Source organism: Pinus tabuliformis, chromosome Q (genome assembly GCF_031772625.1).
Source record: "Pinus tabuliformis cultivar Carrire ecotype Pingquan chromosome Q, CPIR1, whole genome shotgun sequence".
Classification (NCBI taxonomy): Eukaryota; Viridiplantae; Streptophyta; class Pinopsida; order Pinales; family Pinaceae; genus Pinus; species Pinus tabuliformis.
Genome location: NC_142296.1, coordinates 1,169,990,038 through 1,170,062,126, shown reverse-complemented (window position 1 = coordinate 1,170,062,126; position 72,089 = coordinate 1,169,990,038). Strand labels below are relative to the sequence as shown.

The 72,089-nt window shown below is 33.4% G+C and overlaps 1 protein-coding gene across 1 annotated transcript; it reads right to left on the bottom strand.

The window, feature by feature from the left end:
• Positions 1–21,097: 21,097 nt before the first annotated feature.
• Positions 21,098–66,323, bottom strand: LOC149223860 (putative proline transporter 2). The gene is made up of 7 exons (XM_089383417.1): positions 65,940–66,323; positions 65,024–65,248; positions 28,217–28,311; positions 27,830–28,019; positions 27,528–27,652; positions 21,654–21,869; positions 21,098–21,570 (listed from the first exon to the last, which is right to left on the bottom strand). Exons 1-7 carry the CDS (start codon positions 66,043–66,045, stop codon positions 21,190–21,192), a joined length of 1,338 nt encoding a protein of 445 aa, XP_089239543.1. The 5' UTR covers positions 66,046–66,323; the 3' UTR covers positions 21,098–21,189.
• Positions 66,324–72,089: the final 5,766 nt, after the last annotated feature.

Below are 72,089 nucleotides of genomic sequence, written 5' to 3'. Positions count from 1 at the left end.
CATAACAAAGTCACGTCTTCATCTTAGGGCACGATATTCATAGATCAATTTCTTTATAGGTTAGAATTGTTTCTTCAATGATAAAAAAATCAATTTTCTTTTCAAAGAATATATATAAGTATAACTACATAACACCCCAACACCAACCTCTTTTATATCAAAATAAACACCAACTTACTTTCAATTATATAGGAACCAATTAGGATGGGTGTTGTGTATTGAGGTGTCAATTTCGCTCGAACTACCAAATATTGTCGAAATTTGGTCTTTATTTTTAAAAAAAATATGATAGTAGGAGTGTTCGAATCATATTTTTTTTATGGTAGAAATGGATTCAACACCATAAAAAATCCCTAGGGCACCCAAAATGTTGAACCTTAACATTTGTAACCCATATTTCCAGAAATTCCAATTGGCTTTTATCAAAATCATACCAGAATTTATATTTTTCTCTAAGGGAAAACAATTCCTCATTAGACTATGGCCATTAGGATGTAATGAAACCACATAGATAATATATATATTACCCTTGGGGCCTAATGAACTATTTGACCAATACTTTGATAACATCAACTCAACTCTACTTAACCAGACACGAGATTTCGTAATCACCTAGTGGGAAGAACTTCAATGATGGAAAATACTTCCTTCCAATTCGCTTCATCAACTACATAGATTTCTTTACATGTGGCTTATATTTAATAGATTATTTTATGCAATATAGACCAAGAGTCTCTAGAAATTGGGGTTGGCTTATCTTCTTGTACGGATATGTGCTTTCAGTGGTTGAACCCACCTATGTGATAAAAATTCCTTATCTTTGGTTTGGATTGTATACCTCATACAATTAGACACATCGAATTTGCTAAAGATAATTGGGTAACTATAGTTCATATGTCCCTCTACTGACTAAGTTCAATACAAAAATACACCTAGTTGCTTCTTGATTGTGCTTAGTGTGAATGAATGTGTGCTCTAGACAAGTGTAGGTAGTACAAACACACTTTGAGGTGTCATGATTGTTTCTTGATGTTGAGAGCAGTCTGAATGTGGTATGCCTTGAGGGGAGTACAAATGCACTTTGGGGCTTCATGGATGCACTCCAAGTGCACTCCAGAACTCCACATGCATGGGATATTGGAAACATCCTTAGTATGTACACATGGGTAGTGAAACAAGCTCCAATGCATCACCTAAGTGTAAATAAATTCCAGTTAGGATTGTCTACAATATACCCAACAAGACAATGATCTGCAAGATGAACTTAAATTAAATTCCAATTAGGTTGGTATGCAAAATACCTACCAAGACAATGATCCATAAGCTACACTTAACTAATTCCAATTGGGATGGTACACAATATACTGAGCAAGATAATGATTGGAAAGTTGAACTGTAAATTTTGAGAATATTGTAGAATTTGATGTATTGGAATAGAATTAAATATTAAACTTCATTTGGGTTCATCAAATTTCAAAATATTTTCAAAATTTTCACTTTAAATAAAAATGGAGCGAATTCAAATATTTAACTTCACCTGTCCATCAAATTCTAAATTATTTCTAAAATTTTTAATTGAATAAGATGGGTTGATTCACAAATCTAACAATGACTGGGATACAAATGGTTTATGCGTTATTAATGTAGGAGCATCCTACACCATTGAAATCAAATTTTAGATTAGATGCATTTTATGTTTATAGGGTTTTGGTGCATTGTGGTTAACATCATACAGATTCTAATCTCAAACAGAGCTTCTAGATAATTAGAGAAATTTTGAGGTAAAAAATGGGTCCAAAAAAAATTTACAACAAAAATGAAATTTTTAAGAACCAATAGAATTCAATATGATGATGTCAACCATGGGGGGTGATTCACCATTTCTAGACTAAAATTGTGAAAGATAAAAAAATTAAAAATACTACCTTTTCAACTTGTGTTTTTAACTTATCTACCTACGATTTTACTCAAATTTCGAGTGGGGCCACTCGCTGGATGCATAATTTAATTTTTTATCCGAGTATTCATGTTGCATACTTTTGATAGTCCCTACTATGCGAAAAATGTAAAACATGTGCAAACATGTTTTTTCACATATTACACTTTTTTTGTGTAGTAGGATCCATCGAAAGTATGCAACATGGATACTTCTTAGATGAAAAATTAAATTACGCATCCAATGAGTTTTCCCACTCGAAATTTGAGTAAAATTGTAGGGAGATAAGTTGAAAATGTGAGTTCAAAAAGTAGTTTTTTTTCCCCTCTAAAACTTGATGAGGTAATCTAATATTATATTATTATTTCCACTATTATTTTATAATATTACTTAGGAATTTAACTTTAGACCTCAAAATTTCTCTAATTCTTGGGGTTGACATCATTCCCTTTAGTAATAAAAATAAAGAGAGAGCATTATTACACACAATCACACACTATACCTTATTGATAAAATAAAAAATTGCATATATAGGAATATATCGCGGACTTCTAGATGATAAGATCCAAAGAATATGGATCTATGACTTGGACATGACTCAAATACAACTCAAACTCATAGGAAAACAAAGAAATCTAGAATAACACTTCAGGACTCATAAAGACAACATGTAATACACATGGAAGCATTACTTCCAAGTCCCTCCATTAATGCTTACATTCCATAAAAAATTACAATATTGACCTTTGTTTGGTTGGTCTTCATCATCACTTACATCCACTCTAGAATATCATAAATAACACTCTTTATTCACCACCACAAGTTTGAGCTACCACTTGATCCCCATTTAAAATATAATTGCATCTACCTATCATTGACGCACTTGTAGGATTAACACATTTTGACTACCCTGAAAAATACCCCAATTACTGAATTTCTCTATGGACATGCTTCCATCCTAGTAGTATGTATTGAAATACATACTTCCAGTTATATAGGAAAGTTGTCTAGATATTGAGCTTATCTAACAGTCAATCACACAATTGACCATTTTGACATACACAAATTTATATAAACACATAAATAAAATGTAGTTGTTGATCCTAAAGCACCAAAGTGAACAAGACTCATTATCATATAATATACTCACATAATCAAATTAGTGATATGTTCTCTTGGCACCGAAGAACATGGAGAAGCACTGACTTGAACTATGCTATTATATTCACTAATTAGTTCTATTTTTCTTTTAATTTAAACACAAATAACAACTAAACCAACCAAGAACCAAAAATTCACCAATAGAGAAAAAAATGGACAAAAAAAAAAACCAATGATCGTTCTTTTATATCACAATAACCATTGCCCTCAATTATATCTATGCATATCTGGATCAGAGAAAATATAGTTGTGAAAATTCCATTGACAACATCATATCGTTCTTGACAGGTCTTGTTCTAGCCTCCATAACCGACCTCTATAACTTCAATGAATAGATACTAGATATCCTTGATAATGTATATGTATCTGTGGAATATGGAAATGGATCTTGTCGTTTTTAACCAACCATCTGATTAAATATCCATCGAAAGGCTTGCAAAAATAAGAATCTACAATGGTGACTGATATGCTAGTGTGTTCATTTATGTTTTTTCTAGTTGCAAGACACTTTTGTATTATCATACCAAACACTAGAATCACAATTTGGGTGCCTTCTAAATAATGAGAGAGAATTTTCATACAAAGAATGCCATTCACATAATTTTGTTCATCTCACAAAAGGTCACATATATAACACATAGATCACTCACTTCACCAAATCTAGATCCTAAGAAAGTGGATATGATTAGCTAATAGAAACTTACTATTATAACTCACAACAACCTTGAATACATGTAACACACATGACATACATGGAAGCATTACTTCCAGGTCGCTCCCTTAATGCTTACATGTCAAATATAAAACATAACAAAAATTACAATATTGATCTTTGTTTGGATGGTGTTCATTGGCACTTACACCCACTCTGGAATATCGTAGACAATGCTCTTTCTTCACCACCACAAAGTTGTGCTACCACTTTATCTCCATTTAAAATTTAATTTCCTTTGACCATGATTTATGGTGGGTTGGTTGCAAGAGTTAATGATAATCGTTCAAAACTAGAAACGATTTCTTCAAGTTCGGGTGGAACTTCTTCTCAGGTTTTCTCTGGAGTATTAGTCATCAACCTCCAAATTTAGCTATTATGCTAAAATAGCAGACCTATTTAATTTACTCGATATATGGCAAAACTTTAATTTTTCCACGCAACTAAAAGGGATTAAAACCCCAATTCATAACCTTATCGTGTCCACCACTCCATAGCATTTAGCACATCAAATCTCCGTTTTTAATCTCATTCATTTGACAGTTGTTGCGTCACCCGCTTGCCAAATAGCTTGGTTGATCCCCGCCATCGATCGATCCCACTTGATCTAACAACTATCGTGTAATCTCACGTGGATTCTAGCATGACCGATATGAAGTTGAGAGTGCATGAGAAAAGTAGTTTTCTCGTGCTACGTGTCACCGGCTAAGGGTAATCGCGTGAAATTGTAGAATACCACTTACCACCTTTTGACCACGTGAGATACTACTTACACCTATAAAGACAACTCTATTATTCTGATTAACGTCTACGCTTGTTGGCATGCAATAACCATTAGATCTATTGGATCTGTCCGATCGGATGATTCAGATCTTTTCCTAAGTTTCTCACGAATTTATCATTTTTCCTCATTCTGCGAGACTTAGCACTTCTACCAAGTTTATTTAAATACACAGTGAGTGAAGATTTAGAGGCAACAACACAAGATTATACAAAACTCAACAAAACTTTGAAATATTTCAAAGGAAATTAAAACCTCTGAGATTTGAGCATTCATGCACGGTATTCACAGAGATACAGAGGAATTCCAAATTTTACATTCCAATCCTTCTCAGCCAAAATCTATCAAAAATGCCATTCTACTAATTCAAAACTTACATAAATACCTACTCATAGAACAATCAGATCCTAAATCCATGGATTAAATCTGCCTAATCCTAGATAACATCTAATCTGCATGATATTCTCCTCAAGTATCTCAACTAAGCTTAATTACTTGAATTAATTACAAGATAATTTAAATCCCTGAATTCTAGCTCAAACCTTATCTAGAAAGCTTTGTAAAGTGACAACTAAAGGATCCCACTCCTTCGCTTGTAAAATTATTTTGTATTTTTGGAATAAAATTCAATGTCTTTTGCCTTCAAGCCTCATGCTCCTGCATCAGACTCCTGAGGACAAAATTATTCATGGGCTCTTGTCCATGAGCTCTTCTACAGAACTTCCCAACGTCTGTAGCATGGAATTTGTCATCCAGGTAGCATCAACAATTTGTTGATCTTTCCACTTGATCAAATATGAAAAATACTCCTGTCCCCTTGTCTTTTTAAACAATCTCTTATCTAAAATATTTTCTAGATGCAATCCCTTTGCTATAGGTAACTGTTTTACCCAATCAACCTCTTGCTCTTCTTTATCTTCTATTGTATGATATGCCTTTCTATTTTCATACCTTTACAAATTAGCAACATTGAAAATTGGAGATATTTCAATGTCACGAGGTAATTCAATTTCATATGCATTTGCCAAAAATTTCCTCAAGACTCTGCATGGTCCAATTTTCTTAAATTTTAACTTGTTATACGCCCTTTTTGGAAATCTTTCCTTCCTCAGGTGTGCTAAAACCAAATCTCCAAACTCAAAATTAACTTCTCTCTTCTTCAAGTTTGCTATGCTCCTGTACTTTACATTGGTACCTTGTAGCTGTTGTTTTACCTTTTCATGTATTGCTTGAATCTCTAAAGAAAAATCTTCTCCTTTGGCACTTCTCATTACAGCTTTTCCCAAGTCTCTCAATTCAAACACTCCTCTTGGGTGCATTCCATAAACTATATGGAATGGACTCTGCCCTGTACTCCTGTTAGGAGAATCATTATAAGCATATTCAGTGTGTCCCAAAATTTGATCCCACTATTTTGGATGTTCACCTGCAAGACTTCCCAGAAGATCACCCAAGCTTATGTTTACAACTTCAGTGTGTCCATCAGTTTGGGGATGATAAGCTGAACTGAAACTCACTTTAGTACCAAGTTTCTTCCACAAGGTCCTCCAGAAATGACCAACAAATGTGGTGTGTCTTTCTAAAACAATGCTCTTAGGTAACCCATGCAACCTTACAATCTCCTTAAAAAACATATTAGCAACGTGAGTAGCATCACTGGTTTTATAACATGGAATAAAATGTGCCATTTTAGAAAATCCGTCAACCACAGCGTAAATTGAATCATTTCCTCTTTTAGTTTTTGGTAGACCCAAAACAAAATCCATACTTACCATATCCCAAGGTATATCTAAAATAGCTAATGGAACATACAAACCTATGTTTTGGCTCCTTCCCTTTGCATACTGACATAATTTACAATTTTTTACATACTTTTCCACTTTAGATCTCATCTTTAGCGAAAAATAAAACCGATTCAACTGTTCATAAGTCTTGTCTGCTCCAAAATGTCCTCCAAGTCCACCACTATGTTTCTCCTTGATTAGATTTTCCCTCATAGAGCAATTTGGTATGCACCGCTGATTTCTTTTAAACAACAATCCTTCTTGCAAGAAAAAATATGACCACTTACTTCTCTTTAACAAAACAAGATTTTTACAAGCTTCAAATGCCTCTTTAAAATCTAAATCTTTCTCATACAATTCTTTAAGAAAATCAAAACCCAACACTTGAATTTGACTTTCCTAAACTAGGATACTTTTTCTGCATAAGGCATCTGCTACTTTGTTTGATTGGCCATTTATATGTTTTAATAGAAAATTAGCACTTTGAAGATATTCTACCCATTTTGCATGTTTCTGACTAAGCTTTGGCTGTTGCATAATGTACTGTAATGCATGATTGTCTGAATAAAGTATAAACTCTGTAGACATCAAGTAATGTCTCCACTTTTTCAATGACTGTACAACTGCATAAAATTCCTTATCATAAGAAGAATATTTCTTCTTCGATTCATTCAGTTTTTCACTGAAATAAGCTACGGGTCTGTCCTCCCGACTTAAAACAATGATAATAGCTTCTCCACTAGCATCACATTTCACTTGGAAATGTTTATTAGAATCAGGAAAAATTAAAATAAGTTTTTCAGTGATATTTCTTTTCAACAGTTGGAAGTTATTTTCTGTGTCAATAGTCCACTTAAATGGTTGTTTATCCTTCCTTATAGCATCAATAATAGAAGCATTGATGTTACTAAAATTCCTTATGAATTTTCTATAAAAACTAGCAAGACCATGGAAACTGCTTACCTAAAAAACACTTTTCGGTGAAGTGCACTCTATGAGTGCCTTTATCTTCTTTGGATCCATCTTTAATCCATCAGCAGAAACAACAAAGACAAAATATACAAACTCTTCCTTCATGAATGAACATTTCGTTCAATTTAGCAGTAAATTTTCTTGTTGAAGCTTTTGTAAGACATAATTCAGATGTCTCATATGTTCCTATTTAGATCTGTTGTAAACTAATATATCATCCAGATATACTATTACAAATTTACCAATAAAGTCTTTTAGCACTCCATTCATTAGCCTCATAAATGTACTAGGAGCATTTCGTAACCTAAAAGGCATTACCATCCATTCATACAGTCCTTAATTTGTTTTAAAAGCAGTTTTCCATTCATCTACTTCTCTAATCCCTATTTGATGGTACCCACTTTTTAAATACAGCTTTGTAAAATATCTTGCTCCACTTAAAAAATCCATCAAATCTTCAATTCTATGTAAAGGAAATTTATACCTGATTGTTATTTTGTTGATTTCTCTTGAATCAGTGCACATTCTCCAACCTCCATCTTTCTTTGGAGTCAACACTGTTGGCGCTGCACAAGGACTCAAACTCTCTCTAATCAGTCCTTTATCTAACAATTCCTGCACCTGTTTTCTGATTTCTTCATTTTCTGTGGGAGTCATCCTGTAAGCTACTTTATTTGGTAGATTTGCCCCTAGAATCAAATCTATATGATGAATGATTTTTTTCATAGGTGGTAACTCACTGGGAAAACCATCTACAATGATATCACAATAATTTTCCAGCATCTCTTGAATTTCAATTGGCAAATCAGAAATTTTAGTGGAAGTAATCATTACCTTGGGTTTGCAAATCAATGCAAAATTTATGTCATTCTCTTCAATCTGCTGCAAGTATTATTTTCCACTCAGCAATAGAGTCTTTGGATCATATTTTCTTGATGGATCCTCTTCTTCCATAGGCAACAATGCATGATTAATATTATCTTTACCAAATTTATGTGTTCTTTTTCCCAACATGCATAGCTCCTCTATCATACTACCAAGGTCTTCCCAGTAATATGTGACACACATCCATAGGCATCACATCACACATAATTTTGTCTTTGTATCTGCCCAACTGCAACTCCACTTCACACTGTTCATTCACTAACAACTGATGTCCTTTCTGAAGCCATGACACCTTGTAAGGTCTTGGATGTTTCTTTGTCTTCAATTTCAACTTTTCCACCACTTTTGTAGAGACCAAATTATCGATGTTGCCACTATCAATTACCATTTGACAAAATTTTCCTTGAACCTTCCACACAGTCATGAACAAAGTCTTTCTCTGTGCTTGTTCAACAACTTCCATTGTTGGCTTTAACAAAACTTTGTTAACTACCAAATATTCCCCTTTCTGTCGTACATTTTCTTCTTTTGGCACCTTTGGTGCTTCCTCTTCAGTCTGAGCAACAGTTACATTCCTCCAATTTGTCCCTGCGTTTTCTAGGCACTCATAGGCTCTGTGTCCTAGCTTGTTACATCTGTAACATCTTATTTCTCTTCCTTTGCCTCTGCCTCCTCTTCCTCTGAATAGAATCCTTCTGCCACTTGCATCACCTTCTGTGGGTGTATGCTGATTCGAGTTATTGCTAGCTCCATATCTAGGTGTTGTAGATATTTCTCTACCACCTTGACTTCCTCTTCTTTGGAAAGTACCTCTACTTCTGCCAGATTGCTTCCTCATGAGTTTTTCTTCAGCATTCAATACCATCTAGTAAGCCTCTTCGACTGTTTTAGGAGACAACACACTTATCTCGTCTTGGATCTCCATTCTGAGATCATTTATATATCTTGAAACCTTCTTGTCTATATCTTAAATTTGTCCATCTCTTATGCTCACTTTGTAAAATTCCTCTGTGTATTCTTTCACTTTCAAAGACCTCTGTCTAAGATTCGACATCTATCTAAATAATGACTGTTGAGAATCACTTGGAAAAATTTTACCTCTCAACTTTGCCACCATCCTGTTCCACTTTTTAATTGGTTACTTATGAAGTCTCCTTCTTTCTGCCTGCACTCCATCCCACGAAAGTGTTGCATGTCCTTTCAATTTTGTGATAGCAAATTTCACTCTCTTTCCTTCTTCCATTTCTTCATAATCAAATAATTTATCCATGTCATTAATCCAGTCTGTCAACTCGTCAGGGTTTAAACCTCTCGTATAAACTGAACCCTCATGTCTAGGTTTAGATGTGGATCCCAACACTGATTTAAAGAATCTCATTTCACGAGTAACTTCTACAGGTTCCTCTTCTTCTGCAGCTTCAACTTCAGGTTCACTGACATCTCTAGCACCTGCATCTCCTTGATTTCCCATTTCCACTACTTCTAATGTAGCTCACATCTGTTGCATAGCTTCCAACACTTCAGCATTTGCAACTGGTCTTCCACTTCTTTGACCACCACCACATCTTCCTCCAACTTTGAAAGCCATGGTGGATTTCTTTTTCTGATCTTTGAGATCCTGCTCAGTGTTAGTAAGCTGCACTAATACCACTAATGGTGGGCTGGTTTTATGTGTTAATGATAATCGTTCAAAATTAGAAATGGTTTCTTCAAGTTTGGGTGGAACTTCTTCTTGGGTTTTCTTTAGAGTATCACTCATCAACATCCAAATTTAGCTATTCTATTAAAATAGCAGAACTATTTAATTTACCTGATATATGGAAAAACTTTAATTTTTCCACGGAACAAAAATGGATTAAAACCCCAATCAAATCTCCATCATCTATCTCATTCCTCAATCTGACGGTTGTCGCGTCACTCGCTCGCCAACTAGCTTGGCCGATCCCCACCATTGGTCGATCTCGCTTGATCCAACGACTATCGCATAATCTCGCGTGGATTCTAGCATGACTGATATTAGGTCGAGGGCGCATGAGAAAAGTATTTTTCTCTTGATATGTGTCACCCACTAAGGGTAATTGCATGAGATTGTAGAATACCACTTACCACCTTTTGACTGTGCAAGACATTGCTTAGACCTATGAAGACCGCTCTATTACTTTGATTTATGTCTGTGCTTGTTGCAACGCAATAACCATTAGATCTGTTGGATTTCTCCAATCAGACGATTCATATCTTTTCCTAGGTTTCTCGTGAATTTTTCAGGTTTCCTCATTCCGCTAGACTTAGCACTTTTGCCAAGTTTAATTAAATACACAGTGAGTGAAGATTTAGATGCGACAACACAAGATTATACAAAACTCAAAAATATTTTGAAGGAAATTAAAACCTCTAGGATTTTACCATTCATGCACAGTATTCACAGAGATATAGAGAAATTCCAAATTTTACATTCTAATCCCTCTTAGCCAAAATCTGTCAAAAATCCTATTCTACTAATTCAAAACTTACATAAATACCTGCTCATACAACAATCAGATCCTAAATCAATGGATCAAATCTACCTAATCGTAGATAACATCTAATCTGCATGATATTCTCCTCAAGAATCTCAACTAAGCTTAATTACTTGAATTAATTACAAGATAATTCAAATCCCTGAATTCTAGCTCAAATCCTATCTAAAAATCTTTTTAAAGTGACAGCTAAAGGATCCCACTCCTTTGCTTGTAATTTTTTTTTTTGTATTTTTGGAATAAAATTCGAAGTCTTTTGTCTTCAAGCCTCATTCTCCTGCATCAATTTACATACTTTTGGGACAAACACTTCTTAACTACCCCAAAAATAGTCCTGATACTGAATCACTCTATCGACATGCTTTTATAATAATAGTATTCATTGAAATACATACTTCTAATTATGTATGTATGATGTCTAGGTACTATGTGTATATAGAAGTCAATCAAGCAACTGATCTTTTTGACATAGTCAAATTACAAACACACACAGATAACTTGTAACTATTTGTCTTAAAGAATCAAAGAATGACAAGACCCCTCAATGTATAATAAACTCACATAATCAAATAAATGATATTTTCTCTGTACACTGAAGAAAGTTGAGAACCACTAATTTGAATTATATTATTTTATTCATAAATGATGAATCATTTGATCTTTACTTCAATGGCATACTACAACATAAGAAAACTATAATCGACATAATAAAACTGCATATAGGATCAATAATAAATTATGCAATTTTTTTTTCTAAAATCTAAGAAAAATACGAGGGCTCCTGAGCATGCTTGATAATGAGTTCTCCAAAATTCATTCACATGGCTCCAGATATTTGGGAAAAGCATCCAAACTTTTGCACTCTTTGCAATTATCTTAAATAGATCTCACATAATGTGGCTACAGTTCTCTCGGAATAGAAAAAAAAGCACTTGCAAATTGTCGATCCACAGCAAATTTGATTAGATCTATGTGGATTTGGCTTCTTTAAATGCATATCTATCCACAATCAAAATTCACAAAACAACAAAAGAATTGGATGTTCACAACTCTCCTTTGCATGCAGCTATCCACAATCCACACATAAATCAAATATTCAGACAAAATACTCACATATTTACACTAACCTATTGTTAAAGAAGATTATCATCACATTTCACTCATATCTTGGGCCATCCTATAAGGAAGTTAAGCCTAGAGATCCAACTCTGATACGAAGTTAGAAAACTAGAGAGAGAGCATTATTACATACAAATCACTCAATGTTGTGGTTGATTGGATCACCCCTCCTTAGGCAACGTGCATTATCTTTACGCATCGTTTTATGACAATGGTGTAATTTTGGGGTTTCAAGTGCACAAGAATGTGGGCCATCTAAGCTTCCTTTCCTGGTCCATCGAACGTTCTACTCCATGCTTTATTTGGGGACTCATTTGGTGGAAGAGGAACCTTGAACACTCCAACCGTCTTGAGTGGTATCTTATGCCATCTGCTCCTTTTGACTAGGGAAAAGTGCTAATAATTATAATTAAAATTTGCAATAACTCTCATAATTGATTTTTGTTTATGGATAAAGAAGAAGAGAAGAGAAAAAATAGTCATATAAATGTTAGGAATGACACTAAATCAAAATCAAAGTTGTTAGTGCCCATGTTATTTGTAACCCATGGTATTGTTCCATGGTATTGTAATGAAATATTTCTTATATAGGGGTGTGGATAAAAACGAATCATGGATGAGAAAGAAATATGATGCGAGTGAAATGCAATATGTTTTCCATTGTTTTAATAGAAATCTACTAAACCATTCCCTATGTTTTTTTCCTGAATGGGGTTTCCATGTAAATCTTGTGTCCAGAGTCTTAGTTAAATCTTGTTTCATTGTGTTGACATTTTTATTTTTTATGTTAAATTTCTTTTTCTGTAATTTATTAACAACTAGTATTAGAGTTGTAGGTTGTGTTAGTTCAGCATTATGGAGAGTAATATATTAAGTGATATGGAAAAGATGAATGGGTAAAATTTTTCCCCATGGAAATAATATATGGAAGATATTCTAATTTTCAAGTATTATCATTTTCCAATTAAAGGAGTGAAAAAGAAACCCTCAACAATGATAGATGAATCTTGGATGTCTTTGGATATGAAGACCATTGCTACAATTCAACAATGCCTAGAAAAAAGTGTCTACTTTAATGTAATGAGTGAAAAGGTGCTAGAAGGGCTATGGAAGAAGTTGCATGATTTGTATGAAAATACTACAACTTAAAATAAATTCTTCTTGATGAAAAAATTATATAACCTAGAAATGATGGAGGGTGCATCAGTTGCAGAGCATTTGAATGGATTTAATCTAATTACCGTTCATCTTTCCTTTGTCAAAATTATTCTAGAAGATGAAATAAAAGCTATCATTACTTATGTGTTCCTTGCTAGACAATTTGGAGAATCTAAAAGTTGTTATGAGCACTGCAGCACCTGCCATGACCCTAAATCTTGATGATATTAACAATATTTTAATGAATGAGGAGTTGTGATTCACATCAATTGTGGAAAAATAGGGAGGAAAAACTCTAGTTTTAGTTGATTGTGGAAGGAAAATTGAATGTGGTAAATGAGGGTGTTCAAAATCAAGAGGAAATTTTAAATAAAGAGTGGAAAGACTTACTTGCCTTCACTATGGAAGAGCATGAAACAAGAAAAAAGATTGTTTGTTTTGGAAGAAGGAACAGAAGGAACAAAAATCAATCAACACAAATAAAAAATTAAGCATTAGAAATGAAGCTAAAACCATTATTGTAGCTTCTGAAAGTGATGTTTTATTTACTATTTCAGTGGAAGAAGCTTATTTATATAGTTCTAGCACTAACATTGGTTGGCTACTTCACTCTGGTGCATCTTACCATGCAAACCCATGAAAAAATAAATTTGTTATATATGAAGAAGTTGATCATGGTAAAGTACATTTAAGAAGTAATCATTTTTGTAATTTTCTTGGAGTAGGAGATGTCTGAATTAAGCCAAAGGATGGAAAACGTATATGCTTGAAATAGGTTAGGCATGTCCTAGAGATACGTGTGAGTTTGATCTCCAAGGGATGATTAACTGATGAAAGATGCTCCACAACCATTGGGAAAGATGGCTGGAAAACTACTAAAGGGTAATCGGTGTTGGCTAAAGGATTCAAGATGGGAACCTTGTATACATTGAGGGAAACAATAGAGATATCATATGCAGTTGTTGCTGCAAAAGAAGAAAACTTAGTGGAGTTATGGCATAATCACTTGGACCACATAAGTGAAAAAGGCCTTAAAGTTCTTGTTGGTAAGAATCTACTCCCAGTTTTGAAATCCTATGAACTTAATCTTGATGAGCATTGTAAACGAAGAGTTTCTTTTATGTGAGGTGGTCATCACGAAAAATAAATTTATTAGAATTGACACATTTTGATGTGCTTAGACTGTTGAATCTTAAGTATTTAGGAGGTGCCTCATATTTTGATACATTCATAGATGATGCATCAAGGAAGGTTTGGGCCTACCCTATGAAAAGTGAAGGTGAGGTGTTTGAGATATTTCATAAATTTCATGTTCTTGTTGAAAGGGAGACTAAACAGGGACTGCAACGGTAGTAGTGTACCTTATTGTTTATTTTATTGTTGTATGGTTTTCTGTTGCTGATGTATAAATTGCAAAATAAATCCGCTTCTATTCCATATTATATTATGATGTTACATTGGTTTGATTAAATAGAATGACAGTTACCAACTGGTGTAGTAATTAGTTTACTATGTGGCATGCCCTTAGTTTGGTAATTGTGAAGTGCGATTTCAATTTTGTGGATATTTTTAATTTCTACATGAATGATTTAACTTCTGCAATTGATTCAATGACATCTTTTACTGTTTCCTTATATTTTTCATTCTTGGTTGTAGTGTATCGGCACAGACAGTGCGAACTCCATTGAAACAACAAGGCCTAGCCTGGGTTGACAATTAAATGTTTCAGTCTCGGTAAATTAGGATTGATTAAAACAGCACTACGGTAAACAACATGTCATAAAAAAAATGACAGCTAGTTGAATAAAGATTTGTCTCTGAAAATGAAGGCCTAGTTCAATATCCTAGCATAAGGTAATAACATTTATGGTTGTGTGGAAATATATGCATAAATGAGGATCATAATTTTCGTTTCAGTTGGAATGGAGGACATGGGATGAATAACAACGTGAAATCCTCACCTTGTGGGGTGTTCTCTACTATGCCAAACTCTTAAAGCTGGATATGATAAATAATTTTAGAGATTCCTAGGTATGCATTGATTGGATAAGCATGAGCACTTATTTCACCCCTCCACTCTTGTTCAACTGGATGCAGAGGGTTCTAAAGATTAAGGAGCTTTTCTAATAAATTTCCTTCAATTATTTGCATAGGAAGTTTAATTTCATCACTGATGCCCTGTCTAAGGATGGATTAGCCATGGATCAAGGACATTTTAAATATTGAGTTTCTAGCCGATGCTTTATTCTCAAATGTGTTGTTTTTTTCTTTCAGAGACATCGCTAGTCTTCCACACAACAATTTGATGGGTCTTATGATCTATGTTTTTTTTACAGAATTGTAGTGTATCTTGTTATATCAATTGATCTTTTTTGTAAATCTATTTTGGTCATCTATTTTTCTGGGTTGATAGGGTATGTGTGGACTTGATTTTATGTTTGGATATTCATGTTGTCTTGGATACATTGATTTTGTTTTTGTTTTCAGAGGAATATTGTGGATATATATTAAGTATATTAGATCAAAAGTAAACATGTTTTTCTTCACCAACGGAACATGCTCAATTTTTCTTTCTTGAAAAAAGAAACCGAAGGAATTAAAAACCATAAGGAAACTTTTCACCACAAAAGAAAATTGAAATTTGAAAGATTCAAAATTAATGGAATTGAAATTTACCTCAGTGAATTTGGGAGCCATTAACCAATAGAAAGGAATGGAGAGGACCCAAGAGTGTAGGCCAACAATCCCTTGGGGTAGAGTAGAGCACCGACGACCAATAGTAAGAAATGGAAAAAATGAAAATGAACATGATCATAGTCTCCCTACCCAACTGAAAACCTAATTCACTTATGTCATTGGATTTACTTTGATCGAATTTTTGTTCATGCATTAAGAAAAAAAATCTGATACTGTGATTCCTAAATGATCAAAAATTAAACCCTAGCTACAAAATAATAGTATTTTTGTTCATGCATTAAGAGAAAACCTCATGTATGAAATAATAGTCATGCCAGTGAAGCCCATAGCAATTTCTATTCATGGTGAACATCATCTACCCAATAATATTTGTGTTAGTAAACCCCACAACAATTTCTATCCATGGTGAACAAATATATGAGACTTACTCATAGAGATTTTGGCTAGCAAGAATTTTCAAGCTTCTTGCTTCCTCTGTTTCTTGGCTAATGGACCATGAACAAAAATTTGAAGTGGGGAAGGATAAACGAAGAGAGATAAGAGGGTTTTTGGTTAGCACTAAGATGGAAGTGGGGAAGGATAGACCAAGAGAGATAAGAAGGTTTTTAATTAGCACCAAGGTTAGTGATTGGGTCACTAAATATTTGCAACGTGGTTTTGGGGAAATAGGTGAGTTATTAGTGAATAGAAAATGAAATAGGTTTTATTTGAAATATTCATGTGTGTCATTTTTTTGGACATGTAAGATTTTTATATTATGGTAATTCACTATAATATTTTACAAGATGGGTTATCAATATAGTATTTAAAACTGGATTTTTAGGTGTTTTAGGGGTTAAGGGCTTAGGGGATAGGGGCTAAGGGTTTAATGTGTTAATGTGTTAAGGGTTGTGGTTAAGGATTTAGGGGTGTAGAGGTTAGGGCTAACAACTTAGGGGTTAAGTGGTTAATTATTTAGGAGTTAGGGTGTTTACGGGTTAGGTCATTTAAGGATGGGGGTTTTAGGGCTTAGGGGATAAGGGCATTAGTGGCAAGGGGTTCAGGGCTTAAGGATTATGGGATTAGTTTAAATAACTAACACAAATGCCTTGTGGATACAGAAGGTTTGTTGAAGTGACACAATTAAACATACCAACATAAATGATTGATTCCTATTATTGTAGTACTTGTTAGGTAGTCTTATTTGTGCTTCTAGACTAAATTGGTCATTCACGTTAATTATTTTTAGTTGTATTACTTATTAGCTAGTCGCATGTTTTATCGCGTGACTAAATTAGTCATTTATGTTAGTAATTTTTAGTTGGGTCACTTAAGATTGCTCTTTTTTGGTAGTATTTCACTTGGAAAGGCTACAATGACTAACATTTTTAGTCACCTAGTCACTAAATTCTAATTTTCTACTAGTGGTCATATGAAAATATTTTGTAAAATGGAAAACAAAAAAAAAGAGATTGGTGTAATTATTTCAATACTCCTATAACAATCCTATGCATAATAAGGTTATCCAAAATTGAATAATAGCCTCTAATTATGACTTGGACTTTACCTCTTTTCCCATGGAGTTCTAGCCATATCATAATCATCTTCTCCAAAATATTTCATACATGTTGGCTAAAATGGATTTAGTCTTAGTTTTCCTATAATAAGATGAATTTTATTTATCTCCATTTTTTAAAATATGCACAATAATACTTTTAGTCCATGGTCTAGGAAATGCCTATGTATTTATTGAACTAAAAAGCTTTTGAATATGAGGGATGTGGATAGGACATCCAATTTTTATGATTTTAGTTTGGTATCCTTAAATGTCCTTATATTTCTATTTTTTGAGTGACTTAAACCGAAACTTTATGTCTTGTATAGAAAAATTCATCAAATATAGAAATATTTGGCGTGTTTTCCGCAACATAAGGGTATCCATAGATATTCTTAAATTAAGAATTCTAATCCCTCAAGGGAATAATATTTATTTTCTTTCAATTGAAAATTCTATAATTTTTTTAGGGTCTAGCTTAGATATGTACAAAAGCTTCTTTTGATTTATGTTTAATTAACGTCTCTTTTTCCTTCTAATTAGGGATTTTGATTTGTTTATCTTATCAAAATTTTAAGGTCTCATTAGCAAATTCCATAATGTATTTTATAACAATTTCACTTGTTATCATAAGAAGGGTTGCTCATTCCTTTTTTTTTTTTTACATAACACCTAGATAGATAATTTTTAAATAGACATAGAGACGGTTTTGATAAAATTATGATATGGTAATTCAATATTCTTCTCATATGATATGATATTTGCTTCACTATTTAAGTCCTTGAAGAAAAGATCATATTCTTTTTTGTCAAAAAGAAAGTGCTTTTGGTTATAACAATTCTTTTCAATGGAGTTTTTGTGAACAACAAAATTTAGAGTTAGGGTAAAATATCTATGGTCGAGGTTAGACCCATGGTCATTTAAAAGGTAAAAATTGACGATTCAGTTTTACATAGGATACTATATATCATATAATCCACAACCCTCCTACACTCATCGAATTAGGCCACTTTACTTGAACATTGCAAATTATTTGATCTTGAGAATTGTAGAAGCTTATTAGCTTAATTTCATACAAATTCTTGGACATGTCTTTGGAAATTATTTTCTATATGTTAGGAAAAATAAGGTCCTAATTTAGCCATCGAGGGTTCTGGTTGGAATCAATACTTTAAAATGTATCTTCATTTCTTGCAATTTTAGCATTCAAGTCACATAGTAAGACTATGATACCTTTATTTCTGAGAATGCAAATATCTTTTCCAAGATTTTATAGGAACAAACTTTATTTAAATTGATTTCCTTGTTAAAAATAGAACTGCTAGGCATGAAATATTAGTTGGGGAAGGAGTATCCACAGATAATATTATTGTTGTCAATGTTTTAGAGCCACCAACAAGGTCCATTGTTAAGAATTGTGTAGGGATGAAGAGAAATAATAGAATAAATAATTCAACCTGACAATAAGAACAAGTGCAATATGATAATCCTAGGGCTAACTAGATAAGGTATGATAACAATAATAAGGATATGATAGATAAACTAAATGCATGAAAACGATGCTAATAGATTACAGCCAAATAAATCATTTATCATCCTTCTCGTGAATTTAACTTATGTCTCCTATCCTTATTATTATTATCTTATGTTCTCTAGTTCACCTTATGGCTATAATATTGTTCTTGTTGTTACTTCAACTATTTACGTTAGTCTTTCTCTACATTCCTACTCAAGTCAGGAACATGACCATAGCTGGTGGCTCTGAAACATTGACAACAACAATACCATTTGTGGATCTTCTTTCTCCAAATACAAAAACCTAAATGCTATAGACATGATATAATAGATTACTATATAAATCATCTTAACAAAAATTATAAAATATCCATCCATATATATTAATTAAAAAAATATTTCTACTAAAATAAAATGTGAGAAAAATATTTATTTTTTAAAAAATTTGTTAATCCATCCAAGCCACAATACAAATCCTTCTGTACATGAGAATTTTTATTCTCTCAAGTTCCAATATAAATCTTAATGTTCTTAAGCTATTAAAAAAATGTTTTCTCATATGAGAAAGAGCGCATTAAATATCCCAAATCCTAATGATTATTATCATATTGGTTTCTATCTATTATAATAGTTTTTCAATTCCTAATTATTGTCATTATCATTTTCTCGTAGTTTCTTTTACCTTTTGACATACCTCCCTTAATTCAACTTGGTATTAGTTTTACTAAACTCGTTATGATATCTTACATTAATCCAAATGGACCTATCTGTACGTTATTTTATCAATATATAAAAATTTATGAGATGGTAAGTCTTTTATTATAGGTGTAGTTTTTAGTTATTCCTGCACCATTGCTATTTTATGAATATAAAAAAATTATGAATATAAAATTTTTTGATATTATAAGTTTTTCTATTATAGTTATAGTATAACAATATCATCGTATGCATTTCCTCTTTCATAAATTTAATATCTATTCTATTTAGATTACAAATTATATAGTTCCAAAACATTATGAATTTTTTTCATATCTTTTATATTTTTTTTTCTGTTCTTGACTTTATTTTTTCATTTCTGACCATGTAAGTCAGGACTCTGACTTTAATATTCTGTTGCTTATATGTCTATGAATATTGTCTTCTAATGGCATAAGTTTATTATGGAACGTGGCGTTTAAATTTGTTCGAAATTTCATATCACTCTCTTTTTTGTCCTTTTTTTAATAATTCCATATATTCAGACATAATATTCAAAATTATTTGGTTGGGCTTCCCTCTAAAAGGTTTTGTCTACCATAATGAATTGCCCATATTTGCCTACATAACGAATTGCTCATATTAAGAACCATAAGACAACCTATGTACATCAAGGTTCAGGGTAGGGTTTCAATGGAAGCAACCAAAACTGAACTCAAAAATATTTCACCACAACTTCAATCCGAGATTTTGCTTCTGAATTTATTCTACGTCTGAACTCCGTCGCCCGCAGTCCAGAAGCTCTGACTCCTGAAGTTCACTGTGCAAATTCGGTGTTCAGAAATTGACCGCAACCAATGCGTAAGCAGGCGAAACCCCATTTTTTTTTTCAAGTTGGGTGGCTGGGAGAGGTTGGTTTTACCCATGCACCTTACTAGGGAGCATGAGCTTTTTATATGCAGACTTGCCCACGTAAAATATTAATATGAAATTTAAACATTGGTAAATGGAGATTAAACACATATCAAAGCAGGATAATTATAATTATTTCATGTAACCATGTTAACACTTCACTAAGTATTAACGTATTTATCGATTTCAGGTTGATTGTAACTTCTGAAATATTTTGGAAATAAATCTACTTGGATTTCCAAAAGATTCTAATATTTACAATCAACTTCAATTTCCAAAAGATTTCAAGATCTACAATCAAATGATACTCATATACTTACTAATCATAGACACATCATGGATTTTCGAAGAGTCATTCATATGACAACATGGAATACAAGACTACGCGGTATCTATGTTGCAGCTTAATAGATGTAGGATTACATAAATTTATAATACAATTAAAAAATGTTAAGAAATACTAACGAAATTCTCTTAATATCCAATCAGCAAAATTGTCCTCGAACTTTGTCTTTCCACATTGTAGTGTTACAAGCCATGAAATGGAACAAAGAGTAAACAAAATTTAAACTTTTATGTGAACAACTTTCAAAATTTATGATGACATAAAAGTAAAGCCAAAAACAAATAGAATTGGTTCAATAAATGAACTGATCATAGCAATAACATGGATTTCAACATGTTCTATCATATTTTACCATGAGAGAGTCACCACCATATAAATTAATAGGATGCTCTTATAATAGCAATATTATTAAGTCATGATTGTCCAGTACTATAAAATAATAATGTTATAGCTACAATATGATCATCAAAGATCAGCGAAGACATAATAAGTTTTGGAGTCAACAATGATTTGGTGAAACGCTGTTATGGCCCCAGCCGATGACAATAGTGTGAAAACGCATATAATCGCCCAATGCCATGACTTTTGCAGAGCACTCAAATCATTCCCTTTCACCTTAAGGTACATATGGTTTGCCAACACAAATGTCAATGGTAACATGGTGACTGCACTTGTCAGGCTCACAAAATCCCCCAAAAACGGAAGCAATGCTGCCATAAATGTGGAAATTCCCAGGTAAGTTCCTCGAGCCATTAACCTCACCGCCCAATTGCGCAGAGAATATGAACTTTCGTTTCTCCATCCAAACTTTGTATCCAAAAATTCATAGGTGGGGCTTGCAAATATCTGCAACAATCAACTCTGTTAATAATGTGTTAAGGATTATTGTTTTCCATGGAAGTTAAAGTGGTTACGGTTCAGAGGAGTACATGTAGTGTCACCACAGTTTGTAGAAAAGCAGCAGCATTCGCCAGGGTCTTGACCCAATTGGGACCATCTACATTGTAAAGAAGATATGACGAGGTTGATGAACCATAGGCCCAATATCCCACAAAGGTAAGAGCGTAGAGTGGCACAACTCCCACAGTGAATTCTAGGTACAGGGCTTTCTGCATGTTCTTTATATAAGGAGGCCTTACTGTAGCCTGCAAGAAACAATAGTCGCTTACTTTTAGAAAACTCTCTATGCTTTACAAGTATACATCCTTTAGGTTAAGATTCGAAGTTAGCGAGTGGAAATATTTATGTCATGGTCGAAGCCAAAATCAAGTTGGTTGAAACTACTATAGATCAGCAAAGCCTTTTTTAAGTATTATCAAAAACAGTTTAAGTAATGAGATCATGTACAATTTGTATTGTTTTCCCTTCAAATAGAGACGGGTTTGTAACATTTCATTGAAATCCAAATATCAATAAAAATAAACTAACATTTTCTTCAGTAAAATGGAAACTTCATATCTAACCTTTTATTTAAATTCAATCCTCATCCTTTCGTAAAACATTGAAGAAACATAGTGTAAGGTTCAAATGTAGTTAATTTGAGCAACAAGGTTTTCACAATTCAAATGTAGTTGATTTTAACATGAAGGTTTTCACACAATTAATTACTATATGGATGTATATTTTTGGAAATAATTTGTATAAATATTTTGAAAAAATAAATATTGTGAGTGAACATTCTACCAGTCACCAGAGATACAAAAATTGGGGAGTATTCACTTTAAACTTCAAACTCGTGTCAGAAATATCTATACAATTTACTTCGAGAAAACCACACAAAAATGTCCTTAATGTTTAACATCCCGGTAACGAGATTAACGATCTTTTAATAGGAGATAACATCGATAAGTTTTGTTTTAATCTCTGATATTAAACATTTATAAGTTTTGGACAAGTTTTAATGCACCACAATAAGATACATTATTGTGTTTAGGGATAGCAAAGAAAGAAAATTTATCAAAGTTCTCAATTATAGGTTCTCATTGCGATCCATGTGGATGAAGATATAATGAAGAATTGAGTTCATGTGGATGAGCATATGTCCAGGAATTTTCAGGATATGCGAAGCAAGATCAATGTTTAACGCTATACACCTCTATCTGCAGGAGTTTTATTTGGTATCATAATTAATGAGGTTGACTTTTTTATGTTTTTTATATGGTGTAAAAATTTATTATAATTTAGTTGTTAAATTAAAACTGAGAATAATAATTTCTGGTTGCTAACTCTGAATGCAAGCTTACTCATCACTATTAATCAAAGAAAATCACACTACATGGAATAAGCAACCCCAAATGAAGGCTGACTCATCACCGTCATCGTTTTTGATGGAAAACCATGCCACCTAGAATAACCAGCTAGTCATCCCTAAGGGGGCATGTTTTCACTCCTTTTGGGTCTCACTCCTTTTGGGTCTCACTCCTTCCACTCTCAGTGTTGGGCCATTAACCTATTTCTTTAAGACCTAGGAAGACTAACTCTTAGCCAAGTAGAAGCAATTTTAGGGCATACTCTAGGCCTTTCTCCCTTATGCTACATCAATTTTAATTTTATTTTACTTTAAATTTCTTGATTTTTTGATTAGCTATAATATTTAATTTGATAAAATAATAATTTTTTAATTGAGGCTTCTATGATCCATATCAAGTTTATGAGAAGAGTCTTGGGAAAATCACATTATTTAGAACCAACGAGTGTGGTTCATCCTCACGACGAGTTGAACCACACTCTTTGGTTCAAAACGTGTGGACAAATGAATTATAATGTGATTTTCGCGAAAAACTCTTCTCATAAAAAAAATATTTAATTATAAAAACAATAATGTAAAATAAATTAGAGAAATTTCGTTGATGATAGTCATAAAAATGAAGTGTTACATGTAAGGAAATTTAAAGTTCAAATCTTAAATTCACTTATGAAAAGACATCACTTAAAATATAAAACCAAGTTAATTATCATTAATAATAATAACAATAATTAATTCAAAAAAATCTTCAAATACAATATTGACTTTGACCTACCGGACTTTAAATTCATGGGAATTGATATTGGACCATTCTCATGTATTCAATAATTTAAATTGTCATGGTAAGTCCAGCATTACTCCTGATCATTAGGCGAGGCATAAAGCACCACATTAATGGAAGCATCAGTGGAGGAAATTATAACTAAGAAAGTTAAAATAGAAAATCGGAAAATATAACGAATAAAGTTGGACTGGAAAATCCACATTGTACAGGATTTAGATGGTGTTTCGCCATTCGCATGTATTTAATAAATTAAATGGTAATAATAAGTCAGTGTGTCACCCACTAAGTTCTTGAAAACATTTCTCATTCAATACGCAATGCGTATAGCACCACATTCATGCAAGCAAGAGAGTGGAGGAGATACGAAATTATAAGGAAGAACTTCTGAATGGCAGAAATTTTGATCTTTCCATATGAAGATAACCCAAGCTTATAAACCGTCTAAAGATCCAAAGACAATACTCCACCGGCATTGTGAACTTTACTAGCAAAGTTTTGAACAAAGTTAACCCTTTGCTTTGAATAAAGTTAATTTTGCTACTGTATATATATATTGAATAAAGTTAATTTTGCTACTGTATATATATTAGTATAGATTTATTTTAAATATAAATTTAATAGAGAGGATTATTAGTATAGATTTATTTTAAATACAAATTTAACAGAGAGGATTTAATTTTTTTCAAGTGTAAATTTTTTTAAGTAGATATTATTTAAATATTTTATATAGTTATTTTTTTAGATTTGAAAAAAAAAATATTTTGGCAAAATTTTTAATTTTAATGACTCAAACCACATCATATTAAATTATAAGATAAGCCTCTCTGCTCAACAACTAAAATCGAAACTCTAAAAAAACTTTATTGAAAATTTTATGACGATGGAATATCATTTTTCAAATAAGTCATGGTTTTCCAAAACATTTTTATTATAATGTATCTTATTTCTACTCAGCAGGTGCCAGAAGCTTTCAAAGTGAAAGGGTTTATTTCTCGGAGCTTCAAGTTCAATTTCGAGTCGCAGAGGCCAACGATCGGAGCGGAGACATGGAAAAATGGCCACTTTCATAAACGTATCTCCATAGTTTCTTCTAAAACTAGAAAATGATCAAGTTGGCTCGCGCGCTGATGTTTGGTCTCCCTTTATTCCAGATAAAAGATATCCATTAACTTTTGTTTTTTTTAGTTTTCGAAATTTGGTTAAAAAAATTTAAGTGAAATTTTGATTTCTGTTATTTAAATTAGTTTTTTTTATTGTATATAGAAATTTAACAATCTGAAAAATCTTTTCAATAAATTCCTGTCATATTTTAAAGAAATTACACTCGAAAAATCCACCGGAAAAACTTCCAAAAGATTATCACAACTCCCTCAATAAATACCAAAAAATAAAGATAAAATTCCAACTCACCCTTGAAGAGGTTTTCCCTTGTACCAAAACCGACAGGTATTGGTGCGTGTTTTGGTAAACCTTCCAAACCAGTAACTAAGATCCCCAGGGTGGAAATTACGGATAGTGGGAATCAAACTTGGGTCCAAGCTCTGATACCATAAAAAAGTTTACCTTTACACCAAAATTCGCAAATATTGATAGCTAAAATCCCCTGGAAATTACATATTCCATAGAGTTACTGTGGTTCTTCCAACAACTTTCTTTATTTAGATTTGATAAAATAAAAAAAATAAAATATTTTTCATTCAAACAAAATACAAACACATATTTCTTCTTGTGCTTCATCTTCAGCTTCATCTGCATCTGCATATGAAGGTTTTCTTATTAATGTCAAATCCGCAGCGGCCACTACAATATTGTGCTGGACTATAGAAATTTAAGTCAGTCGGCAAAAAGGCAAGCCAAATTCGACAGCACCTGCAAGGTACGGTCAAATGTATAAATTTCAGGCTTTTGGCAAAAGGATGAAGCCAAGTTTAATAAAAGACCAACAGGACTGTTAATCTACGTCGTCGAATCGACCCACAGTGCCATTTTGGATAGAAAATCTCTAAGCTGTGTCCTTTTAGGAAGCTCCAACATCCCAAATGGCGTGGATGCTATTTTGGAAAACATATGGCAGGTGAGGAAGCGGTCAGATGTATATTTAAAGGAGACTGAAATGCGAGAATACTCCAAAGGCACCCATTTTGTATATCTCCATAGTGCCTTGATGCACAGTGCGCGTTATCCTTCATTGCAAAATTCGAAGTGCTGGATATGTAGATATATTTGGGGATTGTATAACAAAATTTTGGGGAATTTGATTTATAAGTGTGATAGTGATATTTTTGTGGATTGCACGGTAAAATTTATATTTTAGAAAATTTGATGAAAAAGTGAGATTAAACAATTGATTTCAAAATATGGTGTATTAAAATATTTTCAAAATAAATGAAATATAAATCAAAAACATTTATATAAATTATTCTATATTAAAATTAAGATTTTCATAAAAATATATGAATAAAGCTTATAAAAGTCGAATTGGAATTGGAATTCTAAATATATATTAAGCAATTAATACATTTAAAATATATATAATAAAACTAGGTTTTTAACCTTCTGGTTAATTTTTTAATTAAATAAATAGCTAAGAATGATTTATCAACAAAAGGAGAGACTTGACTTGTTATACTGTGGTTGTTTTTCTTGTTATATAAATTATGTATGAAACCAAGATATGATAAATAATTAATCTAGATATATATTAATTTTGGATGTATCAATGGGTGAGAGATCAAATCTTTTTTCACTTTAAAAAATGTTTGTATTTCAAAAGATTTGATAGCCTTAAAGTTTGGTAGATCCATAATTATTATGGAACTAGACTGGTTTTAATAATAATGTAGTTTTAGTTTTTATTTCATGTTTCAAATATAGTTAAGTATTTAAAAAAAATCTATATTTGTTGGAAGTTATACTCATAAATTAATTATTATCTTAAATTTAAAAACCCTATGGGACAATCGAATTCCCTAGATTAAACAACTTAAACTCAAGTCACAAGTTTATGCAAGATTTTGGTTATATTTAACCAAAAAAATGTTGGCAAAAAGGTCGTTTCTTCTATAAGTTACACTATACATATATTTTACATTCATTACTTTAATGGCCCAGGCACATTTTTTATAGAAAATTTATTACTATGTAAAGTTTGAAGGTCAAATTTAACTACCCTATATTAATATTAGTTATTTTTTTATTAATCTTAATAAATTTTTAAAATAACTTTAAATTATGAGCATTTTAATTTTTATTAACTTAAATATCATATATAAATATCACTTAAGTCTATAACTTACTAAACCATTCATTTTTATTCATTGGATTTAATATAACTTACTAAACCATTCATTTTTATTCATTGGATTTAATTTTGTTAAAGCAGTTTTTAAAAAAAATGTTATCATCCATAATTTAATTATTGCCCGTGATTTTATATTTTATATTTATTGAAAGCATTAATTTTTCTTGTGATTTTGTTAGAGTCCATAGTTTTATACTCTATATTTTTCAATTTATCAATTTTTGTTTGTTAATTTTTTTTAATACAAAGTCAAATAATTATCTTATTTAATAAATGATAAGATAATTGTTTTGTACTCAGTTAAATAAAAAGTTATTTACTAAGTGTTTTTCTTCGCATTTTTCAAGTTAATAGAATAAAGAAAGTAAGTCTCATTATTGGTTTTGGAAAAAATTAAGTAGAAAATTCATTATCAATTTTGTGTGTTTTTTGAAATAAAATAAAATAAAGACATAGAAATAAATTAAAAGTACCTGTAATTCTGGAAGCATCCCTGTATTATATACAAAACAGAGATTGGCTACCGCACCAATTGAACTATAGATTTTAGTTGACATTGATCCAGGAATATCATAATCTCTTTTGGAACTATTAAGGCCTACACATCCAATAAAACATAATAATTCACATAAATAACCATTCAAATACCATTAAGGGGAGATGCAAGGGATATTGACAATTAACGCCTAGCACTTTCAACATATAAGTGTTTTGAAAGATATACCCAGTAAATAACAATACAACTCATAGAAAATGGAAGGGGACAGACAAATACCGTCTTTTACTGAGAGCACAATGGAAGTAATGATATAAATGAGACTCAGAAGAGTTGAAGCTCCCAGCCATAACCTCAGCGCTGACAAGTGCGGAATGCTAAATGCAAACATCATACAAACTATTCCTATAATCGTAATGCAATACGGTAGCTTCAATGCGCCTTCACTGGTGTGCGTATTAAATATGGCCTAAAAACAAGAATATATAACCAGTCAGTCTCCTTAAACATTAAGTTAATCTATCTTACTAAAAATTTTAATGCTTTTATAAAAAAATAAAAATAAATTATTATTAAAATAAACAACATAGTTAGAAATATCAAAAATTAAATATTTTAAACAATCTTCTTAAAAATATGTGAATGAAAAATACATGAAATACTTACTTTGATAGCCTGTCCAGCCAGAATGATAAATCCAATATTAACCATGAAGAGATTAAGATATTGCAGCGTCCATGTGATATAGTACATGTTCTTACCTGGAAAAAGATAATAAAACTTATTATTAAATATATAATATAATAAATATGTATATAAAACAAGATAATATATAATAAAAAACAAAATTATAAAATGTAACAATTTAGTTTGATAAATTCATTCAATGCCTATAAAAATGATAACATGTAATAAAAACCTATAAATGAGATATATTATGTTATAGTTGGAATAATGCAACTATATTATATTTTCTTTTGAAATAGAATTTTTTTTTTTAAACAAAAATATGAAATAAATATATTTGTTTTCTGGTTTTGATGAAGTGGAAGATCTTCTCAAAACATCGAATAGGGATCCAACGATTCAAATAATATGAAATTCTTCACTGGTACCATATAATATATACGTTGTATTTGAAAGTACAAAAACATAAATACATCAGTAATTTTTATCTTTTTATAATTTTTTTGGGAGTAAAAACTCTTCTGAATCAAAGATACGAGATAAATATAAAATTATTTGTAGCCATTAATATAAAATTATTTATGGCCATTTTAATATATTATAAATTATTTTTTTAACATTTAAAAAGGATACAATCGTCCCTTGGGGGGCCTTATCCCACTCTTTTTTGCGGAGAAGGTTGAGGCCAACCCTGAAGTCATCGTTTCTCTGTCGGATTGTATTATTAGTAGGTTCAATGACCTACGGCCTTTTTTAAGATGCTCAATGCATGGATTTAAATGATGTAGTATGGAATTTAGGAAGAAATAACTCTCTGTGTCCATTTGATTAAGGAAATTTCACGCTAAAGCGTAAAGCTAACCTAGTTAAACCAATTTCTTAAACCTATATTTCAAATCAATGTTCGTAATGATGTGAAACATTGTATTATTTATAAATTCATATTTAGCTTTAACTTATATGCAACAACTCTAGCAGCATTCTCGGTACTTAATTTCCTTTCGAACATTGCTGTGAATTTAACAAATATTGAATTGTTAGTATTTCATTTCCTTTGGAATATTATGAATTTAACAAATATTGGTACTTATTTGGGTACATCCATTTTGGTCTCAAAAGCTATTTATTACATGTTTACCTCACATGCCCAGAGACATTTATGTTATTTTAAAAAATATTTATTATGTCATTATGTTATATAATTGTAATGAAAGGTCGACTCAAATTGGATAAGGAATATATAGAGAGGTTATAAATCTATGGAATGTGACCAATTCTTTTTTTTTAAAAGAATAATATTATATATTTTAAAAATGAAAAATAAGAAATTCTATCGGTGGTAAGATGAAAAAAAACGGGCCCCTATTTATCCCCTTCATTTTGATTCTTAGCCTTGAAGTATCTTATCCTTTTTCCCTGGTAGTCATGGATTTCATGGATTTAGCTAGGGTTCTTTTTAGATTTCCATACCTCTCTATTGAGGTAACGAATTTCAAAAGCCTCCTATAAGTAATACACAAGAATCTCCTAAATAAAAGGTTGAGTACATCATGATTTATTCAAAAATCAAATTCAACACTGAATGTGAAATTGCTTCCACCAATCCCTCATCTCAAAGAGCTAACTCCAGAATAAAGGGTTTTCAGAGGGCAATCCAAAGCTATTGATTTTTTCCTGCAAAGGAAGTAGATAAATCTAATAAGAGGTGATTTATCTTACCTTTATCATGGAAGATGGTACTATCACCTTTTTATTTGAAGTTGAAGAATATCTCTTTAAAAATGGACCATGTTTTATGGGGGTCCTTGATGTTTTTTTGAACCAATGAGCTAAATATTTTCACATAAAATTTGATGTGCCTTTAATAATTCATAAATGGATCAACCTACGTCATATTCCCATTCATTATTAGAATAATGAATTTGTAGAACACATAGGAAACTCCCTTCAAACATGCATAGACAATTGCAAACTAAAATATGGTATGTCTTCTTCTACCATAATTCATGTAGAGGTATATATTAATAAAGGGATACCATAGGCAATAAATATGTGCCTAGATGAGTGGATTTACATGTATACTATGAATGATTCCCACTTAAGTTAAAATATTATTATGAATACGAACATTTTTCTAAATACTGCAAGACATATCCATCTCCATTTCACAAGAAATAAATGAGTATTGGTAACAAACTAAGAACCCAATGGGTAACAATCATTTCTCCCTGGCCAACAGGATCTCTCAAAAAGGAAATTTCCCTTGCAATCCAAACCAATATGCTCTTATTTCTCCCAAAAACCTAGTAGAATCACATACTATGGTAGTTTCAACTTCTTGGCATATTATGTCTAACCCAATACAACCTTTGATCCCTCACATGTTATCTTTTCCTAACCCTTTGACCCCCTCTAGCAAGAATCTCTTCTTGGATGTATTTAAAGGAAACCATTAATTACTATAACTTTTTTATATACACTTCATCAATCTAATGTCATTCAAACCCTAAAGAAATATTTTGTCTAGAAACAATATGAGGTAGAGGAAGAAGGGAGAAAACTTAAGAAAATTCAATGAAAACACAATAAAGGAAGAAGAGAAGAAGAAACCAATTGAATCAAGATTTTGTGCCGCAACTTATTATGCATATTTCCTTATCGTTAATGTAAATCCTTAGTAGATAAAATATGAGTAGTTTATTTTAGGATTGGAGAGGGATAGGGGAAAGGAAGATGCAAGGATTAATGAGAGATAAGAGAAATGAAAAAGAGAAAATAAAACATTCTTTAGGAAAAAAATTAAAATTTTGAAGATAAAATTACGACGGATCTAAAAGAAAGCTATAGAAATATGGTAAAGGATCAACTCGTCAATAAAAGAGAATCCTTTGGGGGCATATGAACACTTTGGGACCAAGAAGTGGTAGATACACTTTAGATACATGTAACATTGCATTTATACCAAAATTTCAAATAAATTCACAATGTAACAAATGAAACCATTTAAAATATGTGATTCAATACACTACAAAGAGAAACAATAGTTTTGCGCAGCTTTGAGGTCTTTTGGTGACTCCCTGCCTATCTCCGATAACATACTAGCATGTTAACACGGATTTTCCCTAGAAGAAAAAAGTAGGGATTGGGATTTGGGATAGTGTAACACACCCCCTTACATAACTAGGGGTGGTAACAATGTTAGCCTGAGACTCATTGTGTGGTTAAGAGAAGGATATATATATATATATATATATATATATATATATGGATGCATATAATATGTTCTCCATAGCATAGTTTAACAAAGTGTCTACAGTCCACCCCTTCATGGTCTAAATTTTGGAAAATAATATAGTTGAAGTGGATTACTTACCTACAAAATTTTCAATTGTTATTTAAGCATAGGATAGACAAAGCAAATTTAGTCATTACTTTCCGTAGTCAAACTCAATTTGTTACACTTCTTATAGTGTTCATTATATATGACTATGCAATCACTATTTTCCTTGATTGTGTGAAGAAAATATTTTATCAATATGTCAACAACCCCAGACATGTGAGACAAATCACCATACAATCTAAGAGAGTTTTGTGTACTACATTGATAAAAAAAAAATTAGTGATGCTCATTAGAACAAGCAAGTCGGTCACCTTGGAGTAGCTAAAACTATTGTAGATAGGTTGAGGGTGGAGTGTATTTCTATTAGAGAAAAAGAGAAATGGAGACTTTATTTTAGACTAGGACTTATGTGATCCCAAATGAAGTGAAGGGAAATACAAATGGACCAATAAAATCAATGGTCTAGGACACGTGATTGAGGTGCTACATAGATTCTTAATTTAAATATCCTTCCTATTAGAGAATTATTGCAAAACTTCCTCCATATTTTATTTTGATCATAAATGCATCTTAGTGGGTTCCTAAGCTAATGAAAATAACTATCCCATCACATTTACTTTCAAGCCACTCTAGTTACAATATCCATCCACTTTCTAAATCAATGATGAAGCCTAGTGAAATCCAATCCAAGGATCTCCACCATTTGTGTGCCAATAGAAAATTAATGAAATGAAGCCAAACTATAGGTGGGAGTGTGGGGGTGTGGGTGAATGGTACAATTGGTTCCCCCTACTACAACTCATTCTTGTAGTTATGGTAGTAATGATACCCTCACCACCTATCCCTAAAAGTGTTTGCATATTCAAGATCTCTCAATGATGATTTGTCTTTAACTGAAGACAGCTCACCCTTAATCCTCACATCCCTAGTGATCTCGTTCAAAGATGAAACGGTAATACACTATATATAATATGATTAATGAAGCTTTAACTCTCTTTATTTTTGTACCTAAGAAATCAACAAAATAATCACCTTCTCCAAGGGCAAGGAAAATGGTTTTATTTTCATATTCAATGGTCTATGCCAAAAATCATAAATTAAAGGATTTATAACTCCTAGAAACCAAAGGCATTCATGGCCCAAACTCATCAATTTCCACTAAAGGATTTATAACTCCTGGAAATTAGATATTAAGGAAGAAGCATACGTCTATATTTGTGCCAAAATCCTCTATGGCCAAAACATTAATTACACTAAAGGATTTCTAACTCGTAGAGCTTTGCCTTCCTACCAAAGGCAGCTAGATGGTATATATTTTTATTCACAAAGAAGAGAAATTGTATTCTTAACTCTCAACCATGATTCTAGGGAGGGAAAATTTAGGTTTTGCATGAATTTCTAAACTTGTAACTTCAATCAATATTTAGATTCCCTCTCAATGGTTCCTATATATGTAATATTTTCTACCCTTCCTTTGCATTTCTAGGGTCATGATTTGCTAAGTGACATGAGGATTGATTTATATCTTTTGACATACATTTCGACAACGGATTTTGTACAAATGCCTAATCCTTGGGATTATGGTATTGTAAATGTTATTGTAAATATTTAGTCGAAGAGAAAAATAAAGAGTAATAAAAAAAAATAGAAACAACCATTCAAGTTGTGGAAGATGAAACCAAGAATCAAATTTGTGTGTCTCTCTAGTGATACCTGAAATTATTCAATATATTGTTTGACAATGATTAATTATTCAATGTACTGAGAAAATATAACACTACACATAGCTCTCATCCTCAATTCCTAACCCACAAGAACTAAACGAAAAATTACCATTTTTTTCTATCCTTATTTAGATTCTCAATAAATTAAACTAAAAAAATTAAGAACAGGTTTCATTCCAATAAAAATTCCTAACCCACATGAATTGGAAAATAAAATTTTCCATATTTTCCCATCCATATTTATACAAGCAAATTTCAATCCAAATGAAAAAATTATCCGATACCAACAAATTTGCCAATTTTACTACCAACAAATTCACCAAACTTACACATCATACTTTTATATTATGTTTCCTTTACAGAACGTCCAGCATGAGTTCTGAGGTTATCTAAATTTTACAAACCCCAATCTTGTATTAATGATCGAATAGATTGGTTAACGTGAATGCAAGGTTTTGAATAAGGGCCCTCTGTGGAGGCTCACGCAATGGCAATCATCGTCTAAGGATTAGCTCTCTCTAAATTTCAGACATTTTCTCTATCACTAAAATAAAAGAAAAGACGGGTAGCTACATAGCAGCATATCTCTTCTATTTTTTGGGGGAGGGAGGCGGAGACAGTTATCGATATGTGAGTTTGATTAGAGGTAGTGTGGGCTCTCGGTTTGTTATTATTTGAAAATGTTTTGTTTTAGTTCTTATATCCACTCATGTTTCTGCGATCTATCATTATTTCCCCTTTGTACAATTAATCTATTATTATTTCCCTTTGCACAATTCTTTTATACATATTAGCCTTGCAAAAAGCTTCTTTTGCAGAGGCATTACTCCATACAATTGTTTTCTCGAATGGCCAAATGAGGCCTAAGCCCAAACAACATTGTGGAGGTCCGAATGGGCCCAACCCTAAATAGCGTTTTTGTTTTCTTGCAGGGCCGTTTTTGTTTTCTTGCAGGGCCAAATGAGGCCCAAGCCCAAATAACATTATGCAGGGTTTGAATGGGCCCAACCCTAAACAATGTTTGTGTAGGGATCAAATGAAGCCCAAGTTTGCACAAATAAGTTGTAATGATATGCTTATATTTTTTGGGGTCCGTATTTTGTCATTATTTTAAAATGTTTCCATTTTCGCATTCATTTCTACAATCTATTATTATTCCTGCCTAAGTAGCCTTATAAATGATTCTTAGTTTCTACCATCTATTATTATTCCTGTCTGAGCAGCCTTATAGATGATTCTTCTGCATAGGCACTACTCTACGCAATTGCATTTTCTGCACTTATGATTTCTCACACGTGTGGAGCCGAACAAGGCGCATGCCCAAACAACATTTTTTTGAGGCTCGAATGAAGCCCAGACATGGCTTTTTGCAAATATGTTGTAAGCCTATGTCTATCTTTTCTTTTTGGCAATAAAATTTCTAGTGTCTCATTTTAGCGTACATTTTCTCCCCGGTATGCATTCATGGTGAATCAAAGGATATACACTAGAGACATTTGGAGCAAAATATCCATTTAAAGGGAATGTAATTGTCAATTTTTGTTGATATCTTATGTAAAATAAATTGGCACATCTTATGTATTAGACAAAAACTTCCATTTCTGAGAAGTGGGTGCAAACATTATCAATGTTAATAATTACGAGACAGTATTTGACTTAATGTCTAACCGTTCCACTTATGGTGCATACTGCAAATTTGATCACTTAGAAATTTGGACGACCATGAGAAAAACATTTGGGATGATTATTATTATGATTTAGTTGCAAATTTTGATCAATCTATAAAACATAGGTAAAGTTTGGGATTGACAAGACTATGGATGTAGATGGAAAAGGAGTGGTCAACATTGTGATCGAGTAGGGGGAGTCGAAGACAATTTCAGAGGTATATTATATACTTAGTCTCAAACATAATCTGATAAGTATTGGTCAATTGATGCATAAGGGATACATAGTTATTTTTCAAGTTCAAGAGTGTGTTATATATGACAAGCCCCCAAGTAAGAAGTTGATAGAAAAGGTGAAGATGAGGAGGAAAAATCTATTTCCTCTAATCACGAATTATAGTGATCAGACCAGCTCATTTACAATTGCATGTTCTAATGATTATTGATTATGAAACTTCTCGCTTGGACACTTGCACTTCTCTAGTTTAAGATTATTGCAGTAGAAACAGATGGTCAGAGGCTTACCTCCCATCAAAGAACTTGCTAGTACTTGTGAGTGTTGCATCTTCGAAAAGAAACATTGTGAGAGTTGTCTGAAAGTAGTTGAATACAGAGCAAAGCAACCATTATAGTTGGTTCATATAGACTTGGGAAGGCCTATGAGGACACAGTCATGGATGATTATAGCAGAAAGACATGGGTTTACTTCCTCACGTTCATTGATGATTACAGCAAAAAGACTTGGGTTTACTTCCTTAAGCAAAAATCTGAAATTTTTGCAAAGTTCAAAGAATTCAAAGCCTCAGTAGAGAACCAAAGTGATTGGTAGATCAATGTATTGAGGTGATATCGTGGTGGAGAATATGATTTGAAGGCATTCCATGATTATTTCAAACTACGTGGAATTAGAAGGCAACTTACAACTAGGTATACACCTCAAGAGAATGGTGTATCAGAGAGAAATAACAGGACAATTATGAACATGGAAAGGAGTATGCTAAAAGGAAGAAATTTATCTAATGATTATTGGGTAGAAGCAATTGCATTTGTTGTTTATGTGATAAATAGATCCCCTACAAAGAGTGTGATGAACATAGTATCAAAAGAGGCATGGTTAGGTATGTCTTGCAATGTATCTGATCTCAGAGTATTTGAATGTGTAGCTCATGCACATGTGCCTAAAGAGTTAAGACACGTTGGATGATAAAAGTGAAAAATGCATATTTACTAGTTATAATGAGCAGTCAAAAGCTAACAAATTGTACAACTCTGTCACCAAGACTATTGATGCAATAATGCCACTGATGGAAGAAGAGGATGTAGCAGAAAAGGATAAGTAAGAATCACAGGTGAAGACACCAAATAGAGTCACACTAGAAAGGACTCTAAGATATTCTAAACAACATGGATCTTCAAGCAGATCAACAGATCGAAATTATCCTAACAGTCAATCGGGTGATGAACAGATAATGGTAAGAGAAAATGGAGAAGTTTGAAGGATATTTATGATGACTTAAATGTTAGCTCAAACTTTGCATTGTTTTCATTCCAACCCTCTTCGTTTGAAGAAGCAATCAGAGATGAAAATTGGGTGCAAGCCACGGACGAAGAAATTGAAGCTATTGAAAAGAATGATACATGGGCTTTGGTTTATTTACTAAAGGATAAGAATATCATTGGTGTGAAATGGGTGTCCAAGACAAAGTTGAATGAGAAAGGTGAAATTGACAGATTTAAAGCAAGTCTTGTAGCAAAAGGATTCTCGTAGAAACTGGGAATAGATTTTGGAGAAATGTTTACTCCAATAGCCAGACTGGATACTGTAAGAGAAGTATTAGCCACAAAAATGCAAAATAAGTGGAAAGTATATCAGATGGATGTGAAATTGACCTTCTTAAATGGAATTACAGAAGAATAAATTTATGTGAAGCAACCTCCAGGTTATGAAGTTGAAGGTAAATAAGAGAAGGTTTACAAGATGAAGAAAGCGATCTATGGACTCAAGCAAGAACTAAGAGCTTAGTATAGTAGAATAGAAAACTACATAATCAAGAATGGATTTTGCAGAAGTAGCATTGAGCCTACCTTGTCCACAAAGGTAAATGAGAATGGACAAATTTTTATTGTTTTCTTATATGTTGATGACATGATTTATACTGGTGATCTTGAATTAGATGAATTTAAAGTAGCCATGAAGAAAGAATTTGAGATGACAGATCTTGGTCCCATGAAATATTTTCTTAGCATAGAAGTTGAGAAATCTGAAAGAGGAATTTTTATTTGTCAAAATAAATATGCCAATATTTGTTGAAAAGATCCATTATGGAAAATTGTAAACATGCCCCTACACCAGTTGCAAGAGGTACACAATTAAGGATGATGAGGATCATATGCCAAACCAACTCTATTCAAAAGATTGGTCGGCATCCTCATCTATCTCACAATAACAAGACCAAATATTATGTAGAGTGTTAGTCTGATTCTCCAAAAGACTTACATTGGAGAGCAAGAAAAGAATTTTGAGATACATAGCAGGAACTATTGATTGTGGCACAATGTATGCAAGCAAGAAAAGAAGGATTTGATTTGGTACATCAGAAGTTTGGATGATAGGAAGAGCAGTTCTGGTTATGCGTTCCATCTTGGTTTAGGTGGGATCTTATGGGCATCTAAGAAGTAGCATATTATGACAATTTCATCATTAGAAGCAAAATATGTAGCAGTAACATCAACAGCATGTCAAGCCATTTTTATCAAAATCCATATTGGAATTCATAAAACCACCAGATTTAGTATCTAAGTTAGTTAGTCACCTTCCTTTGTCAAAATTTCCATCAAATTTTATCAAAATCTTATTGGAATTCATAAAATCACTAATGGTTAGGCTATTATAATAGTATTCTGCATTTCTTAGTGATAAGGCTATTTTATATTGTTTTTTAGTTAAAAATTGATTTTCTAATTGTAAAAATGAGAGTTCTTTTTTCCCCCGGAAAATTAAAACCAATCCTGAAAGACCACACTCCACGCCAAAATAATCTAGGCATAACACAAAAGTTTCTAAGAGAATAGACCCTGTGACCTTCGAAGAACAATTTGGGCCTAACGCAAAAGTTTCTAAGAGAATAGAATCAGTGACCTTCTAACAACAAATTACTCTGGAAAAACGAAAATTCCTTTTAACTTTTTAGAATAATTTTTAATTATAAAAAAGTATAGTATTTTGTTTCCAAAAATCCCAATATATTTTAAAACCATTGTTGATAATGGTAGGAAGGATTTGAAATTACAAAATGAATAGTCACATTTAACATGATTAAATTGTTTATTCGTTTATTCACTTCGAATTCTGTTTTGACTACCCATCACACTTTCGATGAATGTCTGGTTACTCGTTTTTGAAAGCAAGTGTGGATATACCATGTTAGCTAAATCAATGCAATCATAATTTTTTTTTTAATTATATCTATGAAAAAATTCACACAAAAATTTAATTGAAGTATAAGATTATGCTTAATATCTTGCAAAAAACAATTTGACGGAAATTCTAATGTCATATTTGGACTAGAAATTTTCAAATATATTATTTGATTTGCATTAAGTATCATAACGCCAACCATCCCTAATGATATGGCCATTACATGTTCTGCTACCTAGTGATAATGGGCATTCTTAGCCCTTACATGGTGTGCTACTTTGTGATACTGGGAATCATTTTTATTTTTATTGTATTTTTTGGAAATATTTTGAAATTGAATTAACCAAAATAAGGGATTTTGCTAGTACCCATCCATCACATAATATTGAAAGTAATCTAAAAGTATACAATCTGATTAAATTCATCTTGAAATTATATCTACATGGACACTTATGATTCTCTATCAACTTCTATCCCTTTTCCATTTTTCTTTTTGAGGTCAAAAAGATAAACCCAATATTCAGAGTAAGTTTATGGCCAAGAGTGGAGATATAAGAGTAACAATTGCTTTGGAGTGCTCTATCGACATAATTATCATGATGGGATAGAATCACTGATAAATGATGAACCTAAGATATCTATTTCTATTGTGAATGGATGAATTATGTTGACACAATCCATTATTGTCAATCGAGAATAAGAGATAAATGAATTGTTGGATTGGTGCTATATTTGGACGAGATGTTGATTCCAGAAATTTCTTTAGAGTTGTTTTAGTTGCAATAAGTAATTTCTCAAGGGACTCCATTTTATCGATAGGAAAGTTTATTGAAAAAAAACTTGAGGAAACCAAGAATTTTGGTCATACTATTGAAACATCTCCAGCTTGAGTCTCAACTATTGGTAGAGCAGTAACACTCCCCTCACCTAACTGGGATCTTAATTTAGCTACTCTTTCGAAGAGATGGGAATGCAAATAGAAAACATCTCCTGCATAAGCTTCTCGGCTAGGTGGTCTTCTTAATATTTTTCCAATTTGCTCGATCATGGATCATCAATTCTATCAGATCGAATAGAAATTAGATTTACCATTTTGGAACCATGCTATGCTTAATGTGTGACTCGTTGGAATCGAGCTTTTCATTCATTTCCGAAGTTATGTTATGGATAACTTGAAATAAGAACAAATTGGTATCTGTAAACAAATATTTTTGGCCATCCTGATGTTCCCTAACATATTCTATAAAACCTTCTCATAAAAGGATCCTTCCAATGTTCTTGGTAATATTAGTAGCTATTACTCGAACCGAAGGACTCACGAACATATTTTAGCAAATGCTCTCAGGCATAACTTGTCTCTAGAATGCCTCCTTGCCCCTTTGAACCAATCAGATCTCTTAACTACGCCGCATATAGTTTCTCTGAACTACACATAGGAGTAAACCATTGAAGATCCTTGTATTAACCATTACACACCATGAAAACATTCGACGAGATACTCTTGGGCAAAGACCATTAGAGTATAGCGTATGAAGTGATATTGCGAAATCGGCAATTAATTATTATTATTATTATTATCATTATTATTCATTTTTAAGGTTTCGACCAAGACAAACACCAAATTGGTGTACAGACACTAAATTGGAGTATACATCCCCTTGTTTATGGCACACACCAAATAAATTGGTGTATAGATCCCCTTGTTTATAGCACACAACAAATTGGTGTACAGATAAATTTAAAAAGGCATACATACTTTACCCTCTCTGGTTTTGAACCCCTAACCTCTTAGGAGGAAACACATGCTCTTAACCATTAGGCTCACTAAAGTTGTATGAGGAGAATCAATGCCTCACTTATTCTACATTACACATTGAACTTCAGCCTCTTGGTCGATATCTGAGTTTAACTTGCGGGTAGCACCTAAATGACATTGTCGTCCTAGGCATTTGCGATGCTCCACTGAATTTTTTTGGGTAATGGAATTTGTACTTAGGTAAACTCTTCCAACACCATGGCATTATTGTTTTCAACCGGTGCCGCCATCTAATTCAAATATATATTTCTAGTATGACAATATTGTTGTAAAAGCATAGAAGAGGAAAACATAAAATTTGGCATATAAATAATAATCAATGAGCTACTCGCCTAAATTAATTTGACTTGAAACCACACACAAAATTTGACTATAACTTAACTCAACTTGACCCAGTGAACTTAACTCAATCTCTAATTTTAACCAATTTCTTAATTTGGGAGTAATTATCTATCTTTAACCAATATTAATGAGGCCAAGATGGGGGACAGCAAAGAGAGAGATCATTCTTTGAATAAGGGGAATAAGTAATGTACTTGAAAACTCATGGAAAAAGGAAAAGGGAAAATTAAGAAATGGAATTAGAGATGGTAGATTTTTGGAGTATTTTGAAATGAGGTAAAGAATGATGTGTTTGAAAAGCCAGAAAGCTTAAAAAAAAAATGATTGGATAAAAAAAAAAATAGTCATAACTAAAATGTCACACTTATAATAAATGGCAAATTTCAGCAATATCATGTTCATCTAATTTCAGATATTCCAAAAATCTGCAATAAGAATAAGTTCAACATTCTAGCAATGACTCTTCTTTTTGGTTTTCCTATTATCATACCTAGCTTTGTGGGTTTTTGGACACATTATGGTTTGACCTATCTACTATTAATAAAATTAGGAGATATTCCTAAAATTTGCCGTCTAAACAAAATCAACATTCCTTTTTTCTAGATATACCTATCATTTGCCCTCGCTTTCTAGATTTTCAGGCACATTAATTACTCCCCTTAGCCCATTAATTACTCCACTTGGCCAAAGAATGAAATCTCTCTTTGTGGACCTAGCTGCTGTTCACCAAACTCCAAGATATTTCAAGAATATGAAATAGGGATAAGGATTCCCTGTCCAAAAAAGTAAGGAGTCATGGCCAAGGGAAATAAATAGTGTGTCTTAAAAGCCAGAAAGAAAGTTAAGAAAACCAAGAAAAAGAGCCATGACCAGAAAGGCAGGATGGTACATAAAGGAGATGTTTAGCAACAATAATTGAATTTTATGAAATCCATTGCGAATGCGTGGTTAGAAATCTACTTACTAACAGAGGCACTGAAAAGTGAAAACCACTGTTCTCCAAAATCGAAGGATGATTTTAGTGTAATTCAGAAACATGCTTTTCTTTTATGTCAGTAAAGAATAAAATGGCAGTCAAGTGCCCACCACTTTCCGGCCTCAATAGTGTTTTTCTTTATGGCAGAAAAAACTAAAATGGCAGCCATGTCCCCACTACTTTTCAGCCTGAATAGAACATCATTAATAGATGGATGAAACATGGTACCAACCTTTCTCTCTTTACGGTGAGGATCAGGTATTTGACGAGCCGATTTACAGCTTAGTGGATTGATTATGATGATTGAAATTTAATAATTAAAACTTAATAATTTGTTTTTTTATCTTTTTAGTAAGGGATGATGTTTGGAATTATATATAAAAAATTTAATGATACGAACTGTGTATTGAACTATTCGTGCCTTCTCTTGGATGAATTATTTCGTATTTCACAGACAAAACTATTAATATAGATGAACGTTCTGTATGTCGCCCAATATCAAAAATGGGACTTACGCTTTTCCCTGGGAATATTTGAGTGGCTGTTGCAGTGGCAATTAATTAATTTGACCAGAAATATAGTGTACACCGATTTACTGTCATTCCCTGCATCTCTTGCAGTGTCTAAAAGAGTGCGAAATCCTCTTCGCAGGAAAAAGCTAAAGTTGATTACACTTGCGTCGTAGGGCGTGCAGAGCAGTGTTGTCTTAGATACAGTGATATATATAATTTATTTACAGGAGAGGTGGCAAACAATGTAATATTGGGCGATTATTGACTGCAAATATTTAGCACTGTGCTGTAAGTAAGTTAATAATTGGCTAATTGCCATTTTATCCTATTTGTTGAATCATTAATTGACCACATGATGTTTAATATTTACCTATAGCACTGTGCTGTAAGTAAGTTAATAATTGGCTAATTGCCATTTTATCCTATTTGTTGAATCATTAATTGACCACATGATGTTTAATATTTATCTATTATTATCGCAGTTGTCTATAATGCGATTTTTTGGAAGCTTTTTCGGTGGGTTTTTCCGGTCAAAATCCGGCAGCAATTTATTGGAATCGCAAGTTTGATAGCTAGTTTCTGCACAATCAAAGTGTCCCAGGGGTTTTTCAGGGTGCTGAATCCAAATATGCAGTTAAAAAACCATTTTAACTGCAACAAATCAAAATTTAACCTCAATTTCTTCCACCGGATTCATCTCCAAAAAATCGCATTATAAACAACTCCATTATTATCACTTTCATGTAATCATGTAATATCTTAAATGAATGAAAAGCTAAAAAGGACGCAGACACTTTATATTAAGTTATCCATTCAAACTTATAGCAGCTAGATTCTATTCTTCCCGCGTCGTTTAAAAAGTTAGAAGTGTTGTAGATTTCATAGCAATTCTTGAACAGATACTTTTTTAAAGTTTTTTATGTCTTTTATGTGAAAGGTTTCCTCATTTATATATATTGATGGAAGTAATTTGATTATTTATTTATATTATTTTTGTTTTTTGTCTGGTTTTTCTTATAGTTTATTTTATATATATATTTTTTATATTGGGAAATTTAGTAGTTTTTTTTTAATTTTATTTAACAAATTTAAAATGATAACTTGAAAAAAGTTAACTAGTTTTTAAAAATAATAATTTTTTTAAATTAATTGATATTTTTTACTAAATTATTACTCATAGTAAGTGGGTAGTGTTTTATTAAGTTTTTGGATTTTAATTAAAATATATTATAATTTATAAATCATAAATAATTTAAATATTTAAATAATATTCTATTTTTATTTTTCTAGACTATTCATGTTTATTTTGCTGGTAGGTGTCAATTCAACTGAAATTATTGTCATTTAGATTACTTAAATTTTTAATTAGACAATATTTCATATGAACTCTTTGTTATTAGACACTATTTCATATAAAACTGTATGTTATTAGTTACATTTCTCATCAAACTTGTAACTTCCAACTAGCATGAATATATTGTCATTTAAATTATTCAATTTTCTATAATTTTCAAGGGCAAGATTGTCCATCTTAAAATATAGTAATAGTGATTATATATATATACATATGATTTTCATATTTACCTTATACTAAATTTAGTTTTTTTTTAACATTATTATATTTATCAAAATAATATATCAATATTATTATTATGATTATTTGATAAATATGATATACTTTTGTAAAATCTTCAACATCTTGAGTATTACTTATACATTTAACCATTATTATTCAAAACCATACATTATTTTAATTTTTAAATATATGATTTTTTAATTTTGTTTTAAACTGTGGTTCATGATCATTGAGTGGTCACTACATCCACGGGAAATAGGTCACTACATCCACGGGAAATATCGGGGCCAGTTCCACCCGAAGGGATGTGCCCGCCAGCTAAGGGAAATATTGGGGCCAGTTCCACCTGAAGGAGGAAATATCGGGGCCAGTTCCACCCGAAGGGAAATATCGGGCCAGTTCCATCCGAAGGGATATCGGGGCCAGTTCCACTCGAAGGGAAATATCGGGGCAAGTTCCACCCGAAGGGATATTGGGGCCAGTTCCACCTGAAGGGATCTGCCCGCCAGCCAAGGGAAATATCGGGGCCAGTTCCACCCGAAGGGGGAAATATCAGGGCCAGTTCCACCAGAAGGAAAATATCAGGGCTAGTGCCACCCGAAGGGATATCGGGGCCAGTTCCACCCGAAGGGAAATATCGGGGCCAGTTCCACCCAAAGGGATATCGGGGCCAGTTCCACCCGAAGGGATCTGCCCGCCAGCCAAGGGAAATATTGGGGCCAGTTCCACCCGAAGGGGATCTGCCCACCAGTGAATCTTAACCGGCCTAACCCTGAGGGCATCAAGGAGATTTGACCCCGTAACCTCCCAACTGGGAAAGTATTTAGCAACGGGAACTCGACCAATTGAGCTATCCCTTGGGGCTTTTTTTAAATATATGATTTAACTTTTTAAATATTATTATATTTTATCTAAGTATTATATTAATATCATTAAATATTAATTTTGTAGATATATTATTTGTACATAATCTTCAACTTTTTGAGTTTTATTTGGGTATTTGATTATTATTATTCAAATTAATTAAGTGTAATATGTTTTTAAATATAATTTTTATTTTCAATTTCTCTGATATTTAAACTTAAAATTAAATAAAAATTAAATCTTACCAATTAACTAATCTATATTCCATAAATATTAAAAGTTAATAAAAAAATTTAATTTTACATCTATATTAAAAATTCTTTAAAAATACAAATAACTTACTTATATTATCCATCTACCCTCACTACTCCGATAAATAACTTTATTCACCTATGATGAACCCTGTCAGCTTACTATTTAAACCACAAATGTAGCAACATTAAAAAATATATGTGATTGTATGATCAGTAGGTAGTAATGAGATAGCATTTTAGGTTTTATATTTTTTCTAATTTTTGAGTTAATCTTGTTCAAATTTGATTAGAAAATGAGAAAATTTTAATTTTAATTCTTCACATACTAAATCCATTTTTCACATTTAAAAGCAAAATTTAAATAACGAAGCATTAGCATTTGTGTACCTAAAATCAGGTCATTGGGTTTTCCGAATGAAATAGTCTATAACGCGACTTTTTGAAAGCCTTTTCGGCGGGTTTTTCCGGTCGAAATCCGGCAGAAATTTCTTGGAATCGCAAATTTGATAGCTAGTTTCTGCACAATGAAAGCATCCCAGGGGTTTTCGAGGGTGCTGAATCCAAATATGCAGTTAAAAAACCATTTTAACTGCAACAAATCAAGATTTAACCTCAATTTCTTCCGCCGGATTCCGTCACCGAAATCTCCAAAAAGTCACATTATAAACAACTCCTTTGCGAATGAATATTCTATGATGTGACACACAGCTTTGAAGCCAAAGCACGGCTTGCAGACAAACTTTCTATGACTGTGATGAATAGTTTATGATGACCCACATGTTTGGGAAGCCAAAGCATTGTTTGCATGAACAATTTTCTATGGTTGTTAGAGTACTCGCACTACGTCAACATTTGCTCTTTGTAGCTCCCTTTTTCGCGACTATTGCTTTGCTCCCGAGTGCCGCGTTTTCTTATTTATATGTTCCGGGTGTTTATATGCAGAACCAAGCAATCTTGAATTCTTTCGTTCTAGATTTTAAATACCATAAGTGACACCGTTGGAGTTGGAAATATTGACATAATTTTCTCTGTTCAGTTAATTGTGAGAAGCCATTATGTTTGGGTCGGTGGGATTTTATCGGATGATTTAGTGAGCGGTTGAGAGGATCATGTTGTGGAGTTCAAGAAGATTTCAATCTGTTTCACAAAGATCCCACATTCATATAACTCAATATTTCATATTTTCTTCCAATGGTTATCATGCTAACACAATTATTTTTGTGATGTTATCCAATTGGAGATATGTTCATGTTATGAAGTGGTAGAACACATGTCTATTGTGCACAAGGTAGCTCATGCAAGAGGTAATACGCATTATTATGCTTTACACACTGGTGACCCTTGCATGGAAAAACAAATTAGAGAATAAGAACTATAAAGAGAAAGTGTAGAACCTAGATTGGCGTAGAAGGCCATAAGAGAGCAATAAGAGTAAGCATGCTAGGAAGCTTAAAATTGTATGTATTTGTTACTATGTAGATGCTTGAGAAGGTGAGCAAACTTTTGTGGGAAAAATCTAAAAGGAAGAAACTAGATAGATTTTTTTTGAACAAATTGAAGAACATTTGTAAGGAATATTTAGAAACCCGATTATTAGCATATACATGAAGGCATAAATATATATTTATAAGGGACTACCATGTAAACGAGGTATATTTTTCATGGCGTTGAAGAGACAGAAAGTCCCAACGTTGGATTGATGATTGGAATTGTTCTGTTGAATGTTTTGATATGAAATCTTGGTTGAGCAAGAGAATAATGGGTTAGATTCAGGAGAAAGAACTTTGAGACTCGTTCCTTCACCTTGGTGGCCCTAAAACCTAACACAAAGGAGTATTATAGATGTATTGTTGTGTGTAAATTCTCTCACATGCAACCGGTTACATGAATGTATTCCATTGATTAAGAGGTATTCATGTGTTTTCTAAGATCACATAGGTTGACTAATTTGAGGTATTCATGTGTTTTAAATGAAGATGACACAGGTTGACTAAATTGAGACATTGTGATAAGAAAATGGCCTTTTGGATTCATAAGAATTATGATTTTTAATTTGTTTTGTGATTGAAAATGGTTAAATTGCTCATGATGAAGTGGCATTGTACCTACCAGAAACAAGCAGACATTGTCATCTAGTGGTATGATTCCATGTGGAAAAACATATAAGCCCAATAAGTCCTATAGAGAAAGGAAATAAATTAAATGGAAAAGGTTAGGGAAAATGGAGGAATGAAGCAATACAAAAAATAAAAGGAAAAAGAAAAGGGTAAAGGAATAAAAATTAAAGGAAAGAAAGGAGAATAGGGATGATAGAAGTGTGGGCTTCTTATTCGACCATTCATTAGAATGTAAAAATGTATCTGACATAAGTGATAAATGAATCAACTATTCCATAAAGTAGTGTAGTTCTCAAGAAAAGAATAAATTTTGTTTTTTAATTCTCAATGGATAAGGGAGAAAATTGGATAGGCTGCAAAGGATCCCAAATTATAATACCTCCTATAACGCCTTTGTATGCACTATGAAGGAATTAGTATTGTGACATTGTAATCCCAAAGTATTGGCTTCTCATTTCTCTCTCAATAATGATATCTAGGCATGTAATTTAAGAAAATTTATACATATGTCCACCTTGCAACTAACGTCTCAAGGTACACTGGAAGATCAATCCTCACTTCTCCCCTGAAATAAATATGAGGGTAGAAATTCGGAGTTATATCTCACCAACATGGAATAATAGACTCTATGTGATACATAGGTGTGTATTACACACCCTTCTATCTAAATAAATATGATTTAAACATAGGTGTTGTATATATTTTGCCTAAGAGAAATAACTAACATGCAGGTTTGATTCATTGAACGAATAATGGATGAAGTTAACCATTAACTTAGCTACATATCCATTCAATAATCCAATGACACGTGTGAACATAGAATCCACCAAAATGAATAACCCAATAGGATGAATATTAGTCATAAAAATGTTTCAAATACAAAAATTCCATAACTTGAAGCAAATTATGTTTAAAAAGTTCATCCATTGCAAAAGGATTGGGACGATAGTTTTGTTGTATTTTGTTTCTTCAAAGCTGGGTTGTGCTTAGGTTGGTGCTAGCCCACATGTTAGATGAGAGAGTGACCTACCCATCAATAGAATTTTGTCACTGGGTTGTGAGAGAACTTGTTTGAGCCTAAACATCCCTTAGGGTAGTGTAACCAAACAATTTTCTCCCACCCTCAACCCCTCCTCTAAGATTTGAGCTTGAGACTTGATGGAGACTAATCCACTCACAATCCAATTTATGTACAGCTCAAGGGCACTACATGATTATGGGATAATGGATTTGAACTCATTTGTGTAGTGGTTTAGTAAAATTTAATAACAAAATTCAATCATCACATAAATTTGAACATTTTTATGTTTATTGATTTAATTAGCTAATGATTTTTCCTAAAACATGACGAGATAGTGAAAATTTAAACATTTTAATTATTTAAAATATATTTTCCAATAAAATTGAAAAGGATGTAATATGAATTAAAATTTGTATATATTAAAATATGATATGAATGATAATATCTATATGATATAAATTATTCTCTTTTGACTCTATGAACGTAGGCTTAGAATCACACTTTAAAATTAGAAAGTCGAGTTGTTGGGGATTAAGTATCTTCCTTTAGTTATGGTGAAGAAGATAATTGAAATTCATTATTGGCACCAAAAATTAGCATAAAATTGATGGACGGAAAACCAATGAGAAACTCAAAGAAATGGGTAATGCTTAGTGGTAGTAGGGAATGCCTAATAACATATTTTTAGAATATCTTCCACCCATGCAAAGTTACTAACATATTTACTTTCTTGTTGTATTAAGTTATTATTTATTGGTTTTATGTTCCACATAAAAAACATGGAAAATATTATTTCCATAAATTTAACATGAGATTGCACAATAAACAAAAAAAAATAAATAAATAAAATAAAAAATAAATACTAACCAAGTGAAATAACCCTTCTTAGGATAAGCTTTCCATCTACTATTATGTTATTCCTATTACCTGTCTCAAAGGTCTATATATTTATGCAACTTAAATTCAAGGATCATTTAGTGACTATACCTTACATAATTCATCAAGAAGAAAACTTTGTGAATGTAACTTAGTTCAAGCTGAACAAGCTTGGATTTGTATATCCCTCACTAATAGAAATTGCATGAAAAAAATAGTTACCATCAACAAGCAACTATTGAAAGCTTGAAACTAGGCATGAGTTGAGCTTCACTAATCCAAATTAGATTACAAGAGTAGTTACTATCAACAAGCAACTATTAAACACTTGAGACTCGGCACGAGATTTTAAACGAAAATGTTCTGAATATATATGAATAAATATAAATAAATACCTCACATAATTGAAAAAGTGTACATGAACTTAAACCTTATAATAGCAAAGGTTCTATTCCTTAAATTCATTTCATAGTTATTTCAGATTCACCAGTATAAATACACCCCTTATTACTCATTCTATAAATACAACCTCCCGCCTTTCGTTATAAAGTATGTATTATAATCTAAAAACACATTAAAATTTGGATAAGTGATATTAAAAGTGCATTTGAGCATACTTTCACTACATCAACCTCTCATGTGCAATCCACTGAACATTTAGGGACTACATGTACCTACATGAAATTTATTTCAATAATTGTTTGTTACGTTTATATGAAATGTATTATTTTATTTTTTTTCGAAGGTGGCAAAGCCTATCAAATTCAAGTGTCAAACCAACAGTTAGGACAACCATCTCTAGCTGCTATCCGCGAATGTTCGTTTGACTCATCACTGTTATCAAGGAAAACCACGCCACCTGTAATAACCCGCTGGTGGTCCGTAAGGGAGCAGGCTTTCACTCCTGCTAGATGCCTCTGGGTCTTGGGCGGTTAACCTGTTTCTTTACGTCCGAGGAAGACGAGCTCTTAGCCAAGCAGAAGCAGTTTTACGGCATACTCCAGGCCGAATATATGAAATGTATTATTAAAAATATATGTTTTATTATATACTTAAAACATATATTTTTAATAATACATTTAACATATATTTTTAATAAATGTATTATTAAAAATATATGTTTTATTATATACTTAAATTGTTATTTATTTCTGAAATATAAATAATTTTAAATTTATATATATAATACTGAATAAAGCCATTGAGATGTAGGTGGGTCACGTGCTAGTGTGATAGGACTGCTGATATGATTATAATTTTCATTTGAGCGCTAAGTAAATGATATACCTACTAGGTTTCTCATGGATAGCCATTAGGCCATAAATACTCTAACAATGTATTCATTCACAAACTCTTTGGTGCTCTATATATATTAATTTTTATTATAATTAAATTACTTCTCATTTAAATATAATTAACTTTTATTATAATTAAATTAATTAATTATATATATATATATATATTTTTGATAAAAATAATAATAATAATAAACTTTTATTATAATTAAATTAATTATATATATAGATATTTATTTTTTTAATAACAATAATAATAATAAAGTAGGAATTTACGTAAGTTATTTTTTATTAAATTTTTTCAACGTACGGATATAATCAAGTCGCCTCTTTATGTATAAGTCTAATTAGAATGAAAGTGGAGTGGAGCTAAGTTTACTCCATGGATAAAATTATGGGCATTTATGCACTCACATCAACGAGTTATGTTACTTTTTTAAAGGTTAAAACAATGGAATTAACTACCTCATGTACATCTAAGAAGCATTGGGAAAACCTACGAAAATCGCTGGTTCAGATCGAAGGCATGAGGTTGAGGTTATCGGTGTGTTCAGTGACTACCGAGTGGTTAGACTTCCAAGGCTCAGCTTTTCGCACCAGATGACCAAACTTGTGATGGTTTACACGATATCGAAAGTACTTGTGCATTGCAGGGCCCTCACCTCTACCTCCCCCTGCGTCCCCTATTCCTCCTCCCTTTTGGACTTCCCTCCTTCGACTCTCGGCCCTACTTCTTCCCATTTTCACTTTGGGTCGGAGGAATCTGAGGACCCTCCTTGCTTCTATCCTCCACGTCATCTTGATGCATCCCCACCCCTTTTTGCCTCCGCTACTCGGTCCCACTCTTCAGTATCGAAGGTGAGCGACCAAGCCTCACATCCCTCCCCCAACTGGGAACTAGAGGCCCTAAATTTCCCCCCGTTCGGTACCACTTACCATTATAAAATGTGGATATTAAGTCTGATTGCTCCCTACTCCTGTTCCGACATCGATTTGCAACACAGGAAAAAGCGGGCAGCCAAATTTAAGAAAATATTTATTTGTAACTTGAAGGGTCAAATGGAATCCCCTAGGGTGGTTGATCTCATGGCCACTAATCAAATTGGTTCTACATTTACTCCCGTCGATGATAATTCTTAGTCCCTTAGAGTGAAAACCCTGGTGGATAGGTTTTCCCCATGATTATTCTTTCTCTTAATATCTAGCCTCTCGGAGCACCCCACAAGTTCTACTCCATTCGCAGTTCGATCTCCCTGAACAACCCCTCCCTCATCCTCCAACTAGAAACCATGATCTCCCGAGACAAGTCCTAGGATATTCTCATTTCACTCTATCCTCATTGGTTCACGTGTGCCACCAATTCATTAGGTATCTCCAGGGTCCTGGGTGTTGTCCGTGTTGGAAATAATAATCCCAACCACCGCCTTAAACACACTGACAAACACCATGCTTGCCGAATCAACCATTGCACGGTTGCGATTTTGTTTGCAGGCGAAAGGACAAAAGTCAGAGAATAAGTACAAACCATTCAGCAACACATCACAGAAGTTAAGGCATTTAATGAAGTTTATTAAATAATTATGGACAAGCACTCACTCCGAGACTATTGCCCACACTCCATAACCCCTGCAAGTTTAGAAAACTATTTATTATTTAAAATCACCCATGTTGGATATTAATTATTTGCTTTGTCATGTAATTAATGTCAAACTTGTATGTTGAGATAAATATGGATGTAAAATTCATTTTTTTTATGTTGGGCAAGTTAAAGAGTGAGAGTCTGTGAGGTAGTGAGGAGAAAATCATGTAGGAAATATTGGTGGGTCTGTGAAAACCAGTTTTATGGAGTTTTACAGAAGTTTACTCCTGTAACCATAGTAATGCATAAATCACAATGAGTTTGTTATGTTTTTCACTTGGCGCTGCAACCTCCATTTATCACGTGAATGTATTTCCTTATGTTTTAACATATAATATAAAGTGTGTCTTATTGCGTTATGGTATTAATCTTTTACAAGTAAATTTACTGCAACCTTTTTTGTTTTACTATGTTTTGCTGCAACCTCCATTTATCACGTGAATGTATTTCCTTATGTTTTAACATATAATATAAAGTGTGCCTTGTTGCGTTATGGTATTAATCTTTTACAAGTAAATTTACTGCAACTTTTTTATTTTACTATGTTTTGCTATTTCATGTGTTTAATTAAGCCCCTGTGTGGTTGCAATATCCTTCTCGCAACCTATTTCTGAGCCAGTTGACTTTGCCACAACCGAATTTCTGAGTGAGACTCCTCTCCTTTGCCCTCGTAAAAAATTTCCAACATGGTATCAGAGTAGATTAAACTCTATTAGTGTAAAAAACAAGTGTTTTTACTTGCAGTTAAATTGTTTTGAGGGAAAATTGTTTTTTAGCATATTTACTAGCAGGTAGAAGGTTTGTTTTATTTACACTCAGAAATGACAACATCAAGCACAAGCTTAACTAATCCTCAAATACCCCAATTTAATGGCAAAAACTATGATTATTGGGCTATTACAATGAAGGTCTTGTTTTCGTCTCAAGACATTTGGGATTTGGTGGAGAATTGTTTTCAAGAACCAGCAGATGCAACAACATGCAATGCCTTGCTCAAGAAGAATGAGATCTGTTGAGGGACAACGAGAAGAAGGATTCAAAAGCCCTGTTCTATATTTTTCAAACAGTTCATGAAAGTATTTTCCCAAGGCTTGCAGTAGCAATGAAGTCCAAGAAAGCATGGGACAATCTCCAGATAGCCTACCAACACATGGCAAAAGTCAAGACAAAAAAATTGCAAATGTTGAGAAGATGTTTTGAAACACTTTGTATGAAAGAGTCTGAGAATGTGGACCCATTTTCTACACATGTAATGGGGTTGGTTACTCAAATCAAGTCTCATGCTGAGACACTTGAAGAAAGGAGAATAGTTGAGAAAGTTTTGAGAAGTTTGCTAGCAAGGTTTGATGCCATTGTTGTGGCCATAGAAGAGGCAAAAGATCTCTCATAGTTCCTAGTGGATGAGCTTCATGCATCACTGATTTTTTATTAAAATAGACTGAATATTGAAGCAAGCTCCTCACTGGAGCATGTCTTCAAGACACAAGTTTCCTTTGGTCAAGGTTGAGGCAGAGCAAGATCATATACTAGAGGAAGAGGAAGAAGCCCACACAGAGGTGGAAAAAGCACCCCTTCAAGCTCAAGTGGAAGAGGCAGTAATCAAAATTCAAGTCAAGGCCCAAACCAAAATCAAGCACAAGGTCATAGGTATGATAAATCTCAAGTTCAATGTCATTACTGTAAGAAGTATGGTCATTATGCAAATGAATGTAGAAACAAGCAATATGACATTAGTAACAAACCAAGTGTAAATTTTAGAAAAGAAAATCAGAACCATGATAGCATGTTTTTAGATTGTAACATAGCACAAGAAAAACAAAGTGATATATGGTAGCTAGATTCAGGCTGTAGCAACCACATGTCAGGGAACATAGAAATGTTTTCCAATCTAGATTAAAGTGTGAAATCTGAGGTGACATTGGGGACTAATAGTAAAGTCTCTATCATGGGCAAAGGAAGAGTTAATATCCTAACAAAGAAGGGGGAGAAGAAGTACATCTCAGATGTCTACTTTGTCCCTGGCTCAAAGCATAACCTCATACACATTGGACAACTCATGCAAAAGAGCTACAATGTCTTCTTCAAAAATGATATGTGCACAATTTCAGATAGGCCTCCAAGCAGACAACTGATTGCAAAGGTTCAGATGACAAAAAATAGAATGCTTCCCCTAAATATAAGATTAGATTTGAAGGAAGAAGGTGCACAAGCACAACTATCAATAAACTCACAAGAGGATGGAAGAAAAGAGGCAGTTGTCACACAAGTGAACTATCAAGAAAAGGTAAAAGATGAAAATTGGTTATGGTATTTGAGATTTGGATATCTCAACTTTGGAGGTTTGGATTTGTTGCATAGGAAAGGCATGGTGAAGGGTTTGCCACTCATAGAAAAAATGGACAACCTATGTGAAGGATGTATCTTGGGCAAGCAACATAGAGAGACATTTCCGGCAGAAAAGTTGATAAGAGAATAATCAACCTTGGAGATTATCTACTCAGATTTATGTGGACCAATGCCAACATAATCAATTAGTGGCAGCCACTATGTATTGACCTTCATAGATGACTACACAAGGAAAACATGGGTCTATCTCCTAAAACAGAAGAGTGAAGTGTTTGAGCGGTTTTGCCAATACAAAGCTCTTGCTAAGAAGCAAAGTGGACACCACATCAAAGTCCTCACGACCGACAGAGGTGGAGAATACATCTCAAATGATTTCCTTCATTTTTGTAGGGAACATGGAATTCACAAGCAATTTATAACAAGATATACACCTCAGAAAAATGGTGTGGCGAAAAGGAAGAACATGACCATTATGGAAATGGCAAGGAGTGTTTTGAAGGCAAAGCATTTTCCAAATGATTACTGGGTTGAAGTTGTCGCTTGTACAGCGCATATCTTGAATATATATGTTCAACCAAAAGTGTGAATAATGTAGTTCCTAAAGAGGCATGGAGTGGAAGAAAGCGTAGTGTCACACACATGAGAGTTTTTGGTTGTGTGGCATATGCACATGTCCTGGACGAGTTGAAGAAGAAGTTGGACAACAAGGGGGAGAAATGTATTTTTGTTGGATACAGTGATGAATCCAAAGCATACAAACTCTACTATCCATTAACCAAGAAGGTCATAATCATCAGAGATGTGTAGTTCATAGAAGAGGAAGCGTGGAATGGAAGTTTAAAGAACACAGTCAATGTCAAATCAGTATACCACATGAGGACAAAGAGGAATTGGTAGTAGCGAGCAATTCCTCAACAATGACTCCCTCTACTCCTATTCAAGCACAACAAAGCACACAACAAGTAACACCATTAACAAATAATAGGACAGCGTTGTGCAGTCAAGAAAGTGCTTCTCCAAGCATGCCTCGGAGCACAACACCAGGCAACATGTCAAGCCCATCTTCAACAAGCACAAGAAGACCAAAATTCAAAAATTTAAATGAAATTTATGAGCAAGATGAAGTAGATAATAGTGCTGGTCTGAATTTCTTATTTACATTATTTTGTCATGTAGATGACCCAATCCATTTTGAAGACACAGTCAAAGAAGAAAAATGGGTTGCAGCAATGGAGGAAGAAATAGAAGCAATATAAAAGAATGACACATGAGAGCTAGTGGACTTGCCACAAGGAGACCAATTCATTGGAGTGAAGTGCGTCTATAAGACCAAAAGCAACATTGAGGGGAAGATTGAAAGGTACAAATCAAGGCTAGTTGTCAAAGGATACAAGCAACAACAAAGAAGAGATTATGCAAAGACGTTCACGCCAGTCACAAGGATGGAGACGACGCGTACAGTTATGGTAATTGTTGCACAATATAAATGGAAAGTGTATCAACTGGACGTGAAGTCAACATTCTTGAATTGAGTGCTGAAAGAAGTGTATGTTGCGCAACCACCTGGCTATGAGGTAGAATGCCAAGAAGACAAAGTGTATCTGTTGAGGAAAGCTTTTTATGGGCTGAAGAAAGAACCGTGTGCATGGTACAACAAGATAGATGCTTACTTGTTGGACAATGGTTTTAGCAAATGTGACGGTGAACCTACTTTCTACATCAAAGAGAATGATGGTAAAATTCATATTGTAATCTTATATGTAGATGATTTGATTTTTACAGGCAGTGATGATTTCCTCATCACTGATTTCAAACAAATCATGAAGAACGAATTTGAAATGACTAACTTGGGGTTGTTAAGATATTTTTTGGGCATAGAAGTGAAGCAAACAGAAAATGGTATTTTTATTTCTCAAGCAAAGTATGTAGCAAACATTTTGGAGAGGTTTAAGATGCAGAACAACAAGCCTGTACCAACTCCAACTGTCATGGAATTGAAGTTGAAGAAAGAAGATTGTAGCAGAAATATCAATCTGACATTATACAAAATCATGATAGGCATCTTGATGTATTTGACTACTACTAGGCCAGATATAATGTATGCAGTGAGTTTGGTGTCAAGGTTCATGGAAACACCCAAGGAAACACATTGGCAAGCAGCGAAAATGATTCTAAGGTATGTTAATGGGACAAAATAGTATGGTGTTTTGTACACCGCAACAAGTGATTTCAGGTTAGTTGGTTACACTGACAGTGATTGGGGAGGAAGTGTTGATGACAGAAAGAGAACGTCGGGATATGTTTTTAATTTGAGCTCCAGAGTTGTTTCATGGGACTCTAAGAAGCAGCCGAAATTTTCATTGTCAATAATAGAAGCTGAATATGTCTCCACAACAATAACAGCGTGTCAGGGAGCTTGGATGAGAAAGATGTTGAGGGATCTTCGCCACGACCAAGAGAGAACGACAACTATTTTCTGCGACAAGACACCTGCAATTACATTATCAAAGAATTTTGTTTTTCACAAGAGGACCAAGCATATAAATGCTAAATATCATTTTATTGGAGAGTTGATTAATAATGATGAAATTGTGTTGCAGCACTGCACATCACATGAAGAGTTTGTTGATATTTTCAGAAAGCCATTAGCACGTGAAATTTTTGTTTATCTGAGAGATTGTTTGGGAATTGTGAATGGTGGCAGTTGTAATTAAGGGAGAGTGTTGGAAATAATAATCCCAACCACTGCGTTAAACACACTGACAAACACCATGCTTTCCCAGTCAAACACTGCACAGTTGCGATTTTGTTTGCAGTCAAAAGGACAAAAGTCAAAGAAGAAGTATAGCATGGACCATTCCACAACACATCATAGAAGTTAAGACATTTAATGAAGTTTAGTAAATAATTATGGGCAAAAATTCACTCTGCGACTATTGCCCAGAGTCCACAACACCTGCAAGTTCAGAAAACCATTTATTATGTAAAATCGCCCATGTTGTGTATTAATTATTTTCCCTGTCATGTAATTAATGTCAAACTTGTATGTTGAGATAAATATGGATGTAAAAGTCATTTTGTATGTTGGGCAAGTTAGAGAGTGAGAGCCTCTGAGGTAGTGAGGAGAAAATCGTGGAGGAAATATTGGTGGGCATGTGAAAACTAGTTTTACAGAAGTTTACTCTGCAACCCCAGTGATGCGTAAGTCACAGTAAGTTTTTTTTGTTTCTCACTTGGAGTTGTAGCCTTCATTTATCAAGTGAATGTATTTCCTTATGTTTTAACATATAATATAAAGTGTGGCTTGTTGCATTATAGTATTAATCTTTTACAAATAGATTTACATCAATCTTTTTTGTTTTACTCTGTTTTGTCGTGAGCTATTTCCTGCATTTAATTAAGCCCTTGTATCATTGCAATATCCTCGCCGCAACCTATTTCTAAGCCAGTTGACTTTTCCACAACCGAATTTCTGTGTAAGACTTCTCCCCTGTGCCCTCATAAAAATTTTCCAACAGTTTGGAATCCTCGACACATCTCACTAAAGGCAAACATGTCGTGTGCAGGGATACTAATTTTGGGACACGAGTTGGTCTCCTCCCACAATCTATGCATTTTGACCTCATATGCACCATATTCTGATAGAAGATGCTCATGGGATCATGTTTCAGCCTTTGATCTGCTGGGAATTTTGTCACTTATCATTGTTGGGGATCTCAACTTTACTTTGGAATCTGAGGATATTTGGAAATTTTGTCACTTATCATTGTTGGGGATCTCAACTTTACTCTAGAATCTGAGGATATTTGGAGTGACAATACTCTCTGAGAAAAAATGGCTCAATACTTTTTGGATTTGATGGATTCTCATGCACTTTCTGATGTTGTACCTCACCCCTTGGGTCCTACCTCGCGGAATGGCCGGACCGACTCCTATGGTATATCGAAACGACTTGACCATTTTCTCATCAATCAGTCCCTTTACAATGAAGTGGTGGGCATGCCATCTTTTATCATTTCCTCTTACTTTTTTTAATCATATGTCGATTTTCCTCACACGGGAACCCTTGGCCACACATCGAATCTATCCATTTAAATTCAATTCACTTTGGCTACAATCACATGCTTTCTATGAGTTGGTTTACAGGGTTTGGTCACTATGCCTGACCCTCCCCTCATCGCGTCGTTTATCTTTCCTACATGGGAAGCTATCTACATTGAAACAGGATGTTAGACGCTGGGCAAGGGCTCAAAAACTATCGGAGATTCGCGAACTATTGGACTTTGAGGATTTCCTTCGGTTATACAATGATCCCTCTGATCAACTCTATTTTTTGGAGCAGTGCAAACAACTTATCTTGGATATGGAGGAAAATAAGAGGGCCATCCTCTTGTCATAGGAGGCTTCCATTCAACTTAATAGTTGTGCCACTTGGGTGGCATTGGGTGATCGAAATTCCAAATTATCCCATTTACAAGCCAATCTCGAGAAATAGTAAAATTCCATCCGTGACATTTGTAAGGACTCTAGACACCACATATCTCCACAATGGTATGATATTGTCCACTTTGGACCTAGGCCCTCATGGATTTGCTTTGGGACTTACCCGAAAAGGCCTCATACCAATGGAGATATTTGTCCATCCTTATCTACCCATGATCCTCCCCACTTCTAGTCAATGTGGGACTTTGGTCGTATACCCAACAATCCTCCCCTGGATCAAAGGACCATCGAGCCTCCCCTTAAACGATTATCCATCCATCCACTCTCTACCAACCAGGATTCTCCACTCCAATGCGTTGGAAGCACACGCCTTACATGGAACACCACCTGCCTCGAGAGCTTGCTCTATCCCAGGTCAACTCTTCTTCACTGTGTTGGGACCAGGACACGTCCATGAAGAATCCGGAGCACATCGCCTGTCTAACCGAGCTCATCCACGAATCCCATCGTGATATTACCGGGGCCCACCACCTTTGTTCGCCATTCCGAGGATTCATCCACTTTGGCTAACTTCGGAACTTGGCTCCAATACCACTTGTAAGGACTCTGGACACCACATATCTCCACAATGGTATGATATTGTCCACTTTGAACCTAAGCCCTCATGGATTTGCTTTTGGACTTACCCCAAAAGACCTCATACCAATCGAGATATTTGTCCATCCTTATATACCCATGATCCTCCCCACTTCTAGTCAATGTGGGACTTTGGTCGTATACCCAACAACATTTGGAATAGTGACAAAAAAATTATTGAGTCTCGATTACAGTTGTAATCAGAGGTGGCTAGACACTTCGGCAACTCCTTCCGGGAACATAATTTGGATTTCTTAACATAGATCAACTTCCTAGCACACTTACCCAATATATTTTTGCAGGAGGATAATGATTTAGTGGGTTGTCCTGTTACTAAGGAGGAACTCCTAACGGCATTGAAGGGTTGTCATATAGCGGTATTGAAGGGTTGTCCCGATGAGAAGAGTCCGGGACCTGATGGATGGGGGGTAGAACTCCACATACATTTCTTTGAACTTATGTCGTTAGAGCTACTGGCTGTTGTTGAGAAGATTGGCATCCTTGCATTTCTTTTCGGGGCCATCAACACCACATTCAATGCTCTCATCTCAAAGAAATCTCTTCCTGTATCATTTGTAGACTTTTGTCCTATCTCTTTATGTAACTATGTTTACAATATGATCCCCAAAGTCATTGCTAGCAAGATGAAGGGGATTTTGTCCTCTCCTCATTCTCCTTGTCATGGATAGTTTGAGTCAAATGATGAGGGTTGCTCGAGAACAGGGCCCTATTCGAGGTATCGTTATTTCCAACCACTGTGTCATCACCCATTTGATGTTCGTTGATGACCTATTATTTGGGGGTACAGCCAATCTAGAGGAATGGTCATGCATACACAGTGTCATGTGTTCATTCAACATAGCCTGATTAAACATGAATTGTGCGAAATCTTGCCTCATCCATGGATACTGTGATGTGAATGTTATCCGGGAGATATGCAACATTTTCAAGATCGGTTCGTCTCCACTTGCGCTCAGGTTTGTGTACCCTGGATTCAAAATCAAACCCAATAAATATCTTGTTCAAGATTGGGATTGGCTCATTGATCGTTTTTCAAATCATCTTTATGGGTGGAAGCATCGCTGGTTAACTTTGGGAGGTAGGCTCACACTGATTAAATCTGTGTTTCAAAATCTTACGGTTTATTGGATGCATATATATCAATTATCCATGGTGGTGATAAACAAACTGGATTCTATTATGGCCAGATTTGTGTGGTCAGGTGCTCTTAATGAAGATAAAATTAACCTGGTCCTGTGGAGCGCCTACAAGGCTGATTAGTTAGAAATAATGGAGAAATGGTTATGTGGTTGTAACGTACCTTCTTAGTTTAGGAGTTGTTCCTAGAATTTAGGAGGTTGGTTTCAGCTACCTATTTTTCAGTCATGTATTTAATATGTAATATTCATTCATGGAATGTAGAGTGAACGAGAGAGTGAGAGTCTCCTCCTTGTATGAGTGCAGTCTCCAGGTGATGTACACACCTGTGAGCTGCAACTCCTTCTGATTAATTCAATGTTTGATTATTTTTATCTTGGTATCAGAGCTTAGGGTAGAGGTAGCCTTTATTTTTTTTTCTGGGATGTATCATTAGTTGCACATCTGCAGTGGTAGGAGTACATGTAAAGATATCTGTGTGATTAGGTGGAGCTGCAGTAACACCTGGAGCGAAAAGGCATCAAATCACTGATCATCTCTGAGCCGAAGGAAGGGTTGGAGCGAATTTTTTTTTTGGGAAGTTGCAGCAATTAGCGCGATTTTTTGAGGAACAGTCGCGCCATTAGCGCGGGTTTGAGGCTGAAAAGCGCGCCAGGAAAATCAACGACCAAATTGGTGCGGATCCGAGGCTGTAAAGCGCGCCAATTTTCCTGCACATCATAAATTTCTTTTTCCGCAATTAGCGCGGATTTTGCATTGTTCAAACTGCCAGCCCTTCCTCTCTGTAAATCTGCAATTTTTTTTGCAGATCGGAGTTGCCCGGTGGAGGCACGTGATGGTTTCTGCTCGGTGGCAGCAGATTTGATTTGCCCGGTGGTGGCAAATTAAGGATCCTTGATCAGCTCGGAGGTAGCAGATCGGATCTGCCCGGTGGTGGCGAATTGAGGTTCCGTGATCCGCTCGGTGGTAGCAGACCAGACCTGCCCGGTGGTGGCGAATCAGAGCTCTGTGATCTGTTCGGTGGAAGCAGATCAATTTTTTGCCCAGTGGTGGCACAGTGCAACTCCTCGGTCTGTTCGGTGGAAGCAGATCGCCTTTGCCCGGTGGTGGCATGTTGGAGCTTGCTTGTTGATCTGTTCGGTGGTAACAGATCGGTTTTGCCCAGTGGTGGCATAGTGAAGTCCCTGATCTGTTTGGTGATAGCAGATCGGACTTGCTCGGTGGTGGCACAGTGAAGTTCCTGATCTGTTCGGTGGTAGCAGATCGGACTTGCCCGGTGTTGGCCGGTTGGAGTGTTCAGTTGTGCGAAAATGAACAATAGTTTGGAATCATACCTCCATGAGTCTGGCAAGCTCGATGGAACAAACTTTTCCAACTGGAAGTTCAAAATGCAAACCTTGCTGGAGAGTGCGAACGCATGGTCGATCGTCTTGGGAAATGAACAGAGATCCGGAAATACAACCCAAGAACAGGACTGGGATAAGAGAGAAACAAAGGCGAAAGTCATATTGAAGATGTCTGTCAAAGACAACATTATCCCTCATATTCGAGATTGTAAGTCAGCTGCGGATATTTGGAGCACAATCAAGGGTCTGTACAAGACACAGAACACAAATCGTGTTCTAGCACTCAAGGGAAAATTGTTTGCATTAAAGATGGACGAGAATGAATCTGTTGGTGGATTCATGGCCAGAGTCAAGGATCTGAGAGACCAATTGGGAGCCATTGGAGAGAAGGTATCAGATTCAGATCTGGTTACACTCACACTGAACAGGATGACCGATGAATATCAGACATTCATCTCAGGGTTGTCAGCGAGGGAGAAAGCCCCCTCATTTGATGAGCTGACAGCGATTCTGCTCCAGGAGGAGGAGCGACGACAAAATCTGAAGACTCAGAGCAATGACCTTGCTCTGATGGCGAAGAGGCGACAGTACAGAGGAAAGCAACATCAGCACCAGCATCAGCACCAGCACCAACACCAACACCAGCAACCGCAGCAGCAGTAGCAGAAAGGGGCTAATTCCTTTCAAAGGAGGCCATCTAGAGGTATGAATGATAATTATATTAAGAGATGTTTCTACTGTAGAAAGCCTGGTCACCAGATCAGAGAGTGTTATAAGAGGCAAGCATCCTCGATACACAAATAATGGCGGATGCGGCATCCTCGATACACACAACTTTAATTTAGCTATGATCATAAAAAATAGCTAGAGGGCTATCTTTGAAGACAGAATTTGGTCTCATATTGTCCAAGGCAAATATATGTTCAGAAAACCCTTTACTATTTGGATTTGTGGTGGTGCTCGATCCCGACCAAGACCTTTGAACACTTGGAGGTGTACACGGTCAAATCTACCCTTTTTGCGTTGGGAAGTCAGGAAGGGTTACACCATTGAGGTCAGATTGGATGCCCTCTCTGGTTTTGTTGGGATAAACACACTTTAAGCCCCTCTCATTACTTCACTACATGGTTCGAGCATCTTCTTATTACAAAAGATACAATTGCCTCCTCAGATGCACTATATTGGGCAGATTCGGAAGAAGGCGGCAGACATTGGACTACAGGGAGGTCTGGCCATCGAATGGGACACTTATATTTCCAACCTTTCAGCTTCAAACATCTATCTCAGAGATCATCCGAACATAATGATATGGGATGGGGGACTAAAGAAGGGTCAACCGATTGTTCAAGAAATCTATCACTCCATCCCTAGGACCAGGCAAGCACTTGATCACTGTCTTTGGTATCAGGTATCTTGGGCATGGAGGATCCCTCTGAAACTCATTTTCTTTGGATGGTTGGCGATCCATGATCGCATCCTCACCTACAATAATCTTATCAAAAGGGAAACAGTGGTTCAGGAATTTTCCCTCTTTGTAAACTAGGGGAGGAAGATGTGGACCATCTCCTACTCGACTTCTTCCTTTGAAGGTGGATCACTGGTAAATGTTGGTTTCTTCAATCACTCGTAGGCCTTCTTCATCTCTCGTGGGCCTTTTACAATCTCTAGTAAACGTTGATTTTATTTAAATCACTCGAAGTATGGACCATTTTGTCTTTTTGGATAAATCTCTGGTATGAATTTTTGTAGTTAGTCATAGTAAGTTGTCATGCTACTCAAATAGCAAAATGTAATTTTTGTAAGGATAGTAAGACAATACATGTTCAGAAAGCAAAAAAGATGAACACAGTGATAATATGTATGTAATAGACTGGAAAGATGGGAGTCTAGATAGAAGCAAACAGTTCTATAACTGAAGTATGTACTCTCTTTTTATTTATATTAATGAAAGGATAGCGTTTTTTTCCAAGGTCATGACATGTTGTCTAACATTTTTGAAGAAGGTCCCTTCCGCCTCTGCAAAATGTTGTAGGCATTTCATTATATTGTTTTTGGAGGGTTTTGGAACATTTTGTTATGTCAAAATTGTTTATAGTTAGGTAGAGATTTGTTGGAATCACATTTTTAGCAATAACATGTTTGAGTTGTGGGGTCTCCACAATTCACATGTCTCAAAGGTTTTTCAGGGTGCTAAATTCATATAAAGTAAAAAAAACCAATTTAAATAACAAAAATAAATATTTAAGAAAAAAGAAAATATCAGTCAATTCCAACCAAAATCTCCAAAAATAAAATAAAATCTAATAGTAAAATAACACCTCCAAAATAAGCAATACTGCCTGAATTTATTAAGATGGCCCATTATGCTTGGCTCATCCATTTGTATTGGCAAAATCCCTGGCATTCATAGTTTGTTGCGATTAAGAGTTGGGTCAAAATTATTCTTAGCCGGACTATATATGCCCCAGGGCTACCCAGACACGATTTCGTGATACGTCGAAAAATAAAGAAGAAAGTAAAAATAACTTCCATCAACAATGCCTGAATTTACTAAGATGGCTCATACATTTGTATCTACAATGTCCCACGCATTCATAGTCTGTTGCAATTAAGAGTTGTGTCCGCACAGATGAAAGAGAGAGAAGGGTTCCGATTGAAGATTTCATATGGCGACGGACTGTTGAAGATATCCCTTACCTGGACTTCAAGCCAGGTCGGTTTTATGGCCACAATTATACTCAGGTTTTTGAATCTATGTTTCCTATCCTAAGCCTTTAGCCATAGATTTATCACCTACCGAAGGATTATTTTAGATATGGTAATACTAATAACTAGTTAAATATATTTTTGAGAGATATAGGTAGTGATAAAGTTGAAAGTGTAGGGAACTTTGAAATTCAGTTTTATAGTTAAATATATTTTTGAGAGATATAACTATAGGTAGTGATAAAGTTTAAAGTGCAGGGGATTTTGAAATTCAGTTTTATTGTGAAGTTTGATATGTTGCGTTTGTAAAGTAATAAATTATTGGTATATTTATTTTATTAACTATTAAATATGTTTCTGATGTTATTTTAGTATTATTATAAAATATTGTATTTTTTATTTTGAAATTATTTTAAAAATTATCCATTTATCTTAATTAATGATAACATTTTAAAAAATTAAATATTATTATTCTATCCTATTTCTAAACCTTTTGGTCATAAAAGCATCCAAAGATGATCCAACACTAAATAAATAAAACTCTGAATTATGTACAAGTAAATTTCTTTCATCCAAAAATATTTGAGCTTTCCTATCATATTTCCTAAGGAGATTAAATTCGGAATCTTTATGTTCAACTGCATATTTCTGGGCATTATGAAGATATAAGGGAGTAAACAAAGTTAATTATCGGCAATTAAATGCTATACATACCGTAGATGTGCCCAGCGAGGTCTCGGTAACGAATGTGTCGCTTGCCTCCAGTTTCGTGGAGTCGTGCAAGGAGGTGATTTGCATAGAGAGATATTGAGGCAGCTACTATCGATCCCAGGACGCCCCCTATCCAACCCAAGGGAACCATGATAATTCTTGAATATGCCAGTACAAAGGCGCTATTCAATGATGTTACCAGAACGAACCCTGCTTGGTACCATGCATCTGCAACAACCTCAACAATCAGTACTATTCAGTCTAAAGTAAAGTCGACCACATGTCATGCTTAATAGAAAGTTTCCATCAAATCCATGAGATGAATATCAAATTTATATTGAGAGTTGTTGTTTAAGTTTTTGGAAAGTTTCCATCAAATCCCATGGGACGAATATCAAATTTATATTGAGAGTTGTAAATTTGGCTTATTTAGGGTAAAGTGAGACAAAAATCAAATTTATTGAGGGTTGTTATTTGGGTTTATTTTCGATGAAATGAATAATAAATTTATATTGAAAATTGTTAATTGGATTTATTTGGGATAGTTGAGAAAATTGATTAGAATTTTTCTACATTCAAATTGAATTCGGATCTTATTTAATATAATGATTTCTAACAATTATATTAACATAGATATTCTTTGTATAAAATATTTTACTAACCAAAAATTCTGATCATATTTAATATAATAACTTCTAACAATTATATATATATTCTGCATATAAAATATTTTCTAACCAAAGATTCTAATCATATTTAATACAATGAATCCTAACCATTATATTAACATATATATTCTCATATAAAATATACCGAAAACAAGTTTTTAACCTCTTGATGCAAAAATAAAATAAAATATCTAGAAGTCTCTCAAGCTGCAACGTATATAGAGTTATCGATTTAGAATGAGGTGATTTACCGTTGCTTATAAGGTGAGCTGTCTCCTTCGAGGCATCGTGGTCTATTGGGTCCTCTCTGGTTGTATTAACCTGCGTGGATTCAATATCAAAATGCTGTTGCGCCATGTCGTCTGCAAAACTTGAGACCAGCTGGTTTCTCTGTTTTCCAAATTCTCCTGAAGACCGAGAGACCGCCTGGTTTTCTCTGTTATGCCCTCCCTCCTGGCAGACTCCACTCGTCTGAGTTTTGCCTTCAAGTTTCTGATTGTCTAATCTAATTAATTTATAGAGATCTTCTAACGGAAAGGTGATTCTCGATTACTGCTAGATATTTCCGCAGTGTTCATCTACGTTTCTACTGCTCCTGAACGACGGGTTTGATATGCACAGGTAATATGACAAGACCCTTCACTGAATTTCTTTCCCGGATGTTTATTTGCATGTGTGCTTTACTGAATTTCTTTGCCAGATTTCTATTTGTCCGTGTGCTTCTGAATTTCTCTCAGTCGTTGTGGAGTGACGGGTTTGACAAATATCAAATCGTGGAGTGAATATAAGTATTCAGGTGGGAGGATCACGTGTTTGCATTCTCGGAAGGGAAGTTGGGCAGCGATGTGGGTTTAAAGCTTCTCGGACTCTGGCGCTAACTATGATTGTCAGTTGGAAAGGACACAAAAAAGGCAGAAAGATTGTTTGCTTTATATCTTCTCTATACCTTTTGAATACAATTAATAATAACGAGCACCTTCTAAATCCAAAGTGGAAGGTACAATTAATAATAACGAGCACCTTTGGAATCCAATGTGGAACCCTTGAGAAAAAAATCATTTTATATTAATAAGTGTAATTTAATTTTAAAGTTATGGTAGGTCAATTTTGTACAAAATTTTTGGATTGTGAAATTTTAAAACTTTGGGGTTTTAAGGTGGTAATTTTTTTTATATAATTTTTGGATTGTAAAATTTTAAACTCTTATAGTTTTAATCACTATTTTGATATATGTACGTTTTGAATCCAAAGTGGAACCCTTGGAAAAAAATTCATTTTATATTAATAATTCTAATTTAATTGTAAAGTTATAGTTGGTCATTTTTTAATAAAAAATTTGGATTGTGAAATCTTAAACTTTTACGGTTTTAAGGTGGGTAATTTTTTTATATAATTTTTGGATTGTAAAATCTTAAACTTTTAGGGTTTTAATCACTATTTTGATATATGTAGTTTTTTTATAGTGTTGTAAAATTTGTAGAGTTTGGAATTTTAGTGTCTTAATTTAATTATTTAATAATGGATTTAATATTTTACAAAAATTTTGGGCATTTCAGATTCCACAATTTAATAGTTTAATTTGAAATTTTATTTTTTATTTTTTAGTTTTAATTTAATTTGGAGAAGATTTAACCAAAAATCTATCACAAAACTCAAAATTTTCCAAGTTGAAAATGTCTACAAATTAGAACTTTGATTGCTCTAAAGTATAGTTACTCTATTTCTTAAATTTTAAATTATAATAACTTTGGATTTGGTTGCTAAAATTTATGAAAATATACATACTCTATTCTCTATAATTTAAACTTATAACTCTAATTTCTTTTTAAGGCGAAAATGCCACATCTCTCTAAATTTGAAGCTATAACCTCTTTGGATTTGATTGCTAAAATTTATGAAAATATACATACTTTACTCTCTATAATGTAAACTTATAACTTTTTAGAGATAAACACATCATTTTAACCATTAAGTAAATCCATTATTAACCAATTTATGTTAATTTTAGTCAAATGTTAATTCAATTCAATTTTCATGAATAATTACATTATCCAACTCCCAAAAAAACATTTTGACTAAATTTTACATAACTTTAATGAAAGAGACTATCTAATATGTAAACTTAATTCATAGTTTATTTTTCAGAGGTGGGAAAACCTATCATAACTCAGTTGTCAAACAAAAAGTAAGGACAATCATCTCTAGCTGTGATCGGTGAATGTAGGTTGACTTATCACCCTTATTCAAGGAAAACCACACCCCCCTGAATAATCAATTGGTGGTTCATAAGGAGGCTTTGAGGTGGTTCATAAAGAGGCTTTCATTCTTGCCAAATACCTCTAAGGGTCTTGGGTAAGAAGACTAGCTCTTAGCCAAACAAAAGCAATTTTAAAACATACTCCATGCCCAACTTTTACTTATTATTATTATTATTATTTTCTTTACAATATGTACGAACAAACTAATTAAATAAAAATATCGTTACAGTGTATCATAATGTTTTCAGGTTACCTTTTAATCATGAACTTTGCAAATAAATTTCAAACCCCTCTTATACTTTATTTTTAAATAAAGCAAACTCCGCATGACATAATTAATAAAAGTAAGTTCAATATTAAAAAAATCTTACACCATGAATCAGTTTGTAACGTTTTTAATATGTTTCACAAAACTAATTAAACAAATATCGTTACTGTATATCATAGTGTTTTCAAGTTACCTTTTAATCATGAACTTTGCAAATAAATTTCAAACCCATCTTATACTTTATTTTTAAATAAAGCAAACTCCGCATGACATAATTAATAAAAGTAAGTTCAATATTAAAAAAATCGTACACCATGAATCATTTTGTGACGTTTTTAATATGTTTCACAACACTTTTACAGTGTGAACATTTAATGATGTATTAAAAAATATCTTACACCATGAATCAGGTGCAACTTTTTATTATTTCAAAACACTTTTGATGGGTTACAACACTTTTACAGTGTGAACATTTAATGATGTATTAAAAAATATCTTACACCATGAATCAGGTGCAACTTTTTATTATTTCAAAACACTTTTGATGGGTTACAAAAATACAATAATTATAAGTTGTTAGTAATATATTTTAAAATATTAAGAGGAATATTTATTAGCACAATTACTTTAGTAAATGTAGTTAATATATTAGAAAACATATAATTTGATTATTATTAATTGGTATTATTATTTTTTTAATTAAATTTAGCAATATTATTAATTATTAATAATATTTTATTGATTAATTTAATAATTAATATTGATTAAATAATTTACTAAATATTTAATAATAATTAATAATATTTAGTAATTAAAATAACTCAATAAATACTTAAAAACTAATTAGTTCATTATATAATTAATTAGTTTATTAAATAATTATTAATTTATTGAATTATTAATAATTATTAATTTAAATATTATTTTTTATAATTTTTATTAAAATCACAAGGATTTATATTTACTAACTCTTAACATTAAAAATGAAAGGATTTATACATAACCTAAAGACTAATATTAAAAATCGTATGAATAATATCTTGCGAATATGAACCCTGAGATTAATAACCCCAAGGGATTGATATTATAAACCCAAGGGATAAATACTATAAACCCAATGTATATAAACCCTAAGATAAATATCATAAACACTAAATAAAGATGGATGAGCACAGTTGATTTCCATATTGTCAGAACTTTCTCACAATGTGATGTTGGACTATGGTTTACCATGATTGATTGTCATATTGAGACAACCTTTGGCACAATGGTTGGCCATGGTTCACTATGGTTGATTTTCATATTGAGATAATCTTTCTCACAATGCAATGTTGGACCATGGTTAACTGTGGATGACATTTATTGTCACAATGTAATGTTGGACCAGGGGATTGATAAACCCAAGTAATATGAACCCTTAGATTGATAAATCGAAGGGATTGATATTATAAATTGAAGGGATTGATTCTAAAAGCCCAAGGTATTATAAAACCAAGGGAATAATATTAAACACAAGGGATTAATATTATAAACTCAAGGTATATAAGCCGTAAGATAAATATTATAAACCCAAGGGAATAATATTAAACCCAATGGATAAACATTATAAAACCAAGGCATATAAACCCTAAGATAAATATTATAAACCCAAGGGAATAATATTAAACCCAATAGATAAATATTATAAACCCAAGATATATAAACCCTAAGATAAATATTATAAACCCTAAAATAGACATGATTGATCACAACTAATTTTCATATTGACACAATCTTTGTGACAATGCAACATTGGAATATGGTTGAATATGATTAATTTTCATATTGAGACAACCTTTGGCATCATGCGACATTAGAAAATGGTTGGCGATGGTTGACCATGGTTGATTTTCATATTGATACATTCTTTGTCACAATATGAGGTTGGACCATTGTTGTCACAATGAGACATTGGACCAAGATACAATATTTGTCACAATGTTACCATGGCTATTGAACATGGTTTACTATGGTTGACCATGGTTGATTTACATATTGAGATAATATTTGCCACAATGCGACCTTGGAACATGGTTGATGATGGCAGATTTTCATATTGAGATGATCCTTATAAACCCAAAGGAATAAACATGGTTGACTTGAGGGATTATAAACCCAAGGGAATAATATTAAACCCAAGGGATAAATATTATAAACCTAAGGTATATAAACTATAAGATAAATATTAGAGGCCATAAAATAAACATGTTTGACCATGGTCGAGCACGACTGATTTTCACATTGACAGAATCTTTGTCACAATGACGACATTGGACTATAGTTGACCATCATTAGAAACCCAATGAATTTATATTAAACCCAAATATAAATATTATGAACCCTATGAATAACATTATACCCTAGAAATATGAACCCAAAGTATATAAACACTAAGATAAATATTATAAACTTAATAGAATAATAAAACCAACATATATAAACTCTAAGCTAAATATTATAAACCCAAGGTATATAAACCCTAAGATCCCTAAGATAGATATTATAAACCCTAAAATAAACATGGTCAAAGAGATTAATACTAAAAACCCAAGGAATTATAAACCAAAGATATATAAACCCTAAGATAAATATTATAAACCCTAAAATAAACATGGTTGACCATGGCCGACCATGGTTGACTTTCATATGGACACAATCTTTTTCACAATGTGACATTAGACAATGGTTGACCATGGTTGATTTTCATATTGAGACAACCTTTTTCAAAATGCATCGTTGGAAAATGGTTTTAGACCATGGTTGATTTTAATATTGAGACAATCTTTGTCACAATGCGACGTTGGACCATAGATCACCATGCTTGTCACAATGTGACGTTGGACCAAGAAACAATTTTTGTCACAATATGACCATCGTTATTGACCATGGTTGAGTTTTATATCGAGACAATATTTATGACAATGTGACGTTGGAACATGATTGACCCAAGGGATTATAAACCCAAGGGAATAATATTAAGCCCAAAGGATAAATATTAAAAACCCAAGGGATTAATACCAAAAACGCAAGCAATTATAAACCCAATGGAATGATATTAAACCCAAGGGATAAATATTATAAAACCAAGGTATATAAACCCTACGATAAATATTATAAAATCTAAAATAAACATGGTCAAAGGGCTTAATACTAAAAACCCAATGGATTATAAACCCAAGGTATCTAAACCCTAAGATAATTATTATAAACCCTAAAATAAACATGGTCGACCATGGCCAACCACGGTTGATTTTCATAAATATTATTATAAACCCATGGTATATAAACCCTAAAATAAACATGGTTGACCATGGTCTACCAAGATTGATTTTCACATTGTCATAATATTTGTCGTAATGCAACTGATGAGGCTCATCATTGGGTAAATATATGGACCTTAATACACTTCCATGCTTACTAAAATCAGCTCTTCTCATAATTGCTTACATTTTTTAATTATATTTTGCTTAATGAGATGAGTAAAAGTAAGATGTTATGTTTAGTGGTCTAATGTGCATTGATTTCAGGTTTTTTGGAGAAAATTATGACAAATTATGGCTAATTAAGGTGTAGGAACTCAAGTGAGACAAGAAGAAAAAATTATAGGAGGTGGATCTTCCTCATTAATTCCTCACTCATTCGAAGATTCCTCAATCAAATCACACCACCTTGGAGTTGCAGGTAGCTGGATCATGAGGATCATTAGCAGCCGAGCCAGTGATAGTTAAGAACTAGTTTATCTTGAGATTGGGAGCCAAGCCTCCCTAGATTTAAGGAGGTTGTTGGAAACTTAATTTTTATAAATAAATAGGCCTAGAGCCTCATTAGGATTCAAT

Bases quoted from the DNA above. Each gene is read 5' to 3' on its own strand.
- LOC149223860 (XM_089383417.1), bottom strand. From the start codon at position 66,045: ATGGCGCAACAGCATTTTGATATTGAATCCACGCAGGTTAATACAACC. The intron at 65,249-65,939 runs GTAAATCACCTC...AGGTTGTTGCAG, and splicing joins AGCTCACCTTATAAGCAACG to ATGCATGGTACCAAGCAGGG. The intron at 21,870-27,527 runs GTACTTTTAATT...TGTTTCTTGCAG, and splicing joins GGATGCTTCCAGAATTACAG to GCTACAGTAAGGCCTCCTTA.